This window comes from Mesocricetus auratus, unplaced genomic scaffold, assembly GCF_017639785.1.
Source record: "Mesocricetus auratus isolate SY011 unplaced genomic scaffold, BCM_Maur_2.0 Super-Scaffold_100008, whole genome shotgun sequence".
Taxonomy (NCBI): Eukaryota; Metazoa; Chordata; class Mammalia; order Rodentia; family Cricetidae; genus Mesocricetus; species Mesocricetus auratus.
In genome coordinates this window covers 31,359,639-31,431,727 of record NW_024429192.1, presented here as the reverse complement: position 1 = coordinate 31,431,727, position 72,089 = coordinate 31,359,639, and the positions used below count along the sequence as shown (strand labels likewise).

General features: G+C 38.2%; 1 long non-coding RNA gene across 1 annotated transcript; it reads left to right on the top strand.

Annotated features, from left to right (window-relative positions):
* The first annotated feature begins 24,521 nt into the window (after positions 1–24,521).
* Positions 24,522–35,286, top strand: LOC121142056. The gene is made up of 3 exons (XR_005879080.1): positions 24,522–24,582; positions 33,238–33,346; positions 35,221–35,286. It is a non-coding gene; the product is annotated as an uncharacterized LOC121142056 (long non-coding RNA).
* The last annotated feature ends 36,803 nt before the right edge of the window (positions 35,287–72,089 follow it).

Below are 72,089 nucleotides of genomic sequence, written 5' to 3'. Positions count from 1 at the left end.
CCTCCCTGTCCGTAAAAGGGATTACAGGAGGCCCAATTTTAACACACCACTTGGAGAGCAGAAAAGTTGCATTAAAAAAATTAACATCATTAAATAGTTTAAAGTTAAATTAATGAAATGCACAGCAAGGGCTAAAGGCATGTGAAAGAATGAGCAATTTTATTAACCAAGCTGGCAAAAGTCTTGCATAAGCTTGACAACTCTATATGAGGAACAATGCTCTGTGGTCCAGCACGGCCCCACCTCAGATTAAGAGAACTGAGTGAAATTGCTGTTTGGTTGTGAGACACATTCCAGAGTCATGTCAAGATTTGTGAATAGATAAAATAATGGAACAGGGGCAGTCTTACAGTTTCAATGCTAAATTTTCAAACTATACACTTAAACTTCATTTAGGATTTAAAATTAGATACCAGGGTTTTCTCTGATGAGCTGCAAAGGACCACATAATTAAATTTGAATTTTCAGAAAATATGCAGTAAGCCACTTATTAAAAGGACAGAATTTGAAATCTCCTTCCCTATTTATGTGCCAAAGGCACAAATCAATTGACCTTATCTAGAGACTGAGGACCATCTGTTCAAGCCAGCCAGTCCAAAGGGCACACTGCATACCAGAGCTCCTTGATGGCTATGTACTTTTCTATTGTCCCATTCTAAAATCATGTATTTGAAACCATAAAGCACTCTAAGGTGACATGAAATGCACTTCTTATAAGAAAAACAAATATGCATATCCACATGCATAATCCATTCAGCATTTTAATTACATAGCAGTGAACACATCAGCTGCCTTGTTTGTTATTGTACTTCTTAAACTCACTAAACAAGCCAAAATAGAAATTAAAAAAAGTATTGCATAGCCTGATTACTTAAGGAAGGGATGTGAAATCAAAAGTATGAAATGGAGATTAAATTTCAAGTACAAGAATTATTCCCCTTTTCTCCTTGTGAGAAAGTGTTCTTTAGTCTTTTGTACCTTCAAATGTATATGAAAATATATGTTGTTATAGATATATACTTTTATACACATATATACACACACACAAACACATCAAAATGAAAATGGGCAGATTTAAATTACATATAGTGTAAATAAAATAATTTATAACAACATACACTCAACAAAACATACAGAGCATTTAGGAAGCAGAGCTGATATATCATCTCACAATGTTGGGAAGAGAGAACAGCCGAATTTCTTCCTATTCTCCTCTCAGTCTCTCTCTCTCTCACTCTCTCTCTCTCTCTCTCTCTCTCTCTCTCATACACACACACACACACACACACACATGCACACACACACACACACACACATACACACATTTCCATTTTAGACAGCAGTTCTCAACCTATGGTTTGCAATCCCCTTTTGCAGGGGAAGGTAGAATGATGCTTTCACAGGGGTTGCCTAAGACCATCAGAAAACATTTGCATTGTGATTCATAACAGAGGCAAAATTATAGTTATGAAGTAGCAACAAGAATAATTTTATGATTGGGGAGGGTCACACAACACTAGAAGCCATAATAGGGGATCTCAGCTTTAGGAAGGTTGAGAACCACGGATGGAAGGAAAAATCTAGGTCATGATTTAGGTTTTAAATATTGTCTTCAAGGTATAAAAATTGTTCTTCTTGGCATACAAAAGAGTCTTTCAAATCTCTAATATATACCATATATATTATAATATATTTATCTTTGTATTTTTAGGTTATTTCACAAATGGTCTTGGGATACAGTTACCACTTATTTATTGATTCTTAATACATCAACCACAACTAGTAAGGACCATGCATCCTACTTTAGTTATCTTTGCCTTATGTTACTTGATATTCTTTCATTCTATCACATTATAGCACTAAATGACCATGACATCTGAATGCATCTTCTGTGACTGCTTCTGGAGGTACATGAACATTAATCTATTAACTCTAGATGGGATGCTACTACAAACCTAAGATTGTTTCTAGTCAAGTCTGGCTTTATAAACATAGGAGTTTGCTGAGGTTGTTTAGAGGATCATAGATGAGAGGCTAATTATAGGAATTTGATAATTTGTGGACAACAACATTACTTACTGAGAAGACCCATCCCAGTATTGATGAGTCATAAAAGCTCCATCCTTGGAGCTCTTTGTTCATCTTATAGGCAGGTTCACTGTTGTAGAATATTAGTAGAAGGTGTGTACCCTTGTTTATGCTGTGTAATGTAGTCAGAATAATAAAAATACTGAGGCAGAGGTAAGAGAAGCAAAGTAGCCAAGTCACTAGCTCTTACCTCTTCTTCAGGCTAAAAGGATTGTCCTTTCTTCAGCATGGCTGGAGAATAATTGCCTGAGACTCTTTGGTTCTTCCTTTTATACCTCTCACATCCAAGAAATAAAGGCATGAGAGCCCAAGTACTAAGATCCCCTTTGTGTGAGTTGTTTCTCGTTTAGACTGGATCAATTTTATGTAGCTCAGTGTGGCCTTGAACTTACAGAAATCCATCTGCCTTTGTCTCCTGAGTCCTGGGATTAAAAGTGTGTCTGTCTCTATGGCTTGCTAGCATGGCTGCTGGGATTAAAAGTATATATTACCACTGCCTGTGTTTGTGGCCTGTGGCTAGCTTTGTTTTTGTAGCCTCAGGCAAGCCTTAATAAATCATAAATAAGGTATCACCAAAGTAGACTATTTAATGATGCAAAGGTGTGCGGCACTCTTTTATGTCTATCCTTGTGAAGCTGTGTTATTTTTCCTGTTTAAAACACCTGATTGGTCTAATAAAGATCTGAACACTCATTAGCTAGGGAGGAGAGAGAAACAGGTGGGGATGGCAGGCAAAGAGAATAGATAGGAGGAGAACTCTAGGAAGGAGAGATTGAAAAGCAAGAGAAGAAGAAGGAGAACATTAGGGACCAGCCATCCAGCTACACAGCAAGACACAGAGTAAGAAGGAAAAAAAGGTATATGAATAGGAGAGGTAAAAGCCCAGAGGCAAAGGGTAGATGGGATAATTTAAGTTAAGAAAAGGTGGCTTGGGCTGGAGAGATGGCTCAGAGGTTAAGAGCACTGACTACTATTCCAGAGGTCCTGAGTTCAATTCCCAGCAACCACATGGTGGCTCGCAAACACCTATAAAAGGATCTGATGCCCTCTTCTGGCTTGCAGGTACATATACAGAGCATTCATATTCATAAAATAAAAACACAAAAAAAGCCTTTTGTTAAAAAAAGAAAAGCTGGCTTGCCGGCTAGAAGCAATCCAAGGTAAGGCTAACGATTTATAAGTAATATTAGGACTTAGTGTGATTCATTTGGGAGTTAGGTGGTTGTCCCCCAAAAGGAAAACAGAAAAAAACAAGTCCAAAAACAAGACTCTTCTCCTTGAACAAGTGTTTTATATGTCATTGACCAATGGGAATGGATTTCTGAGTCCCATAAGGGTTTGAGTTTCCTCAGACTCATAAGATTTGAGAGCTTTCTCTATATTATGAGCAGTCTTCCTATTTTCAGGAATTGTTTCCATTTGGAGGAAATAACTACACAATAGCTCCAAGTCTTGATTGGTTTCTGAATTTGACAATGTGAGTACACTTGCGAAGATAGTAAGACATGGAGCTGCAAACTTCCAGGACAGTTTCATAATTCCACATGAGGGCTACTTCTTAGCTCCATTTTCTTGTCAGCTCCTGGCAAATAATCCCAAAACTAATGTTACTGAAAGCCTAGTTGCTGTTTGTTTTTATCATATTGAAGCAATATTACTTGAGAGTGATAAATCCCACTTTACATATAGGTTAACTTTTTCGGAGGAGTAACCTTCTGGGCCTCAGTTTACAACATATAGCCTAATATTGAACTATCTTGTTTAAAGTGTTGCTGTGAGAACAAAGTGAGATATCACATATGAAATAATTACTGTGGTGCCTGGCATAGTATAGATGTCATTAGTCACTACAAAAATATATAAAGGTAATAAAATGAATGTAGAATAGAGTTACTTATTATAACTGGTTAGCAGTTTGAACAGTTCTGAAAAGTGCTAGTCTCAAACTAACTAATGTGGCATTCAAGAAAACATGAGCATTTTGGATAAGTTGCTGAATTAGAAGCTGCTTCTGAGTAACCTGGTGAATGAGAGAAGTCCAGATTAAAGACCATAGACTCTACTCCTACCAGAGAATGAGCTAAAGAATATTATGGTCACATACCAGGATTAGTAGGGCAGTAGGACAGTGTCAGAGAAGAAGGAATGATTCAGAGGAAAGAAGCTGAGGTGGGACCTGCAAGTCTTCTGTGGAGAAGCAGCCAGCAGCATCTGTCTGCCAGAGGTGTCTAACCACACGGAGAGGTTAATGCCTTCCTGAGCTCAGCCTAAGCTTCTGAAGAAGTGATACCCAACACAAAAACACAAGCCAAGAGAACAGCAAGCTGGAAAAAGACTGGGTGACCTGTAAAGTCATGACTCAGGGGTGAATACGCTGTGACAGATAGCCAGATTACAGTACCAGGCATGAATTCCACGCTGTGGAGAAGGCCCTAAAGCCAAGCAAGAGCAGCTGGCTAGCCCTGTATCATTCATGCCACTTTTACATCACTAGCTACAGCTTGACTGGCAGGTTGGTATTATAGCGTGAGGAATTAGTGAAGCATAATACCATTGATGGCTTTTCTCTGGCAGCACCCTGCATGGCACCCTTATGAAGTATGAGAGCTTTCCATAAGGGCAAGAATTTCCCAGAGAATTTCTTGCTTTCTTTCTCTAGGTCCCACTGTCAAAAAGTTCTATGTCTTCAGCAGTAGTGTCTCACAGTCTAGTTCTGCTTGGCAATCAGGAGCAATAAAAATAACTATCATGATCAAGTTGTTTTCATTCCAAGAATTCAAAGTTTTTAGTATACACCAATCATCAAATGTTACACAACATATAAACTCCCTTAATGACTGCATTCACATAACCACCTCGTTATATAAAGGAAAAGCTTTTCACAACTCTCAACTACCTTTTGTAAGAAAATCCTAAAGAAACAAGGATGAGAAGGAATAGTTCCAACTTTGTAATGGATTAATGAATAAAAAAATATGTAAAATGGGAGAAAACTGAAAATATTTTCACGAAAATAAGAAATGAGAACAAAGTAACAATAGCTCTTAGAATTAAGAAAGTAAAATGTTCAACAACCTAACTACCAGCTGTATATTTTTATAATGGTAGCACTGAGAAAACATTAGGAAAACAACTCCATTCACAACAGCATCAAGACATTCCTAGGTATAAACCTAACCATGAGGATTTAAAAACAGAGAGTAAGTTGAAGATACAACTTCCACCTCCACTTGCCACCATGCTCATGGATCAGCATGATTAATATTTGTAAAAGCTGTTATTGATGGTGATCTGCAGTGAAATTGTATCAAAATCACAACAACTTTCTTCACAGAATAAAACCAAAACTTAAATTCATCTGGAAACACAAACAACCTTGGATAACCAAGTAATTCTGATCAAAAGTAGTAGTCCTGGAAAGAGGCAATGACACTTGCTTTTAATTGCAGCACTTGGAAGACAGAAACAACTGGACAACTGTGAGTTTCTGGTCAACCTGGTTTATACAGTAGAGTTCCAGGGCTTCTTACTGAAAACCTATCTCAACAAACATGCTTAATAAACAAGCAGAAACAATGCTATGATACCTTTAGGTATCATAGTACCAAATTTCAAGTTCTATAACAGTACCCCCACAACAAATACATCAGCATGGCTGCTTTGATTTTGACAAAGATTCAAAAATGTACATTGAATGGTGTCTTCAACAAATTATGCAAGGGACATCTGACTACCCATTTGTAGAAGAGTGACATAAAATTGCTGTCTTTTACACTGTACAAAAACAATTCAAAATGGATTAAGAACCTAACACAAGAGCCAAAATTTAATTGTTAGAGGGAAGCATAGGGAAAATACAGCAAAACACAGGTAGAAACATGGACTATCTGAAAGGGACTCTAGTAGCTCAGGAAAATTTTGAAATGGTATCATAAAAATTAAGGATTCCTGTACAGTCGGGGAGGGTCTATCAGTAATATAAAAAGACTAGTTAAAAGTCTTTGGCAAATTATATAATATAGGATATCTATCATAAAGTGCTACAAAAATTAAAGACCAAAAACCAAATCCTCCAATGAAAAAAGATGGCCCAATAAAGGAACAGTTCTCAAAATAAGAAACACGGGTGTGCATAAAACATGAAAATGGTTCACTATCCCTAACCACAGGGGGAAATGCAAATTAAACCTGCTTTGAGGTTGTGTTTTTACCTCAGTCATAATGACTATCATCAGTAATCAAATGACAAGTGTTGATGAGGATGTGAGAAACTAGGAACTCTTACACTACTAATGGAAGGGCACAGTCACTATTAAATTAGAATAAAGCTTTCTCCAAAATCTAACAAGGGAAATACTGCAGGAGCAAGCTGTACCCAATCCTGGACATTTGTCAAAGTATTTATTATTCACAGATATACTTGGGCATTTGTGTTTATTGAAGTTCTGCTTGCAATAGCTAAGTAACAAAACCAGCCCAGATGTCTATTGAATGAACAGATAAAGAAAATGTGGTACATACCGTCAACCATAAATACAAACAAAATTATGACATTTGTAGGGAAATGTATGAAAGAGGAGATCATTATGTCAAGTGAAATAAGCCAGACTCGGGTGGGGGGGGTGATGAAACAGAGCAAAACAAACAAAAATCATAAGGAACCAAGATTTAATTGAGTTTGTGCAGACATGAAACTAGAAAGCAGACCATGAAGAAGGAAGAGGATATCTTAAGGGAGTGGGATAACAAAAAGAGAGTAGTATAGGATGTGTGACAAAAGCAGAGAGGAGACTATTGAGAGGGCAGTGAGAGAAGGAGTCAAAATAGAACAAATCAAGTATGTGATATCATATTGAAATGCATTACTTTGCCTACTAATTTTACAAATTTTTCCTTTAAAACAAGGAAGGGGAATGTAAATCAAGCCCTTCATAACTCCATGAAATGCAAAGAAAGAGGTACTTATGAAGGAATGGTTATTGAGTAATTATTTATTACATGGATAGGCTACTTTCTTTGTTTCTACTATTACAATAAAAGAGTAAAAATTTATAAGAAAAAAACAAAATTCTATTATTGCAATTACAGCGGCTTTGAAATCCCTATCAAAACAGGCACCTTTGGTGTCTTGATGGACTTAAATGTCACATAGTCTCATGGAAAAGTGTAGAAAATAAAAGCAAATCAACAATGTAGGAAGATAACTTTATGAAGATAACTTGCTCCTACTACTTACCCTTAAGTCTTCATCTCACATTGTCAACACCTGCATTGGGTGGAGATGCATTAAAATTGTAATGTTTGTGTGCTAAAATAATCAGCAATATACCCTTTCCTTCTAGATATACACAACGTATCCTGACATGTACATATCAAATTGTGTTTTAAATTTCAAAGAATGAAGAGAATATGCCATAAGAATGATAGGAGAAAGAAAATTTTTCAACAAAAATAGATATACTTCATGGAAATGACAAACACAGCAGAGCAGTTCAGGGTGTGTCAAGGCTGAACTAAATGTACCCACAGAGCTATAACAAGAACCAAGCTGAAGGGTGGTAGATTCCTCTTTTAGGAGATGGATGCAGCAGAGATGCTTAGGACAGAGTGAAGTAAAGGAAATGAAAGGAACAGTACCACATTAACCCAACCATGATATAAAGTGGGGCTAAAAGGGGAGATTCTTCAGACTGAAAATAAATGAGGCATTATCACATAAGATTTAGTTTTTTTGAAGCAATGAATATAATAACTTATTGGATATGAAGGCAAATAAATCAATGATTATCAGTGCCTTAAAATATTATCTTAATTTAGGCTGCTATAGACTAAGTGGCTAATCAGTCTATAGCAGTGGCTAATTGGACCTTAACCTTCTCTGTTCTGGGGATTGGAAGCATTTCAGATATCAGAGTCAAAGTATGGTCAGGTACTAGGAATAGACTTCAGCTCTAGAAGGTGAAAACCAATCCCCATATCATCCATGACTGAAAGCTTGTTTTGTATGTCTTAAAACACTCTTCTAAGGTTGCTAATTAAATCTGTGAAATCCCAACACTTATGCCTAATTATCTCTCATAGTTTCTGTATCCAAACACCTTCACATTGACCATGAAGGTCAAATAAGGGAAGAGGACATAAAATCTACTGCCTTCCATACCTGTCCTCCTCAAATTTGTCTTTTTCATATGGAAAATGCACTTGTCCCACCATTATAGGAGAGGAAGCTACCCCAGGCTGTTGGGAGAAGTCATTCTGTAAAAATGTGTCTGATTAGTTTGAATAAAACACTGTTGGACAATAGGGAAGCAAGATAGATGGCACTGGGAGTCGAGGAGGATTCTGGGAGAGACACAAAGAGACACCATGTAGCCACCAGAGGAGTAAGAGGTCCGGACCCTTTCTCTAGTAAGAGAAATACTTAGATTGACAATTAAATACTTAAGTCAGAGATAGCCAGTAAGAAACCAAGCAAACAGCCAACAGCTTTATAATTAATATAGTCTCCTGTGAGTTATTTGGGGGTTCAGAAAACTAAGCAAGGCCCAGGCGACTGGCAAGGAAGACTTTACTCTACACCAGGGCTATCCTTTACTGAAAGTTATTTTTGAGCTCTTATCCAGTATTTACTATGTGATGGGTACTCCAGACACACTAATTAATCTATTCTACACAATCATGCTATGAGTAAAGAATGTCACAATGGCATTTTAGAAGCTAGAAATGCTGTGCCAGAGAGAGGTTACCAGATGAGTAAAACACACAAGCAGTGGGATATGCCTTTAGCCTCTGTGCATTCTGCCGCTGTCATTTTCATAGGAAAGACAACTCGTCAACGTCAGCAGCTGTGATTCTTACAAAGACAGTTTGCTCCTGAGACTGTTGTAGCATTTCAATGGTGCTGCCTTCCACGATTCAGCTTCAAAACACTGCGCAAAAATCATAACCCATGAAATACGATCTGCCAGAAATTATATTTTATCCTTATCATTTTATTGTAATCTAGTCAATGTCAAAAAGATGAAAAGCTGCCAAATAATATAATTAGAAACAGCGATGTAGGACTGACAGCATAATTATAGGACGTTAGATATGTCAGATTTCATGAGTGGCCTCAAATAAAAGATTTCCATGCAATGCCTTTAATTTTTAGAAAATATCTTATGCCACAATGCTGAAGTGTTTGTATGTGTATATGAGAATCTGTGTGTGTGTGTGTGTGTGTTATTCTGTTTCCAAAAATAAAATTTCTAATTTTTTTAGTTGCCAGAACCTTCTTGTGAGTTGGCAATGTTTCTGGTGATAAGTGAAGGCATATACCAGTGTGTTCTATTGGATCTACAACCAAGAACCAGGCCAAGCACCAGGAATCCAATCAAAGAAAAGGAGGAGGAAACACAAGAACAACGGAGGTCAAGACCATGAAGGGGAAATCTACAGAGGCAGCTGAACCAAGCTCATGGAAACTCATGAACTCTAGACCTACAACTGTGGAGACTCCATGGGACTAAACTAGACCCTTTATATGTGGGACATAGTGATGAAGCTTGGTCTATCTGAGGTTCCCTGGCAGTAGGACCAGGATCTATCCCTTATACGTAAGTTAACTTGTTGGAGTCCATTCCCTATGGTGGGTTGCCATGCTTAACCTTAATGTAGGTGGGGGGGGGACTCGGTCCTGCCCCAACTTAATGTGCCAGACGTGGTTGACTCCCTATGAAAGCCATTCCCTGTTGGGAGGAGTCAGAGGGTGTGGGCTGGGGGAAAGGAGGCAGGGAGGTGAAAGGAGGTGGCAGGGAAAACTTTGGTTGGAGTGTAAAATTAAATTAAAAAGAAAAAAGAAAAAGATAGAAATGAATAAAGAATATCCTTGGTACACTACAGCCCTGGAGAGTGAGGATGTAACAGAGTTTGGTGATATTATGCTACTAGACACTGAGGCAAGGGGAATCTGAGCTGATCTTGGACTCTGAGTTGTAACTGGTATTTTCTAGTTTAGGATGGCTTACATCTTGCCTATGAATAAGAGAACACTTATTTCCTATGTTGCTAAACTGGAAATGAGAATATTCAATAATGAATATCCATAAATATAAAGAACTAAAGTAACATGTATACATAAAACCAAGACAAATATCTTTTCCTATATATTGGAAAGCCAGCATGCTTTCAGAACTACAAATGAAAACTTTTTCTTATTACCTGAAATGATATATGTGTATATTTCCACATATGTATTTCTGTGTATTTTCCTGTTTAAACCCTATTCTTTATATTGCAGATGTTATTATTGTAACTATTTCATAGATGAGGAAATTGAGATATAAAAGATATTAAATAATTCTTTTTAATGTTATGTAGTTTTTAAATGGAAAACTCAGCATACAAAGCCAGACAATTTATCTTCAAAGTTACATTTGTTACCTCTATGCATAAGAATTTATCAGGACAGATTGGAGCAGACTTTCCAAATACATTCATTGAGCTTTCATAAAGGGATCTTTGAATATCTGAGATTAAAAAGAGGGGATATGGGCAAGAAGCCCCATTCCTAGTTGAGGAACTCTTGACAATAGAAAACTTCTGAGAGTTTCACTGCCCTGGGGACCAGCCTCCAGCAGACTTTTTTATCTGAGGCTTTTTTTTAAATCTACAACTTTTTTATCTGAGGGGGTTAAAGGAAAAAACACTCACACTCTCTTGATGGTTTTCTTCAGACCTTTTCTTTATTTTTCTTTTGTATTCTCTATTCTTTATTTTCCTGGTGTTTTCCTTCTCTCATTCTTGATGTTTTCCTTCAAATTCTATCTTCATTCTTGCTTGATGTTTTCTTCATAATTCTTTCTAAGTCTCTCATTGATGTTTTCCTTCTAGCTCACTTTAGCTCTACCTTTATTCTCTTCCTTACAGCTTATTACCCGAGAAAATATTTCAGGCAGTATAAAAATTACAATGCGGTTACATTCTGTTTTTCAGGTGAATAGTTACAATGAATACAAGTAAAAACATCATGTTTTTCATATCTCTTACATGAAAAACAGTGAAAAACAACTTACCCCTAAAACATATATATATATATCCATACCCAAGGAACTTGTTACAGATTAACATTGTATAAACAAGCAAGATATTCTTTTACTGGCAGGCTGAATTTTGCAGTTACAAAGAAAGGACCAATCACTTTATTAATTACCGTGAAAGGTAATCTTATAAGGAATCTTAAAGGAATCACAAATCTAAACTATATATATGAATAAAAATCAGCAAGCTCGACTTCAAATCTTTAGGGTACATACCCCTCATCAGTAGTTTCTTATATCAGGAAACTGAGGGCAAAAACAAATGGGTACATGAATTAATCAACACTTTGGTCACCATCAAACCCTAGCAAGTAAGGTATATCGGATGGTAACAATTGTGCTTCTTTGTATTTGTTCCTTGGCCTTAATGAGTTCCTCATTCAACTATATGAATAAAACTTTAGATTGTCTTCTTGGGTTTTTCAGCTCAAAGCTATTTGACAAAAACATCTTAGTCTAACTTTAAGTTATTTTCAAAGCTTTTCTTCAGGTATTGTGCACTGTGAAACCTGTGAACACATCTCCCAACATTAAGATTAAAAGAATTTAATCTAGCTGGTCGACTGGAACTCACTTGTTTTTTTCATCATTAACCTATACACAGACTACATGGCTCCTCAATAGAAACCCACATGTTCGAGCTGTGCGACACTTCCTAGTTGAATTTTTAATCATTAAAACTCTATTTAAATAACATTATTATTATTATTAATTATTATTAACTATACAGTACAACTTAAGAAGAAATCACCTTCATAATAATCCACAGGTAAAAATGCCCAGTAGAACAGGATGCTTCCCTGAGATAAACATACTACATTACATGTAGTAGAGATCTCCCCACACTCATTCACAGGTATCAGAGAAAAATGACAGCAGCAAACATGTAAAGCCACAGCTTGAGTAAAAGGCATCTGGAATCTGTTGTCCTGGGGCCTTGTTTAGTTGAGATTCACCCATCAAGGAATATTCCTCCTGGTGGACTGACACCCTGAAGTCAACTGCCATCTGCTGCTCTTGTGACCTGGCCACCCCTCTGAATCAAGGATGAGCAAAGTATGCCACCATAGATAATGGGCTCCAAAAAGCCAGTTCATGCCCCTGGGTTAGGTCCTGGTGCCACTGCCAGGGGCCACACAAACAGATCAAGCCACAGAACTGTCACCCATATTCAGATGGCCTAGTTCAGTCCCATGCAGGTTCCCCAGCTGACAGTCCATAGTCCCTGAGCTTCTACTCGGGTCAGGTGTCTCTGTAATTTTCCCCGTCATGATCTTCTCACCTCCCCCTTTGATCATATGATGCCTTCTCTCTCTCTCTTTAACTGAACTCCAGGAGCTCATCTCACTGCTTAAGAAAATACATTCTTAAAAAACATGTCAGAATCCTTCAGCAACCCAAAGTAACTATAAGAATGTCCAGATGAACTATACATGTATACATATATCTGGCTTTCTGGCTGTTTCAAACAGCCTCAATATTATTTACCCATCACCTGCCCACTTAATCTCCTACCTTTATTTTTCCTTTTTCTTAAAAAATGGATTTGCAAAAGTAGTTTGATTGGGATTACCCTACATAAGGGACAATGCTTCTCCCAGAAACAAAAGTCTGCCAAACAAATAGAATGAGATGTGGCATACTTTCCTTCAAGACCAGGGAGTCTGGGAACCTTAAATAACACAGGGTATTGCCATTGCATTTGACTGCACAACAGAAGCAGAAGTATAGTGCTTTGCTGAAGACAATATATACTCCAGTCCCAGAACTTACAGAAATCAAGGGAATACTGAACTGGAAGCATCAACTCTTCGCTAGGCAGGATACCAGAAGGGAGCAGGTACCTAGTGTATTACCCATCTGTGAGCCCATTAAATTCCACTAATGATTGGTCTGACAAGATATGTCCTGTGATATGGTAAGATATAATGATATGATACCTGTGGTGCAAACATGATGCAGACAGGGCTAACCAACACGCATGAAACTGGGAGGGGTATTGGAGGAAATGAACTTAGGAAGAGTTAGAGTGGCAGAGTTATGGGCAGATTTGATCAAAATAAAATGTTTTAGTGTTTGAAGGAAAACTTTAAGGCTATTTCTTAAAATATAAAAGCAATATTTTCCCCAGTTCTTCTGAAATCAATCCCATCTGAATGTCCCTTTGTAAATATAATAACAATTTATGCTCTCCTCTTTTAAAAATATTTTAAATGAATCTCCAGTTGTGTCAATTATGCTAATTACATGATGTGGATATCATGTTTGTGATAATATGCTAAGAGTACATGAAAATCTTTGCTTGTCATGACAACTGGATGGAGATGCTGTAACAACTCCAGAGACATGAAGGGTACAAACTCACCCAGGTCACACAGTTTATACCTGAAGAACCTCTAAAGCTGTGCAAGGAGAACCTTCGCCTGCTTTTCTAACCACTATTTATGGTGACAAATTTTTATGATCTAATAAATGACTCTTCAGTATGCAAAGCTAGCCACAGCCATAGAAGCTGGGCAGTGGTGGCACACATCTTTAATCTCAGGACTCAGGAGACAGAGTATCCTGTATCTCTCTAAGTTCAAGGCCACCCAGACATACATGGGAGTGAATCTGTCTGAAAAATTAACATAGCTCATGCCTTCAATCCCAGAAGTAGAGATAATATAAGGAGCTCAGTGCAGTCTCAGAAACAGTCTAGGATTCTGAGGCCTGGTGGAGAGCAGTCCAGTCTGGATATGCAATCTGAGGTTCACATTGAACCCCTATATATCTTGCTGAGTTTTTTTTATTCATACTACAACTATTATAAATCTTTATGAGATGAAGCAATCTAAGTGCCTATTTTAAAGCTAGATAGTCTTCCTATTTAAAAAAGAAAAAGACAGGGGCTGGAGAGATGATTCAGTAGTTAAGAGCATTGACTGCTCTTCCAGAGGACACAACTTCAATTCCCAGCGCCCACCTGGCAGCTAACAATTGTCTGTAACTCAAGATCTGACACCATCACACAGACATGCATGTGCATAAAATAAAAATAAATATTTTAACAATTCCTAAGAGATTGAAATCTGACCATAAAGACAAGCCTTTACATTATCTATTGGAGAGTTGTGACCATCTTTTCAAGGATGGTCTTTGCTTTATTATTTACTACAAAGTAATTTTCCCAAATCAAAGGAATATATGCTCACAGTCCTACCCTATCTTCAAACACTAAAGAAATAAAAGAATGACTTTGTGCATTCAAAATGAAATTCCTGCTTATAATGGTGACATCTGCCATTTGTCAAGCAAAGAGGTATTTTTCTAGCAGTGTCTCTCACCTCTAAGTGTACCTTACCTCTTCATGATTGTGTTTGTGCATCAGTGCGGTGTGTGTGTATGTGTGTGTTTGTGTGTGTGTGTCTGTGTGTGTGTTTGTGTGTGTGAGAGAGAGAGAGACAGAGAGAGAATGCAACTATTTCAGGTATTTATGAATATTTCTATCATGTACATGAATCTCTTGGGACATAATCTTAAACTATCTGCCTTAAGGTTAGTAAAGACCCCAATTAATCCTAAAACCAATATTCTATTTATTAGTCCTCATCACTTCCGTCACATTCAATAGCAATTGAAGCACACAGACTAACTCTATTCTTTTGGTTCAATAGGTTGTTTAAATATAACTCAAGTAATTACAAGTACATTTGTAAGGTATACTGAGATGTGATTTTATTCTCAGTACACACTTAGCCGTTCAGCTGTGCATATATGAGTATATCTACATTTTTAAAATGTATATCTATATGTATAAAGTAATTATTATTCTTTAAAAATATTATAATAGATGATATTCATTTTTATTGCCCTCATCTTCTTTTGAGACAAGTGACAGCCATTAGCTTCTTTTAAGGGAGGCCCAACGTATCAGGAAAAATATAACAAGGATAAGAATACAGGACTTTTAGTTAGATTTCCATAGCACAAGCTACCAAGGTTTGATAAATAGCAGGTTCATATATCAGATAGTAGCAGTCGTGCCTCCTGCAAAATAAACTAAAGGGTTTAAGTAAGATAAAAGGCAAAAGCTCACTGAAAAATATACAATACTTTATAAACACAAATTTTTCTTTTGTGGTTATGCTAGTGTAAAATAAATAAAGCACAGCGAATGACATTATTAAGCATAATGTCTTGCCACATCACAATCTGAAAAATAAAATATACCTATCATTCTGCACAGCAACCTAAATGTTTCTGAGAACAAAAATGGTCTTAAAGCCAAAATTTAATATATGATATTATTCTACTCTGTAAGTTGAAAATTGTAGAAAAACATGTAGGCCTATGAATATAAAAAGTTACTTAAGATTTCATTTGACAATAAATATTAAAAAATAACTGGCATTGAGATAGCTCAACAAGCATATGTGATTGTAAAGGAAACCTGTGACCTGAGTTTGTTACTTGGATGGAAGAAGAAAAACAATGTTAGAAAACTGTCCTCCACCTCCGCATGCGTGCCTGCGTATCATGTGTGCACCCATCCACCCCATAAAATGATGAAGATAAAATTTAAGACAAATAAATAAATATGGCAATGTTAAAAGCAGTTACCTTAACCCACACCCAGAATTACAAATGTATATTCTTTCTCAAGAGGACATTAGCTGTTTTAGTTAATGATAAGGAAGCTACATTCTATAAAACCTCAGAGATTAGGCATAAAGTAAGGAACTCGGTGTACAAAAATAGATCTCTCTAGGAAAGTGAAATAGACTACGTAGTTATGGAAGGATGGGTGAGAGGGAGAATTGGAACAGAAGGATAAAGTGTGGGGGAAGGAGAGGATGAGGTAGGGAACATGAGCAGATAGTGAAAATTAAGGGCCATTTGAGGGGTAGTGTGGCAACCTAATAGAATAGAAGCTTCTTAAAATATATAAACATATGAAGGTGATTTAAATGAAGTTGCCAAATAATGGGGGAGACAGAACCCCAAATGAACATCTCTTATCATCAAATAAAGCTTCAAGTACCAAGACCGAGTTACATCTAGTGGAGTTTTGGACCAAAGGAGTCACATGGGAACCCCAAGCAACACAGCTGTTGCCAAGACTATATAAGGTATTCTCCACAAATTTACAGCAACAACCCATTGCTTAAGACACCTATACAATTCATTGAATATGAAGTCAAGCTGGTGCCTACCTAGAGCCTTCACCCCTAGTGACTACCACTCTTGCTACCATAAGCTACTCTGCAAAGGGGGAATGTAGAAACAACCCAGCTACAAGCTGTTCAATCTACAGTAGTGTTCTGCCTGCAAGATACGCTAGCACAGTGATGACAGAAAGGGCATGGGAGTAGCGAACCAATATCTGATTTGACTTAAAGCCCACTCCATGAGAAAAGCAACACAAAAAAATGGTACCAGACAATGCCTAGGAGACCAGAACCTGAGACTATATATCCTAGGGCAAACCAAATATTGCTGTTCTACTAAAGAACTATAGCAATAAAATGGCTCCAAATAACATTCTGTTGTACTCATAGATAGTACCTTATCCAGTTATCATTAGAGAAGCTTCCTTCTGCAGCAGATGGGAACAAATACAGAGACCCACAGTCAAACAATGTGCAGAATGAGAGACCTTGGAACACTCAGACCTAAATAGGACATCAAATCCCTCTCCACAAGGTTCAGGGAGCCCTACAGAGGAGACAGAGTATAAGACCCTCAGGGGATGAAAGACACCAATAACCAAGGCACTCTAAACTCAACAGGACTGGCCCACAGATGAACCCAGAGACAGGCAAGATACATAAGGCCTGTATGTGTTTGCACCAGATGGCATCCTGTAACTGACAGAAATGATCACAACCCCCATCCCTAACACAGAAGCTATCTCCAATTCATAACCATTGCAAATGAAAATTTGTTGTCTCTAAAGGAGTTTCATCAGGGAAACAAACTCCTCTTAAGGGCAGGGCCACATGCCCCACCAGTAGACAGGAAACAGAAAATAACTCAATGGTATGTATAGAGATTCCTTAACTCATAATATTGTGTCAGGACTGTTTTACTTTTATCTTTTATTTTTATTCTTTTAGTTGTTCTAGTTTATCTTTTTTATACCTTATGGGTTCTTTGTGTATATAATGTGGCTTCCAGTTCAGTGATTTTCTTGTGCCTTTTCTTGAGCTCTTTTCCTTCTTTTCATTTGTTTTGTTCTATCCTAATGTTTTGTTTCATTTCATTATATTGTATTTTCTTTTACCACTATCCATTCAATGTCTGTTTGTTTTCTAATGAGACAGAAAATGGATGAGAGGGAAGGTAAGGAGAAACTGGAAAGAGAGGAAGGGGAAACCACAATTAGGATATGTGATCCGAAAACTAATCTATTGAACCAAGTCAAAAATGGGGTACCTTCCTGTAAGAAAGCTTATAATTACGTTTCCCATGCAATAAGTGTTCTCTCTCTCTCTCTCTCTCCATATCTATATGTATGTATGTATATATATATGTATGTATGTATGTGTGTGTACATATATATATGTATGTATGTATGTATATCCCTCTCTCCCTTTCTGTCTCCTTTTCCCGTATGTATATATGCATGCAAGCATGCTCATTCAGCCACCCTAAACTCAACAGGACTGCATACAGAGGTCTCCTCCCCTACACTCTCAATCTTATTTTCTGTGATGGCACCTGGAACTTGTCCAGCACTGGAGTTACTGGCATGCACCACCATACAGGGTTTTAACCAGAGTTCTGTAGATCCTAATGCAAGCCTTCTTGCTTGCATTGCATGCAGCTAGTTTTCCACTGAGCTATCTCCCCAGTCGAAAATCCTTTAAACAGCATTACTCATTGACTTTGCGTGTCGTTGAGCAGATTTATTTTTGTGTTAAGCACCAGAGGATGTTGATGCCCCACAATTTGAGCTGTATAAGTCCAAACTATAACTACTCTATGTAAGATAATCATATAACTATGTGCAAAGTCTTAAAAGTAGACTTAAGGCTTATATAAAGCAACCCTAGAATAGCCAGATATCCCAGAAACAATCTTGCGCTTATATTTAATATTAAATGTGTAATTAATATTTAGCATCAAATTGTCTTAATGAAATGGTTTTGCTATAAAAAGGAGACCCCATTAAAAGACCACCACAAGAAATGTTTCTCATGAAATCAGTGGCAGTTTTCATCATCTAAAGGTCTGTGTGCTATGTATTTGTTGTTTCATTATTTTTTCTTTTTCTTTATTCCTCTCTCACACAATACATCCTGATCACAGCCTCCCTCCCTGCAATCTGCCCATTCTCCTACACCTCCTCTCCTCTATATCCACTACTCCTCCATTTCCCTTCAGAAAAGAACAGGCTTCCCAATGATATCAACTGGACAAGGCATAGCAAGCTAAAATAAGATTAGACAGGAATCTTTGTGGGGCAGTGTGGAAACTTAGTGCAGTGGAAACTTCCTGGGAACTATGAGAGTAACTCAAGTAGGGGCTGTAACGGAGGATGTGGAGCCTGAACTGGACATCTTCTGTAACCAAACAAGTCTCCCTGTGGTGGGACTGGAACACCAACAGAGTCACAAAACTTTCCACCACACCTGTCCTGCCTGAAAGATGTGCTGGGGTAATGGAGCCTCAGAGCTTGTGGGAGTGGCCAACCAGTGGCTGGTCTAACTGGAGGCCCAATCCAATTAGTGTTTAAAATTAAAGTGAACTTACTAGTGAACATTAAAAATGATGGAAAAGTTAGAAAAAAAGGTAATGTTTTTCCTCTTTGTTAGTCAATATTCTTCATGACATTCCCAGTTCTGTCAGATGAAATATAATTGAATTTTTTTCTCCATGGCACCAAGGCAACACTATTATTTTTAGCACATCTGTTTTAATTAAAAGTGGTATTACCTGATTCAGAAGTCACACCCAGACTTTTGCTACAATTGGTTTTCCCTTTTCATTTTTTTCTTCTTGAATAAACTAACTTCTGGTAAAGATAGCAATGTAGCAGGCCTGGTAGACAAAATTAGATATCCTTAACATGGAAATTCAATTGTCAGACAATATAATCAAATTTCCTGAATTGAGGTGTTAATAACTATGAAATATAACAGTGAGATCATCAAATGGGATATCAGTAATGATGAACGAAGAGCATGTTTCTGGGGAGAGTTTGCCTTCTCTCTGCTATGTCTGTGAGATGAGTCCCAGAGTTCATACAATGCCCTATTCAAAGAAGATCATGTTGGTATTCAGTACAGTCTCCTTTGGCACCTTCTCTTCAGTGGCCATAGCTTATGTCCCAGGCAATTTTCCAATTTCCCAGGACTCTATTTTATGGGACAGGTCAAAAGTACTGAAATAAAATATTAAATTTACCTTCATGTTGTTTTATAAAATGGGTCCTAATTACTTGTCTTTTTGTTTGGGCTTCATGGTATGTTACCTATGTATATTAATATTGGAAAAACTATTTTGGAATTCTTCACAGCTAAAAACTCTTAAGCATTTACCATAAAAGCACAAGTACATTTAGAAAGAGGTTATTCCTGTCTCTACATCTGAATTAGTGTCACATATCTCTAGACAGCAAAGTGCAGGATTATTTTACTAGTGATAATAAAGTTATAATAGTCACCATTTAATGCACACTTTAACATAAATTAGTCTCCTGCCTAGTACTTGGCATGCATCACCTCATTTAATGTGCATGATAGCTAAATAGAACATCATGGCTCCCATAACTATTTTAGGAGAAGAATTTTTACTAGTGAAGTACATACATGCTGTAAAACTTAAAACATTTTAAGTATATGTTCACAAATACATACATACAGGTACATGCTTAGGAAATTATTATCACAGTAAAGATAATGAACATAGTCATAATACACAAAATTTTTCTTAGTGAACACCTGAATCCATTTATCCATTACTATTGGTCATTCTACCCTGTTCGCTGTTATCAAGTATCCACTGATTTTCTTTTTTGTCTTTATAGCTACGATGTAGAGGAACTTGGCTTTTTGCAAACTAGTACTGCAAATAAAAATAGTGGTTAGCCTTTGGGAAAACAATGTTCCTTAAACAATTAAGCCTATACCTATCATGTAATCCAGCTATGACACTACAGAGATTTGCACATTAATATTTACAGATTCCTTACAGTGTTATGTAACTTATATTTTAAGGGATCCTGTTGAATATGTGACTTGAACCAGACAGACTCTATGTATAAGTAAAAGAAAAATAGACCAATTAGAAACACATAGCAGTAATTCACATTTGGGATAATGATAGATTAACCTGTTTAGCCAATGGGTAGTCAATGGTGATAGTCAAGTGGAAAGAAATGAACGGATTCAGAGTAAAATTTAAGTTTTCTGGTATATTATATGGCTGTTATAAAAAAAGAACTAAGTCCCTCTGACAGGCATTAGTAAAATGAGTTGTTAAATGAAATGAGAGCTTTTGGGAAAGACTAAAGGAAAGGGAAGCTGGGAATTGGTTGGAATACATCAGATTGGGAAGCAAGAGAGGCAGAAGGAATCAAACAAACATTCATCAGAGAGGCAGCAGCTTTTTGAGCACCCCTTTGACGGCTACTAGTAGCTTTGCCAACAGGAGAGAAGACTGGACACTGTATTAAACACAGGGAAACATGGTTTAGATCAGATCCCTAGCATTGCGAGGTGGGCATGAAATATGCTGGAGAACGAGAATAGGCTAGGTAACAAGTAGTACTCAAGGGCAACCCTCAGATCTCCCAGGGATGGGGAAATGAAGTTTAAGTTGGGAGGATGGGGAGAGAGTACTGAAAGAACCTAATAGAAAGGGGGTCTGGTGGAAAAGTAGAGCATGAGAAACATCCAGGAATCTACAGGGATAACTCCAGCTAGCAATCTTAGCAAAAGGGGATATGCAGTCCGAACTGGTCACCTCCTGTGACCAGACAGGGCTACCAGTGGAGGGATTGTGACACCAACCCAGCCACATAGCTTTTGATCTCTCTCTCTCTCTCTCTCTCTCTCTCTCTCTCTCTCTCTCTCTCTCTCTCTCTCTCTGTCTCTGTCTGTCTGTCTGTCTGTCTCTCTCTCTCTCTCTCTTTCCTCTCTCCTGCTGCTGCTGTCCCTGGAGGCCAGTCTTCCCACTCCCTTTTCCCTTTTTATGATCCCTTTCCCTGACAAAATACCCCACCCCTTGAACTCTGTCATTTGGCATCTTTCTCTCTCATGTCACCTTTTAAAAATGACAACAATGATGTCTAGCTATACTCTGCTATAGTGCCTAGCCCAATATTCATTAGAGAGGCTTTACCCAGCAATTGTGGGAAAGAGCTACAGAGACCCACAGTCAAATACTAGGCCAAGCTCATGGAATTCTGCTGAAGAAAGGGGGGAAAGAACCATAGGAGCCAAGAGGGGTCAAGGACATCACATAAAAAAGGAATAATAAATAATAAATAAATACATACATAAATGCCAGAAGAGCCATTACAAATGTCTTGCACACTCTAAGAGACCATGGGTGCCAGCCCAGACTAATATGCTCAGCAAAATGTTCAGTCACTATAGATGGAGAAAAGATACTTAATGACAAAGTCAAATTTAAACAATATCTATCCACAAATCCAGCCCCACAGGAGGTACTAAAAGGAAAACTTTACTCCACAGAAGTTATCTACACCCACATAAGTACAGGCAATAAACAGATTGGTACATAGCCAAATAGTCATCAGCGGCCTCATCCAGAAACTGGTGGAAACAGATGCAGAGGCCCCACAGTCAAACATTAGGTTGAGCTCAGGTAATGCTGCTGAAGACAGGGAGGAGCCAAGCAGGTCAAAGGCATCACAAGAAAATCCATAAAAACAAGCGATGTGGGTTCATAGGCACTCACAGAGACTGAACTGACAACCAGGGATACTGCATGGGACTGACCTAGGACTTCTGTATATAGATAACAGTTGTGTGGCTTGATTTTCTTGTGGGAATCCTAACAGGGGAACAGGGCTACCTCTGACTGTTTTGCTGGGCTTTGGCCCTTTCAGGACATGTGTGTGTAAAGGAAATAATCCAGCCCAGGAGGGAAATCTAAAGAAGAGTTGGATTCTGGTAATGCAATGTGCTATATAGAGCATGATCAAGATAAAGTACCATCATGCTACAAGAGTAAAACAGTGGCAGAGTCAGTGTGAAAAGACACAAGCCAAGAGATGCAATGATGAGAGATTTCTGGAGCTTTTATCTGACTGTGTCTACTTCCTAAATAAATAAGCAAATGTGACTCCAGCGAAAGAATAAATGGTGAAAAGGCATCCCCAGGTTAATGTATCAAACAAAAGGAAAGAAAATGTGTTCCACGGCTACTGAGAAGGATACGGATTGAGCAAGCCAGAGCTGTGTACGAGATATACTGTAGCACAAAGTCCATGGCAATGAGAGTCATGAAAGAATGTGAAGCTAAGCCCAAGCTGTTTCTGCCAGCCTTGTTCAGCTGCAGGGATGAAGGTGCTGGGGAGGCAGTCAGAATGGTGATTTGAAGCAGGGAAAGGAAAAATCAGAAAATTAAGGGGAAAATTTTAAAAACTTGGGAAAGCTGTGTTTCTATTTTCAGCAATGTGAGACCTAAGGCGGCTAGTAGATATTTTACCAGTGAAAGCAATTTAGAAAACAGACATAGGAAAGCATGAAGTGTAGAGTATAAACACGGAACGAAACTGGTAAGTTTTGCTATCATCAAAGACTGCAAATCCCACTGAAGTGCCGAGGGGTGTGCACACTGGTGTTTCTGTTGTCTGTTAGGAACACTGACAGTTAACTGACACTTAGCTCTTAAGGCTGCCCTCTCCATGAGAAGGTTTGGATTTTGCTCAGTCAGGGATCCTCTCATGTTTATTGGTGCTTTAAACTCTTCAGTCATTTGAATTTCTACGGCTTTGAGGGTCTTCCATAATATAGCCATTTCTTACTCTACTCAGTCTCCTAGCCCATTGTTCTTTTCCCATATGTCTGAACTGAATATTGCACCAGGAAAGGACAAGTATGTTTAAGGGCATCTGTGGGAATTTTCATTTTTCTGACTGACTGTCTTGACTGGGCTATTAAGGCAAAGGAGCCATATCTCTCCCTCTATGCAGCGATTTGCTCCGGAAATGCAGAATTGCATTCCTGAATGGATCGTGCTTCCATGGCCAGAGACACGAGCACATGAAAAAAATCAGTGTTGTGTGGTGTGTCATATGTCATTTGAAAAACCAAGCTGCCTAGGTGAATACAAATAGTGCAATTCTCAGATCTCTGCAGAAAGAACAGTACCTCTGCTCAGACATAGGTTTTTCTGATTCTCTGTCTCTCTGTCTCTCTCTGTTTCTCTCTCTCCATCTCTCTGTCTCTGTCTGTGTGTGTGTGTGTGTGTCTGTGTGCGTGTGCTCACACACGCATAGATCACCAACCCCAGTGCTTTGACAAGGGCAGCTAGTAGCATTCCATCTCAGCCCCTGCTATGAACAGACTGGCAGCTAGTTGGCTATCTAAATAATGGCATTTGTTTAAAATAATTCTGTGGCATTAGTTTGGTTCCACTGAAGAAGAACCAGTCTTTTGGAAAATGGGAAACCATATCCACTGAACCAGTGTGGCCTGTTTTAATATAGTCATGTCTCCAGAGTAGTCATGGGTTTCTCCCCCTCCATGTCCTCCCTCTCCCTTCCCCTTCCTCTTCCCCTCTTGCTCTCTACCTCCTTTCCTCCTTCCTCCCCTCCCTTCCTTCTTCCACTTACCTCTGGCACTTCTGTTGAAAAATGCACATGTAGGCACCGAACATATTGGGGTCACAGCACTTCATTACCAACTGAAAATGAAAAAAAATACTTTAAATTATCTCTCTATTAGAAGCCAGAAGGATAGCAGAGTCAAATCTGTGGGTTTTACATTAGGGGCTCTCACTCTCTCTGTCTAATTGCCTTAATTTTCTAAGTTCCATCAAGTCACTGCACAGTTCAAAATATAATTTAAAATGCTCTTTGCTAGCATGTTTACTTTCACCTTTAAACAACAATGACTACAGACACGACCTGGCATTGACCCAGATGATCCACTTTAAAAGACTGAAAGCAAAAGTGACTGAGCAGAGCAGCCTTGCAGGACTACAATGCCCCAAACAGATAAACCAGACACAGCAGTGGCCTTTCAAGGAAACAGGTTCTGATAGCGGATGCTTCACAATGCTGCCGCCTTCTGTTTTCCTGCTTTGGTGACATGTAAGCAGAATGTTTGTCCAGGGCTCACTGGGAATAAGTGTGACTGGCTGCTGCAAAGTGCAGACATCAGCTCTTTGTATAACAGGTAGAAAAACTCCTCCAGTTCCAGATAGACCCTTGACATCACACAGGAGTGAAATGGTGAGTGACAGCTCATGCATAGAACCTAAGCATGTTAGCTTGTGGAAGTAGAAAGTTCTGTTATCAGTGATGACCGGGAGGATTGAAGCGAGAGGGTAGGGGTCGAGATCAGGGTGAGCAGTTCCATTAAGAAGAACAAAGTCTAGCATTTAATACTGTAGCAGAGTGACAAGAGTCAACAGTGGATATTTCAAAGTCTCTAAGATAGGTTTCACTGCTCTCACCGAAAAGTAAATTATAAATGCTTGAGATGACAGATGCACTAATTATTCCAATGTGTTAAGTATACCATATATGATGGCTAGATTAATTATCAACTGGACATAGTCTACAATCATCTTGGAAGAAAGTGAGTTATCAAGTTTAGGTTAGGTTGAACTAAGGGCATATCTGTGGAGATTGGGATTTTGTTTAGTTTATTTTTATGATTTTTAGTTATTTCTTTCAATTTTTGAGATTATAAATACAAAACTACATGCTGCCTTCCCTCCCTCCAAACCCTCTTGTATGTCCCTCCTAGAAGGGTTTTAAATTCATGGCATCTCTTTCATTAATGTATATATTCATAAATACACAAGGACACATGCTCACTCTGTATACTGTTACTTGTGTGAAAGTCAGTGTTGATTACCTTAATCCATGTGGGAACACCCAGTCTTACAGCAGATGCCACCATTCCCTACTTCTAGGCCCTGGACTATGAAAGAGTAGAGAAAGCTAAGGATGAAAATGCATGCACTTGTTTTCCTCAGCTTTTTTCTGTGAATGTGATGTGACATACTTCCTGAAGTTCCCCTATTGATTTCCCTGAACTAATGGAGAAGAAACTTAAATTTGTATGTTAACAGAAACCTTATTCTCCTCATCTTTTAAATTCTTCTCTCATATATTACTTCCTGACTACAATTTCCCCTCTCCACACCTCTCAGTCGCTCGCTCCACGCCCCCCCTGTTGTTTTTTGTCATGACATTTTACCACAGCAATAGAATTGAGGTGTAGAAAACCACATACACACACCAGCCCAGTTGGTCTTTCATAGCACTCTATTGCTCTCTGACACCACGCTATTCCCATTCATGTGTCCCCTCCAAACTACTGGGAGCCATATAATCTCCACACATATTTTCACGTGTGTATTCAATAAGCATCAAAGCACTGGAAAACATCCAAGTATATCCATTTTTTTCTTTTTTTTTTAAATTTTATTTTCCAGTTTAAATTTAGATAAGAATCAAGGTTGCTTCACAAGTCAGTTCCAGGTCCCTCTCCCATTCCCTCCCTTCCTCCCGTGCCCTCCCCCCCCCCCATTATCCCCTCATTTCTCCAGGGAGGGTGAGGCCCTCCATGGGGGTGTCCATAGTGTGTCATTTCATATAGGGCAGGGCCTAGACCCTTTCTGGGCAGCAGATCAGTACCCATCCCAAGTATACACACGGACTTTTGACTCCAATAGAACAATGTGAGGTGCACTCTCACCCTGAACTCTTGGGAAAGTATATCCATTTTTACACAGAAGAAAACAGCAGTACAGGGTCACACAATTTTCTCCAAGTGTTTTAAAATGTCAGTGTCCAGATCAAGGAGTATATAAGCATTCCAAGCATTACAGAAGGCCAACAGGGTTTCATCTGAGGTTAGGGCGTATATCTATGTAAGGAATGCTTTAAGGGGCATTCTACATGAATTCCTTTTCACTTTTTGTCCAGTACTTGCATGAAACCCAAGGTCCCATACATGCTGGATAAATGCTCTGGTGCTAGAGTTAACTTCAACTAATAAACAGAGCATTATTGCATCATCCCTGAACTAACAAATAGAGAAGGATGATAAAAGAGGAATAGGAGTCTTTATATACATAAAACCCAGTAGGTTTTTCATGATTTGTAAAGAAAGTAACAATGACTTAATCATTACACTCAGTTCTTTGAGCAAGTATGGACCACATAAGATCCAAGTAAAATCTTTGTAAGTGGGAGCTGTGCAATCAAGAGAGCACTAATGCTGAGGAAAAATTGCCAGTTCTCCTTTAACTGCACCAGTGTGAGTCTATTATGAAGATTCAGAATTCTAAATAGAACAGTTTAGCTTAACAACACACTCTGACTAATATGGCATTTTTTTTCATTTTTCACATAAATATGGTAACATATCCAAGTACTGGTGTGAAAACTAAATCATATATTTAAATCAGTAAGTAAGCACAGATATGACACACAAATGCTCACAAAAAGATAATTGTTATTATAGATACAGTCATTGTTGTCATTATTTTTAGATGCTACTGAAATACCACAAATGTTAGCTCTTGTCACTGAGGTGTAAATGATTGATTCTGTTTGATGAGAGAATGAGAGGCAAGACTCATTGTAATGGTACACATTACCATATTTCCCCTGTGGGAGAAAAGTTTTAGACAACAAATTTTCTTCATTAATTTATTGAAATAAGAAAAACAATACAAAATGTTAGGTGATGTTATACAATGGATTTTATTTCTCATCTACACAAATTTTGTGGAGTTTACCGAGATACAGTCTTCAAAAAAAATCTTAAAAACTCTGCATTCTGTGAGGTCATTTTAAAAAGATGATATCGTCGGGCGTTGGTGGCACACGCCTTTAATCCCAACACTTGGGAGGCAGAGGCAGGCGGATCTCTGTGATTTCGAGGCCAGCATGGTCTACAAAGTGAGTTCCGGGACAGCCTCCAAAGCCACAGAGAAACCCTGTCTCGAAAAACCAAAAAATAAAAAATAAAAAGAAGATATCATTATCAGGGTGTTCAATTTTATTCCATTGGTCTACCTGTCAATTTTTGTGCCAATAGCAAGCTGTTTTCAGTACTACAGCTCTATAATAGAGCTTGAAGTCAGGGATGGTGATGCTTCCAGATGTTGCTTTGTTGAGTAAGGTTGTTTTAGCTATACTGTGTCTTTTGTTTCTCTACACAAAATTGATTATTGTTCTTTCAAGGTCTGTAAAGAATTTTGCTGGTATTTTAGTGAGAATTGCATTGAATCTATAGATTGTTTTTTGGCAGGATTGCCATTTTACTACATTGATCATACCTATCCAAGAGCATAGGAGATCTTTCCATTTTCTGAGGGCTTCTTTAATTTCTTTCTTTAAAGACTCAAGGTTCTTGTGATCAAAGAAGCTAAAAATATACAATGGAAAAAAGAAAGCATCTAAAACAAATGGTGCTGGCATAACTGAATGCTAGCATGTAGAAGAATGCAGATAGATCCATGTTTATCACCATGTACAAAACTTAAATCCAAACAGATCAAAGACCTCAACATAAATCCAGCCACAATGAACCTCTTAGAAGAGAAAGTGGGTGGTACCCTTGAATGAATTGATACAGGAGACAGCTACCTGAACATAACACCAGTAGCACAGACAGTGAGGTCAACAATTAATAAATGGGACCTCCTGAAACTGAGAAGCTTTTGTAATACAAAGGACACAGTCAGCAAGACAAAAAGGCAGCCCACAGAATGGGAAAAGATATTCACTAACCCAACATCTGACAGAGGGCTAATCTCCAAAATTTACAAAGAACTCAAGAAGCAAGTCTCCAAAACACCAAAGGATCCAATTAAAAAGTGGGTTACAGAACTACACAGAGAATTCTCAATAGAGGAGTCTAAAATGGCTGAGAGGCCCTTGAGAAACTGCTCAACATCCCTAGCCATCAGGGAAATGCAAATCAAAACAACTCTGAGATAGCATCTTACTCCTGTCAGAATGGCTAAAATCAAAAACACCAATGACAGAGGTTGTGGAGAAAGGGGAACACTCCTCCACTACTGGTGGGAGTGCCAACTCATACAGCCCCTTTGGAAATCAGTATGGAGTTTCAGGAAATCAGGAAAATGGGAATCAATCTACCACAAGCCCCAGAAATTCCACTCTTAGGCATATATCAAAAGATGCAAATTCATACAACAAGGACATCTGTACCACTATGTTCATAGCAGCATTAATTGTAATAGCCAGAACTTGGAAGCAACCTAGATGCCCCTCAACTGAAGAGTGGATAGAGAAAATGGGGCACAATTACACAATGGAGTACTATTCAGCAGAAAAAAATAATGGAATCCTGAAATTTGCAGGCAAATGAATGGCCCTAGAAGAAACCATCCTGAGTGAGGTAACACAGTCACAAAAAGAGAAACATGGCATGTACTCTCTCATATATGGATTTTAGACATAGATCTGGGGAGTGCCAGCCTACAATCCCACTGCCAGAAAGTCTGGGAAACAAAATCTTCATTCAATGGCTGATGAAAGCAGAGGCACACTCCCACAGCTAAACACTGAGCTGAACTCAAGGAATCCAGTGACAGAAAGGGAGGACTGATGAGCAAAGGGGTTATGACTGGGCTGGTTTAATCACCAGAAACAGCTGATCTGACAAGGGTTAGCTCTCGAATCCCAGACTGATGGCTGGGAATCCAGCATGGGACTGATCAAGAACCCCTGAATGTGGGTGTCAGTGAGGAGGCCAAGGCAATCTACTGGGCCTTGGGTAGTAGATAAGTATTTATCACTCACATACAAATGGAGTTTGGGTGCCTGTCACATAATTAGAGATGCACTCTTACCCTGTACTCTTGGGGGAGGGTCTAGCCCCTGCCCTGAATGAAATGACAGACTATGAACACCCCATGGAGGGCCTCACCCTCCCTGGGAAATGAGGGAGTACTAGGGGGGTTGGAGGGAGGGTGTGGGAGGAGGGGAGAGAAAGGGAGAGTGACCTGGGATTGATATGTGAACCATCTTGTTTCTAATTTAAATTTAAAAATTAAAAATTAAAAAAGATGATATTACTAAGTACTTAAGTTGTATAATAAAGTTGAAGCTAAGATTTTACTACCTGATGATTGACTCCCATGAGGATATCATTTGTTATCCCCTAATTATCAATTTGAAGTCTTCTTGACAATCACACCAAGAACAAAAATTTTCAAGCACATCTTGTTTAGACAACTTTCAGAACTCTGTTGACTGTATAACTAAATCAATGTTTTTACACCTAAGACTAGTTCTCAGTTCTCTCCATGGGGATTTTCAAAATCACTTCATGTGGTAGTAGAAACTAGTAAAACTGCACGACCTCTTGCTGGGCGTTGATTGGTATTCACATAGCACATCAGCATAATATTGCATGGGATGATTTAAGACAAAGGCAATACCTACACAGTAATTAGCTCCTATAAGCCAAGTCTAAAAAGAGACTGGTATCCATGATTGAAACTATCATTTGTAATACTTTGTTTAGCATGTTGAAAATAAGCCTAAATGGCATCATGAAACTTTGAGCTTTTCTATTACCCCTAAGAACACCTAAGAAAACTGTAAATAACTGGTGTACTATCAGAATTGACAAAAATTCATACATACTAGCAAAAAATGTCTGGCACATGGAAAGTAGTTCAGTTGGTAAAGACTTTGCCTAGTATACAAAAGACCAAGATCACATAAAACTGAATGCTGGACATCTTGTCTTTCTTTTCCTGATACTTTGGACTTGCTTGTGGCATGGGCACCGCACTCCCATTCTCCCCAACATCCACCATCTCAACCCCATTCCATTCCTCAGAGAGGGCAAGGCCACCTATGGAGGATCATCACAGTCTGCCACATCATTTGGGTCAGAACCTAGGCCCTCCTCAGTGTATCTAAGCTGAAAGAGCTATAAGGAATGAGCTCCCAAGCCCATTCGTGCACTAGGGATAAATACTGGTTCCACTGCCAGAGGCTCCATAGACTGTAGACTGTTCAAGCCCCCAACTGACACCAACAGTGTGGGGGATATGGTTTGGTCCTATACTGTTTTCCCAGTTATCAGTCTGGGGTCCATGAGCGCCCACTTGCTCAAGTCAGCTGTTCTGCTGGTTTCCCCAGCATGGTCTTCACCCCTTTGTTCATCACTCCTCCCTCTCCGTAACTGGATTCCAGGAGTTCAGGTCACTGCTTAGCTGTGAATCTCTGCTTCTGCTTCCATCAGCTACTGTGTGAAGGCTCTATGATGGCATTCAAGTCAGTCAAGAGTCTAAAAAGAAAAATGTTCTAGAAGAAGAACCATTGATAATAAAGGCACGTAGGAGAAAGGGAGTCTGGTGCGTATCAAGAAAACTCAATGTACAATGGAGCTGTCATGTCAATATTTAATACAGCCCTGGAAGTCATTGTCATATTTTTCATAAATGTGGACAGAAATAAAGCAAACTAGAGTCTTTTTTCTACATCCAGAGACATATGAAAATCAAGTGCTACCTACATACTCCATAAAATATCTATTTGATAAAACACTGAAACCATTTTATTATCCTTGAATGTCACTAGTTAACCTATAATGCAGTTGAAATAAGTCACAGTTACAACTATATGCAGTTCGAGTGTGAAAAATAATTTAAAATTTGTCTTCAATGAAAAATTTTGGACTAAAATAAGAACTCCCATTTTCCCTTGGTTTAGCAAAGCTACTTCATGCTTGATGACAAAGTTTGGGAAAGTGAAGGCCAATGAGGAACTGCAAAAGAGGAACCAGCTCTAGGACTTATAAAGAATCTGCATTCTTACTTCAGCCCATCCATCTTATGGATGGGTAGATGAGAGTGGGTAGAATCCAGATGGAAGCAACATTTTAAAGCATGCACACTCATCATCCATTTCTAACTGTTGTTCGCTATAGTTGTTGATATGAGCAGATTGTTTGTTTGTTTGTTTTTGATATGCTATCCACATTTGGGATTTGTTTGTACCAGCTTAGCTAGCCTCTGCTTTACTAAATATATTAAGACAGGAAATTGAATTGAACCGAATTCTAAAAACTATTCACTGTAATCTTTAACACTCTGGTACCAATATTTTACTTATTAACTGCATTCCATGGAGAAATACAACTGCATCTCACTGTGCACTTTGGATATAAGATAGAAATAAAGGGTCCATTCGCTATTTAGCTTTTATTTTTAGTTCACACAATGGAAGAAAAAAGAGAAGAATCTTTTAAAAAGAAGAACTTCCACCTAAGAAACTGGATTTATAACACAAAACCTTCTCTTTCTACTATTGTTAATTACAGTGGCAGTTAGGCAGATTTTTACATGAATATGTGAGCAACAAAATTTAGACAGTGCAGAAAGAAAATTAACTGAGCTATATTTTATTATAGCGTGCTACAATAAGAAGGAAAGAGAAATATGAAAAGAAAAAAGCAGGCCGATAGAGAAATATAGATAAAACATTTATCTGTATTTATTTATATAAAAATATTTGCAGATTATTGGGGAGAGAAAAATTAAAATAGATAAGGAAACTTATCTTTGCAATAGACAGAGACCATTACAGTAAACCACAACCCATCCAAACACAGAGTTATAGATGTCAGTTCCAGCTGCTACATCTACAAAACAAGTCCTGTACCAAAAGCTCAAAGGACACTGTGGAAGAGAGAAACAAAGACTCTAAGAACCAGAGCATCATTGCTGAGAGATTGTGTCTCCCAGTAATGCCAGGAGCTACACCTATAAAGTGTCAAAATGAGCTGGACAAGGACAGCAACATTAGACATGCCAAAATGGACAGTGCAAGGCTCAGGAGGGCTCAAGCCAGCACAAGTAACTACAGGTAACTAAGAAAGGCTTAGAGCAGGAGACAGTCTTCTCCGGGAAAGAGCATGTCAACTGATTACCTGATACCAAATTGTCATCGCTGAAAAGATACATACAAGCAACATTACACAAACTGAGTAGGGTGTGTTTATGTGTATAAGAATATATATGTATATATGTAACATAATTAATGTAACAATAATTAATGAAAAAAGAGGCCATGAATTTGAGAGAGAGAGCAGGAAAGAGTATATTTGAGAGTTTAGAGTTAGGAAAGGGAATGGGAAATGGTACAATTATATTTTGTTCTCAAAATATAAATGAAAGGATTTTTTAAAATAGGGCAGAAAAATATTAAAAAAATTAAGACACCAAGAAAACCGGAGATAAATGTTCAGAAGACTGCTTGGAACCCCACATGAGTATCTCTTTACTCGTTGTTTTGATTTGCTTTTAGTCAATGTCCTGAAATTTTCTAAAGTCAGAAAACAATTTAGAATACGTGAACCTTGGTTTCAGTAGTTGACGAGCAAATTGCTGATAAGATGGGAACACCGGTTCCCAATTTCTTTTCTTTTTTTCAGTCATTGAATAATCTCAATGATTATCCTAGGGACATCTTGTAAAATTAAATTCTACCTTTGATTTTATTAAAGGTAAAATAGTCACATAAGTATGTTCCACTTCACTGAAATTACAATTGTTATTTTCTGAGCTTTCCTGAATAATTTTTTGAGCTAGACCAGTCTAGCTCTCATTTCTTAGTGGAATTAGAAATTCAGTGGATTAAAAAGGAACAAAGAAAAACACAGTGAATTCTACTGTGGGCTACTTAATTATTATTTACGCAAGCTTGAAGTCAGACTGAGAGAGAAATTTAAGGTATAATTGTCTACAGATACAGAAAATGATTTTTTAATAATTTTGTTATAACTTTGAAAAAATAAATCATCTGTCGAAAGATTATCTTGAAATACTTGACTGTGAAGGTTCCGCTATCATCAGGTAGATGTTATTTTTGTATTTGCAGGAGATAATTTCCCTTTGTGCGTGCTTCAGCAAGATACAAGTTAATATTAGGAAACTGAGCTTATAGAGACAAGATGTTGGCGAACATAACATGAAAGCACATTTTTAAGGTAAGTAAAAAAAAATCTACTGCTTTGTTTTTAGTTCAAAGCACAATATGAGCCAATAAATTTACCAAAAAGTCCCTCAAGTAGGAGGTACAATCTGCTTATTAGATTTCTCACACTTTTCTCTTTTTCTAAAGAATAAAGGAGAGAAAGTCAGGGTAACACTTAGCTCTGGTACAGAACAATGGTAAGAAACATTAAAATGAACAGCTCAGCAACTGCCTTTTTGTTTGATTTGGATGTCAAGAGAATCAAATGAATTAATGGTTCCCATATGCCAGAGTTGAACTCCCACAAGTTCAGTGCTTTCTACCTCACTAACAGACAACCAGGTATGATGAGGACTGTTTGACTTGACAGTTCATCCAGAGAAATTAAATGTTAACAGGCAATCATCCCAAATATCTTGTCATCTGAATAATTGATTTTCTTTCGTTTAATCTGAAAATATGAATTTACTCTATAATTTCACTCTAGAGCCACAAAATCTAAGAAATGATCAATAAGGTGTTTTCTCATAAGAAGTGCCAAGAAAAAAAAGCAAAAGCAGATCATGATTCTGAGTTCATTTCTTGTGCTACTATTTTTACTGTTTTCTGAGTACCAACAATGTTACTTTTATCCATTTCTTTTTATAGAATATAACCTCCTAAAAGTACAAACTCATGTTCAGTGCCTTTTGCTAAACTCTCTAATAGACTGAAACAAATGTATTTTGTTTCTGTTGTTTCATTTTATTTTTTTGTTTTTGTTTTTGTTGTTTGTTTGCTTGTTTGTTTGTTTTGAGACAGGTTCCCCTGTATAGCTTTGGAACCTCTCCTGGAACTCACTCTGTAGACCAGGCTGGCCTTGAAATCATGCCTCTGCATCCTGAGTGCTGGGAATAAAGGTGTGCACCACCAATGCCTGGCCCAACAAATTATTTTTTATGAAATTAACTCTATAGTCTCTTAATAAATTCTAGCAGAACCACAATTATTCTTAATGAAGTATGAGTAATGAAAATGGAAACTGAGACTGAATGTATCAAATTCATCCATGGAATTTCAGAAAACTCTCTAATGTTAAAGACAAATTTTGAACTTCCAAACTTACAGTATACCAAGTTAAATAGCACATTTTATGATAATCTCATGGTTTACATGTTTACTTCAGTTTTATTTGCTTTGGAAAACAAACCCTTGATTTCTGAGAGAAGTAAATAATGTGGCTGATTTTAACCATACTATTCACTCATTCAAGCTTCCCCCAAATAGAGAAAAGGTGTGCCAACTCAGAAGGGTTCCACATGTATCAATCACTTAGGAACACGAATTCATGAATTCATTTTGAAAATCCAGTTAGTACACTTAGATCAAAATCATGTTCTTGTACTTGCTGTGCATGTGAAACTGTTGTGAATTAAATTTATGCTGCTGTGAGACAGAACCAATGTCCTTGAGACTGCCTACACTTATACATTTTCCTTCCAACGCTTTGTTTCCTTGAATGAAAAGTTAGAGATTTTTTTTATTTTATTTTATCAAACAAGTTACATAACCCTACCATGTATTCCTCTTACTTATTTTAGGTTCCCGTTATATATTAAATTACCTGCTGAACAAATGGCACTCATAAAGCATGAGTCCCCATACAAAGGATTTTACCTGCACTGTTTTATGCAATCATCAGAACTACACTCTTAACATAAACTGACATTTGATTCTTTTAATAAATAGAGGAGTATTTCATTATCATATGACTAATATCTGTAGAAGGGATTTCAGACAAGTTTTAATTCTTTTCCAAAGCTTATACCATGAACAGAATATACTTCTTGAGATAGGAAAGAAACTGCAAATTCTTACAAGTCTTTTTCTTTGTCTGTTTGTTTTTAGATTCAGTGATAAACATGTTCCATAATGACCTTGACAGTCACTAAAGATTTCGATGATCAACTCAGGTAAGAAGCATGTACGATGGCAGGGGTCAAACCCATTGTCTGCCAAATAAAAGTTACTCAGTTCTCTGCTTACCTCATCTTCCTGTACCCAGTTTCCAAATTAAGTCCACAGAATGACAAATAGCTTAATGATCCTGTACAATCCAAGCAGACAGGAATGTAATCACGCAGTCAGCATTTTTCATCATCTAAACCATATGTTTATCTTTAGAGAATAGAATTTGTTTAGACTAGTCATATTTTGTAATGTGTTGTATATCATTAGGAGATAAGACTACCAGCTGTTGGAAGGAAATGGGAGCTTTACTAAAAGAATCCAATGGAAGGAAGTGAATGAGACAGACTGATGATAGGAAAGGACTCTAGTCTAACCATTCCATGTCTCATCCTATCTCTAATTTTTATTACTGTGTTATATACCTTTAAAGAAGATTTTAATATCTTTGTTCGCATCTCTATGAAGTGCTATAGTGTGAAGCATTGTAGCTGTATAAAATTAATTCTTGAAATGTTCTGCAAAATACTTGGCACTGAAAACAAGTGTCCACATCAAAATGTCACCAACCCTACACAAGACACAGTAATTCTAATCTTGAAGAAACCTTAGTCAACAGGTCATATCCAAGACAAAGTATAAAGATCACATTTAGCCAGGCAATAGTGGCGCATGCCTTTAATCCCAGCACTCTGGAGGAAGAGGCAGGCGAATCTCTGTGAGTTTGAGGCCGGGCTGGACTGACAGCCTCCAAAACAATATAGAGAAACCCTGTCTCGTAAAACCAGAAAAAAATCACATCTATTCACACAGAGCAGATGTATTAATGTAGGGTAGTTCTTTTACTATAGCCATAAGCAAATACCTGCATTATATTTATAGCATGAAATTAAATTCCCACAAAACCCTATAATTTGAGAAAAACCCAACATGGCTAACAGGGTTTTCACTTAGCATCTAAATGACCTGGCTAACCAAATGTATACTGTTCCTGTGTATGGTCTTCAAGAACATTTTTGGAAAATGTAAATGACGTGGATGCTTACACTTTATTGGCCAAAAATCTATGATAGTCACAAACCACAGTGGGAAGTCATTGTGATATACAAACAAAAATCCAGGGAATAGACTAAAGGAAAACATGCACCATCTACCACAATAATATTATTCAAATTGCAGCATCTTAGTAAACAGGAAGTTCATCCAGACTATGGATTTCAATATCTATACTTCAGAATGTGATTATGAGTGTCCTGTTCAAAAGTGCCTGTCACACACATAAAACATTCAGTTTATGTTCGTGTTTCTTATAGACTTAGGCTATTATTTATCCAAAGAATGCATGAACGGAAAATCTTCACCTAGGATATTTTGTTAATGAAAGAGGGTGCTTTAAGCAATGTTTTATGTTTGTCATGCCATCATAATTGTGAGCACTGGATATACAAGCTTCCATCATCACACTGTTGCCTGGAAGATTGGAGAAATTGCTTCTCCACTTGGTTTTAGACAAACATTCTGGTGACAACATATCAAGTGTAAATTACTAGATTTAATATGTCATTTGTGTCATTACTGGGTACCTTCATAGAGTTCCAATCCTTGTCATTCTTTTTAACAAGCAGAGAACTGGCTTTTTTTTTTACTTGCTGTTGTTAATTTTCTTCTTTCTAATTCAAGAGGATGTGAAGTTATTCATCAGTGAGAACAGGCTGGAGTTAAGGCTTGACATTAAATAACTAAAGCCAATCTTCTCAACTTGCTCAACTGCTGGTTCAAAGCCACGCGTATGAAATTCTCAGGACAGATTCCTGAACTTCACTTGATATTCATACACCCCTCCTGACTTCTTTGGGAGTCTCTAAGGAAAGCAAGTTCTTATCTGCAAGTGAAAGACCCCTACCTAGGGCCCCCTAGGAAAAGAAAAACAAGGCCAAGCCATTGCCTAATGAAAAAACCCAGACCAGGTGCCTCGCCCTCAAACAGGATGTCTGTGATCACCAGAGCAGTCATGGGACCCGGATAATGATTGCTGAAGCATGCTAGGGTCATACCAGAATACCTAGTCCTTGCCAACTACCCCTGCTCCCAGTTGTGTCTATGATCACCATAGTAGTCATGGGACCTGGATAATAATTGCTGAAGAGTGTGGGGGTCTTTCCTGAGGTAACACCAGGAAACCTAGTCCGTGGGAACTACCCCTGCCCCCAAGATGACCTCATCCCACGCTTAAGTAGCCAATGAAATGCCTGTTACTATGCTGATACTTTTGTAACCATTAAGACTCTATAAATATTGTACTCCCTGCAAGCCCGGTATGCTCTGCACCGGAGTTGCAGTAGCATCCACTGGTGCCTGTGTACTCAATAAACCACCTCTTGCTTTTGTATCCAGTGGTCTGGCCCCGTTCTTGGGCAGAGGGTTCGGTTTGGTGCCCGGCGCTACGGTGTCAAGGTTTTCCACAAGTAGATAACCTTTGGGAAGATACGTATATATTGTCTTTTATTATTAAGTGAGGTACCAGCAAGCAAACAAACAAAAAGTGGTATTTCAAAACTGCAGGTCTCTCTCTCACTTGTGCTGATGGAGAAAGTGGAAAGTAATCACAGAGACAACACAGAGAATCACGGGATGCAGAACAAAGCTTTGAGTTCTTTTAAAGCAAACATTGAAGAAAAATTTTGGAACATTTTTGTTTCTCAGAGAAACTACCATGAAGGTTCCTCATTTGATCCAAAGGAAGTTGGATGCAAACAACTGGCAAAGAAAGATACAATGAACCAGTGATCGGACATGCCTACTGATGGCCATTTTGTAAAATAAAACCCTTTGAACAACCAAAGGCTATTTTAAAAGAATTGCTGATTCTAAATGAATAGCTTCACTTTGCTGTGTTTTCTACTCTTGTATAGATCATCATCACTATTTTTACTTTCTATTTTCGGCAGAAATTGGAGTTAACCTTTTGTTCCATCTGCAGCCCGCCTTCTGAAGCGGCACCACCTCCTTTTCATTATTCCTTTCAAAAGCACTGAAATTTGCAAAATGTGCCATTTCCCTCCCTCACTCTGTGGAGGAGTAGCAGAGCTGGCTTTTCAAGCATGATGACGCCTAATAATTGAAGGAACTTGAGGACAAAAATAAGTACCCAGAGCAAGCAAGGAATATGCAAAGCTGGAGCAGGTGTGATCACAGAGGCAGCCCCCACCCCACCCCACACACATGCATTCATGGGTGTTCTCCAGGAGCCTGGGGTGGCACCTGGAACTCGCCAGCCACAGGACTCACTACAGACTTTAATCCTCAAATAAAAACAAAGTGTTTTTATGGAGATGTTATTCACTAAATCCCTACCAATTAGCCATGCATCATTTCATGCTGGCTTATATGATGTTTCTCAAAACCACGGCCTGCTCTCCTGGTTTCTTAGTATAAGTTACTGTTAATGAGGCAAAGTTCAGTCACTAAGCATTTTTTGGACAGGTATGAGGAGTCCTGTAAATATAAAAGGAGGAGTGAAGTCCCCATATGACTGATATCAGATTATGTATGTTACATAATTTCCCCGAATATGCTATGACCTTTAAATACACACATGCCTCATTTAGTTGGCATTTCTACACATTAAAATATAACTGTAAACATAGATATCTATGTTTATAGAATATATGTTTATTCATCCTTAAAAAATGTTCAAAGCAATTAAATAGTCACAATCACTCCACAGTAATTCTGATACACCAGCATCACAACAAGCTACACATGCCTGGCTATGGCATGCGGGACAGTGTCATAAAGGTCTTGGTCAGGAACTGACAAAAAGTAGCTTGTAGGCAGCAAGCACTGATGGGTGATTCTGATTCTATTGTTAAAAAAAAAGATAAGGGTCAGAACTGTTCATCAAGCATTATGTCCTGTCAATTGATTGACAATAGAAACTATCTACAGAGATGTGGAAAGTCACACTATAAGGTATAAATTTGTATTGTAGATTAAGAGTTCAGGGCATGAGAAGAGCCTAAGCAGTCATGTAATCTCAAAGACAAAACAGAAATCTGTACCTAGAGTTATTTCCTACCCTGTGTCATATAACCAGCAACAAAAAGCAATACCCAACCTCAGAGGTCCCTGCACAGGAACCTGGATGCTTATGATACACTGAGTCAGTTTGAACAATCAAAAGACAATAGCATATGCTGAGGAATGTAAGTAATAAATTACTCTTACAGCTGTGAAGGCTAAGAAAGTTCAAACTGAGGTACCAGCATATCTAGTGATTAATGATGGCCTACTACCCTGTTCATAGGGTCCATCAGCTTAACAGAATTGATCATTATCTAGAATAGGAACCCCGGGGTATGACTGTGAGGGAGATTCTAGGTTGGGTTACAGGAGGTTGGGATGCCCACTGTAAATATGTGTGGGAGCAGAGTCATTGACTGTCAGGATCCATCGTTATATAAACTTTAAAGGCTGACAAGAGCCCAGGCAAACAGCCCATTCAGCCTTTCCCTACAGGAAGATAGCTTAGAGAAGGAATATCCTGTGGTAGCTGAGTGACCTCCTGATAGAAGATCCTGGGTTCACAGGAATAATAGCAATCTGCAGTTAGGTTACTTAATAACCCTCCTTCCTGCAATTAGGTTATTCAGGGACTCACCTGGTGACCTCTACCCTATTAACACCTTGATTCCTGCTGCTCAGCTTCAGTGATGGTCTGCAACTATCAACACCCCTTAGTACATGACCAAAAACACTCCTTGGTACGTGACCAAGAACACTCCTGGGCCCGATTACTAGGCAACAACCCCTCCCTTATTGTCCTGCATTTCTCTGCCCCATCCTCCTACCTCATTTCACCTATTTAAGCCTGTACAAAACTCTCATCAAATACAGCTTGATCAGTCATGTTGTCTTGCTGTCAACTTCTCTTATCTCTTGTCCCGGCATCCCAGATTCCCGTGGGCTCGACCCCCATTATGGCCTGCTGGCCAGGGCAATTGACTAACTAAAATGGAAAAACTGAGATGAGAACCTACTCATAGCTCTCTGCTTTCTGACTGCGATACAGTGACCAGATGCTTCATGCTCATAGTATCATGCGTTCTTTACAGTGACAGAGTATATCTTCAAAATGAGTCAAAGAAAGCCATTCCATTACTATGTTGCTTTTGTCAGAACAGTGAGAAAAGTGATGAACATATTGTTTCTCCTAAGGAGACTAACACCAACACAAGTAGCTAGCTCTCATGACTTATTTTACTCTCAGAAGCAATGCACAGTTTGGGGATTCTGGTTTCAACATATGCATTTGGGGGAGTCTCAAACACTATGACAATGAATTATAGAACATTAGTAAATGTAATGTGTGTATTTTAGTCACTGTTCTATTGCTGTGAAAAGATACCTCAACCAAGGCAAGCCTTACAAAAGAAAGTATTTAATCAGGTACTTAGGTACTTACTTATAATTTCGGAGGGTTAGCCCATGATCACCAATGCAGGAAGATTTACATCTGATCTGCATGCTGCAGGCAGGGGGGTAGGGAGAGACAGAGAGACAGACACAAAGAGAGAGAGACTAGGCATGGTATAGGCTTTAGAAACTTCAAAGCTCAGCGCCAATCACACAGCCCCTATAACAAGACTACAGCTCCTTGTCAAAGCATTCCACTAACTGAGAATTGAATCAGACACTCAAACATGAGAGCCTGTGGAAGCCAATCTTACTCAAACCACCACAGTGTGCCAATATATGGATACTGATGTACAATAAACTGCTCATCTAAAAAGATTCTGTTGTGTGTCCCTATGAAGTCACAAAACTCAAAGAAGTATTAGACATCTTACACACTAATATCACTTCTGCTACAAAGTCTGTGACACATAGAATCACATGCTGTCATCACTATATTAAGATATTGAAAAAGATTCCGGTTATTATTTAATCTCTAAGATCCTCTCATTTCCATTACTCTAGAAACCATGAATATATCTTTAAGATAAATAATATAGCCCTATAATTTATCTGTGTTATGGTCAGATTTTTATCTAAAATGTCAATGAAGGGGATTTACTTACTTATATATTCAGTCTGTAGATAATCAGTTCCTATTACCTAAACGTTTCACATGTATAATCATGGACACATACTTAAATGGTACCATTAAAAATGTAAAACCTTAACACTCATTTGCAAGACATTATAAAGATATTTTATTTTAACATGCTTTCACTAACAATGACATACTTACACAGGTGTCAGACAAACACTATATAATGTCAAGTTTTCTTCTTCATCAAGCAGATGGTAACACTGATGACTGTTTTCTGAGCATTAAGGCCACATGACAAGTAACACTTTGCTCCTGATGAGCAACTAGGGTGTGGTCTTTGAGAGGGTACTAGAGCTAAGGATGGAATATATTTGGCCTCGGAGTAACAGACTGTCATATGTTTACTTTCCAGATTATGTATTTATTTCCTTTTTATCATTAATATGACTCACTTAAGCAGAGAAATAAAGGGCTTAGAAAGTTATAATTAACTCCCTCTGATTTCTGTTTGACACAAAAGAGAAGTAAACTAGCACCTGTCCCTAAGTTATTTTGATATAAAACCATAACCAACCAATGCAAAGTATTTCATTAATCAATCAGTTAGTTATTGTTACCAATTACCTATTATTTGCACTGATTTTCTCCTAGATTATATGCTATTTCTACTTTGTGGTGACTCATTTCAAGGATCAAGTTTAGGTTGACTAATGAATACCTTAAGAACTGCTAATGTATTATTGTCAATACAATGTGAGGGAATTTGCATGAGAGTCCAAGTAGACTTAGACAGAGATGATCCACTCTCAGTGTGGCAATGTGCTATGGTAATGGGCAGGACAGTATAGAAAAGGTGAAAATCTAGCCGGGCGGTGGTGGCGCACGCCTTTAATCCCAGCACTCGGGAGGCAGAGACAGGCAGATCGCTGTGAGTTCGAGGCTGGGCTGGACCGACAGCCTCCAAAACAATACAGAGAAACCCTGTCTTGTAAAAACCAAAAAAAAAAAAGAAAAAGAAAAAAGAAAAGGTGAAAATCTCTCTCTTTTTCCCTTAAAAATCTTAGCTATATCCTTTTCTTTGGTTATCATAGCTACAACCTCATCACCCTTTACAATCAGAACTTACATTAACATCAGAGACCTCCAAAGTTTTCATACCATTTAACTTGGTGTGATGAGAGCCATTCTAAAACATCATGGTCTCTAGCTTTCAGACAGCATATCAAGAGCTTTCTTAGAATATGCAAAAAACAAATTCCCTTAATAAAATTATTTATCTGTCTGTCTGTACATGTGTGCATGCACGTGCACACACATACACATGGAGGGGATTTGGCTCTGTTTCTCTAGAGAAACCTTATTGATACATGTAGTATTATGGAGACATAGCTCAAGAAAAGCTAAGCACTAAGCTGAAAATCAAGTATGAGTTTGTTTGGATTATAGCAATGCAAATGTCCATCCTATTTATTTAGTCTTCAAACATTTCTAAAATGTAAAAAAAAATTGAAAAATATCCTGTGTAAATCTAAAACTTTTTTCAATTAATTACTGTAAAGTTCACTGTTTCCCTAAGGCATATTGAACTTCAATACACACATTTAGCTACAAAAGAACATGAAAGAAAAATTGTGCTATTTGAGAATGAGAACTAGACCCTTTTTTAATTTGCCAATGCCCAATACAGGCATAATCTTTTGGGTACTGAGAGACACAGACCAAAGAGTAAGACAAATGCTGGAGTAGAAAAGAATATTAGGATTAAATGTGATTTCCAGGCTCATTTGACATTTGAACTCAAAGCACTACTCCAATGAGAAATCTGGTGTTGATTTTGCTTATTAGAAAGTGAGGGGTTATATTATTGTAGCAATTTCAGAAGTTTGTCTGTTAGATTTTTACTTGGTAGAAAAGTAAGAGAAAAAAGTACCTGGGCATTGTTAACTCTAAAGCATTTAGTATGCTTAGCTATTACTCAAAAGAAGAAAATAGAAATTTGGTAAAACATTTCTATATTTAAAATTGCAAAACATTAAAATATTGACTAAAATAATTAAAGAAGACATAAAATGTGTCACAAATATGTGGAATTCTAGAGAGATGGGTTTGGGAAATAACCAAAAAAAGAAGATATACAGGTTCAAAGCTTGTCTAGTAAAGCAACACAGCTAGGATTTGTGCATAAGAAGCCAAGTCTCTGCAAGACACATCTTCACCATGCATAGAGAAGCCATGTCAAGTACCTACTAGTTTACCTTCATGAATTGATTATACTTCATCTTTGTATAACACTTAAAGCATCAAAGACAATGGTCCAAGTACTAGATTAATCAAACCTGTGCTGCTTTTCTGAATACAAGAAAGCAATTGCATAAGTTCTGTGAGGCTGTTTGTTATAATCAGTTAACACAAACTTGATAAATCAGTTAACACAAACTTGATAGATTAATGTAACAAATATATTTTCCAATACTTCTGGAAATAAGGCATCTAAAATTGAGTTACAAGTTTTGTGGCAATTATTCCCAAAAACCCTAGGAGAGATTCTGCCCCTTGCTTCTTCTAGGACCTGGTGGATGTTAGAATTTCTTGGCTTAAAGCAGAATCACCTGTATCATCAAGTTGTTTCCTATTATGTGCATTTCACAAACTTAATCTCAAATCAAGATTTTTAGCTTAATTCACATTTTTATGAGTAAGTTAACACTTTTTAAAGTCTTATAAAACTAAGACATAATATTTTGGTTGACTTTACTTAATATTGATAAGGAAGACAAAGGATCCAATCTTGTTTCTGCAGTGAATGTCACAGCATACACAGTGTGAGATGAACTATGAATAATAAGTTGGAGAGATCAATACATGGCTCATAGCATGCCAAATATTTATTGACATCTACTACTTTCCCTAAAATAATGTACACACAGTTTTCTTCTCATGAACACACTTCCACTAAAAGTTTAACACATTTATGCAAATTATAGTTTTTGATTATTCATCCTTTAGTTGTAATAACAGATAGGTGACTTAAGAAGTTCAAATAATACACACTACAGGAACTAGTCATATGCTGAAAATCCTGAAGAATAAAATCCTTCAGTCAGTTTGATCCCACATTCAATTGTATTTTGCTAAAATCTTCCATCCACCCCATTCTCTTTATGCTAGATTCATTGTCAGGCTAACTTTCATCATATAGTAAAGATGTAAGACATTTCTAACTACATGCCAAAACATGCTAGTCCTAAAATGAATAGGGTATATAATTAAACATAATCCTGAAAGGGAAAATATCTTTTCCTTTCAAATTCCACAAATAATTTGAGTTTTAACATAAATGGATCATGCTTAAGCAACAGTCTTATCATGGATAAGAAAGAATACTAATTGACTTAATTTAGGTCATACACTTCACATACAGAGATGGCTTAAAAACCACAACTGTGGCAACTCTTATAAAGGGAAGCATTTATTGGGTGACTTACAGTTCGGAAGTTCAGACCATTACCATCATGGTGGGACATGGCAACATGCAGGCAGTCATGATACTGGAGAAGGAGCTGAGGGTCCTACATATTGACCATCCTATCTTCACCAACAGACAACAGGAAGTTGTCTGAACACTAATTACCATATGACAGAGTCTATACTAGGCTGTTTTAAGATTTCCTCTACCAATAGAATTAATCTAAAACTTCATTTTAGCCTCAGACTTTTCATATATGGGCAGAAAGCAGCCACATTCTTCAACCAAAATATCACAAGAGCATTATGTAGGCTACCTACTAACATTTTTCTACTCTGAAACCTCTTGAACCAGGCAAACTCAGTTCAAATCACACTCAGCACCACTATCTTCCATGTTCCCGCTAGGGTTGGTACATTAAGCAGCAAGTAAATAATTCAACTGTTTTTCTATTTCACAGTCCCAATGCCAATATTTCTTTTTTTAAAAAAAGCATTGTCATGCCTGTAAAGAGAAGCTTTTTCTTTGAGAGAAGCCTTCCCGCCAGCCTGGTTCCAGAGCCGCATCAGTCCCAAATAAACACACAGGAGGCTATATTAATTATGAAGCTGTTGGCCTTTGCTTGTTTCTTACTGGCTAGCTCTGACTTAAGTAATTACCCCATAATTGTTAATCTAAGTATGTTTCTTACCGGAGAATAGTTCTGGGCTTCCTACCCCATGGCGTTACATGCTGACTCTCCGTGTTCCTCCTTCCCAGAGTTCTCCTGGACTCTTTGTCCCAACTATCTAGATTCCCTATTGGCCAGACAGTGCTTTATTGACAAATGCACAGGACTTCCCCAACACATGCCTATTACAGAAATCCCCCAGTCACTGACTTAATGTGGGAAGTCCACTTTGTGGGACTTCAGTAAGATCCAGCCGACTTGCCTGGTTTGTACCTGAAACACGGAGTGTGCTTAAGGAAAAGACAGAGACCCAGGATAAAGTCAGTAGGGCAATTCAGTGAATATTTGGCAACATTCGTAAGTATGCCAAGCAAACAGGGGACATGGCAGAAGACTTCTATTATCATGTATTAGGAGCAAACAGACTTTCTTCCCTTAATCCTCCAAGCCCTTGTTAACAACACCTGCTATCTGGTCTTGAGGGTTAAGAGTAAATACACCTGAGCCCAAGTCTGTTGTTATTTATAGCAACCAGTTTGAGGTTACTGTTCAAGGCTACAACACTTCTCAATGATCCCAGCAAAGGGCTAAGGATGTAAATGAAGACAAAGACAGTGGCTCATTCTTGCAAGGAGAATGGCACTTGTTTTAACAAGAGCAAAGCATTAAATATCAATAGCAGGCTTGGTGGAAAACTACCAAGGTCCACAAGGTCAGGAGCTCATGTTCCCAGGGCTGTCCAGCAAAGGAGGGGTGGACAACAGGAACTTGAATTTAGACAATAAGGATAGTTGGAAAACAGGAATTTACGATCAGGCTATATTGGCAGGAGGGGACAAGAGGTATTTTGCTATAAGCTCCTAGTCACAAGCTGGTCAGCAGACCCCTATGGGGGAAGGGTACAACAAATCTCTCTTCTTTATATAATTAAAAAAAGAGGGGCTGGAGAGATGGCTCAGAGTTTAAGAGCACTGCTTATTCTTCTAGAGGTCCTGAGTTCAATTCCCTGCAACCACATGGTGGCTTACAAGCATTTATGATGAGATCTGGTGCCCTCTTCTGGTAAGCTGACACTGTGTACATAATAAATCAATCTTAAAAAAAAAAAAGAACATCTAGCTTACGTTGCCCGGGACGTTAATATCTATCTTACCCATCATCAAGAAGCTTATCCAGGCCTCACAGGCCCTCTGTCTTAGGTTAACAGATGTCCCCGGAGTCTTATGTGTCATTGACTGTTCATTTATCTAGCTGGCTCGACCAGGCCTGTACTGAGAGGTTATCTGCTGCCAAGGAATGTATGATCTATTTTGTATAAAAATGGCTCTGGGCTTGTGGCCTTTCCATGTGGCAAAGGCAAACTAGGGCCAAAGACTGTGTTGCGCAGAGCCATAATGCCAAGGGCTATCGACCCACCCTGTTTCTTAAGTAATAGACCTGTCTGCTATAGTCCCATTAAGAGGGGGGTCTCCCAAAAGGGGAGGCACCCTGGTCTCAGTTAGAAAGCCAATTAAGTCATGTAATTTATGAAATTGACAGAAGTTAATTTATAGATAAAGTGTCCAATTGTACTAGAGAAATAAGATTATTTTGGGACTTAAGGTAGAGGCATCTTCCCCTGGTGGTTTATACAGCATGCCTGCTGTAGCAACGGGCTGAGAGATAGGGAAGCCAGAAACTGTACCTACCATGATGTCAAAGTTTCTCCTGTGTCGTGTGAGGACAAGTAGGTTCTCTCCTGATTGTTCCACTGGAATAGGCATGGCACCGGGAACATGGACCACCAAGGCTGATATTTCACCATCCCAACAGCTTTTTGAGCAGTATTTCTAGAGGAAATAATCAAACCTTGCTCCAGAGGGAGTGTTATTGAATATAGCAAATGTCTAAGCAGGCACAAGGCCTGGAAAGGGACACATCTAAGAAGGTTGATGTGACCGAGCTCAAAAGAGGATTAATTAAGTGGGTCCTGCCAACCCCTAGGGTCAGGCAAAAAAAGGGGAATGATCTTGAGGCCAGTAACAGAGGCATTAGGAAAAACTCGCAAAGGATGAATTGCTTAAAACTGTGTGGTCAAGTAGCTAGGTATACCTGCCTCCTGAGACCCGCCGGCATCTGGACAGGCAGATTCCTCATTAAAGCCTAATGGGTATATTGGCAGCTGATGTGTATCAGCAGGAATAGAGCACAGCAATGCTCCGGAACCCAAATTGGGGACTCACCATCCTGTGGGAAGACACAAACAGACACCTGGGCCCATACCAAAACTGGATCTGATCCTTTTCAAAGACCAATCTTAGGTCTTTCCATTTAATTAGAGGTTTTTGCTGTACAGCAGACTGCCAACGATGCTTTGCTGAGGAGTAGCCAAAAGCATCCACAATTAAAAAAATTAAGATACGGAGGATATGTAGTATAGTAGAGTGAGGGGAGCCAAGGTGACCCCCAAGCTCCCCCTTCTTAATTTTAGTTAAATAGGCCTTCAGAGTGCGACGAGCACGTTCCACAATAGCCTTTCCAAACTGTAAGGAATTTCAGTTTGGGGGAAATATCAAAATCTATACAAAAGTAATTGAAACCTCTGCTGACATAGGTGGGGCCATTATCGGTTTTAATTGGTTTTGGGATCCCCATGTAGGCAAAAGCCTGTAAACAGTGGCTCTTAACATCTTTTACTTTCTCACCAGAGTGGGCAGAGGTGAATATCAGGTGGAGAAAAGTATCTACAGAAACATGGACAAATTGTAATTTACCAGAGGATGGCACATATGTTACATTCATTTGCCAAACGTGGTAGGGCAAAAGTCCTCGAGGATTGACCCCCAAGTGAGGCACAGGAAAAAATTCTGCACAAAGAGGGCAATCCTTAACTGTTTGAACAGCCTGTTCTTTGGTAATCCCAGTATGAAAGCACAAAGACCCTGCACTAAGATGAAAGTGCTTATGCAGGGATTGTGCTTTAATGAGCCTTTGTATAACCACACTGATTTGAGCATACCTGTCAGCCATGCTATTTCCTTTGCTGAGGGGCCCTGGCTAAGGGGTGAGGGCCCTAAGTTGTCCCACAAATATAGCTTTGCTCCATTGCCAAAGCAGATCTTGTACCTGTAATAAGCTCTCTTGTATCCTAGACATGGGAGCAATATAGGCAGCAGTCTTCAAGGGTTGGATAATTTGAGCAACATATTGACTATTGGTATAAATGTTTAATGCTTTCATGGGGAAGAGTTGTAGAGCCAAGGACAGGGCTAAAAGTTCAGCCATTTAGACAGTTGTAGGAATTTTGGCTGTCTTAATGATGGGATAAAACACGACTACAGCTGTACCTTTAGAGGAACCATCTGTGAAAACCATTTGCCCCTTAGCAATAGGCTGTGAGACTACAATTTTTGGGAAAATCATAGGATGTATATTGAAAAAGGAAACCAAATTATTGGATGGGTAATGATTATCAAAATAACTTTGGGTAGCAGAGAGAAAAATGGCATAATTACAATTATTATTTTGTAACCACTTTCTTTGTTGACAGGACAAAGGTGTAATAACCTGATCTGGCCAATTGTCAAAGGTTTGTGAGGTAATCTTTTGCCCTTTAAATAGGAGCACAACTATATCTTGGGGGTAGGACAACACAGATTTAGAACACGGAGGCTCGAGAATGAATCCAAATAATGGAACTCGCTTGCCAAAAAATTCCTGTAGGATCATGAGCAGAACAAAACACTAACAATTTGGGCATAGTATATATAATCCAAATGAGCCCCTTCTAAGGCTTTTTTAATCAAATGAGTACACTCCTGTCCTGCTGTAGTGAGGACTCTGGGACAGTTGGGATCCGAATAATGATATGGAGACTCCTTTTGTACCTTCTCAGGTGTCACCCGCAGGCCAGCCAATCCTAAGGGGGTCTGAAGATCCCCCAAATGTGCGGCCAGCAGCCATTGAGGTCTATGCACAAACAGCCAGGTCATAAAGAACCTGCTGGCCCAGAGCTGCATAGGCTCCCATGCCAGCAAGCACCTCCAAATTCCCACATGGAAAATTGGCAGCCATGCCATGTTGTCTGGCCACACAGTTCCTGGCACTCACCTCTCCAGGCCAAACAATCTCCCCTCTCCCTCTCCCCCGATGTGCAGCAAGACATAATCGCTGCCAATCATCAGAGGCACAAATTAAGGCTGCAAAGGATCCAAAAATTGCCAGATAGAAAAGGTCAAGAGGTCCACATGCCACAACCACCTTAGGATTACAGGCAGGGTGACACGACTTAAGGGAGCATTTTTTAAGCTTATGTTTTAATGTATGGATGTCTTTTTCAAGTTGAGGTTTTTTTTTTACATTCCTCAGTCTCATCCCCCAAAGATGAGGGAGAGTACTCAGAAGAGGAAGCGCTGGAAGCTTAAGTTGATCTAACAGACTCTTGGTATTTAGCCTCTGTGAACACATCTTTTGACCTGATCTTTAACTACGCTATTATTACTAATAAGCACATCCTTAACTAGACACCACAGAGAAAAAGTAACAATTGGTATGGTATTTGACCTGCAGGTTCTTTGCAGGTCCACTCTAACCTGGTTCCAATCGAGGAGATTAAGATCACCAGAGACCAAAACCAAGAGCTGACTTTATGTATAGTTTTTAAGAAATCTTTAGCTGTTTTATGTCTGATATTGGTGCCCTGACTTCTTTACAGTTGGATCAAATGGTTCTCCAAAAGAGGGTAGAAACTAGTAGAACCCACATTTAATACACTCACGCCTAACCTTAATGAGAATGCTAGCTAGATTTCTGTAGGGGCTGACTCAAAACCTCCCCTCTGCGGGGGGCTGACCCTCCAATTAGGGCCCTGACTCAAAATCACCCCTCTGAGCGAGCATACCCTCCATTGGGGCCTGAATCGGTACCCCTAACTTGGTACCCTTTCCAAATACACCCTCCTACCTTACTTGCTGGACAGCATTTGAGGGTAATTCTTCAGCAGTTTCCATTCTTTCCAGATCTTGGTGGGACTTCTATCTGTAGCGAGCAGTAGGCGGTTATGGTGTGGGGCTACAACACTTCTCAGTGATCTGGGTGAAGGGCTAAGGATGTAATTGAAGAAAAAGACAGTGGCTCATTCTTGCAAGGAGAATGGCATTTATTTTAACAAGAGCAGAGCATTAAATACCAACACTAGTCATGGTGAAAAAGTACCAAGGTCTACCAAGGTCAGGAGCTAATGTTCCCAGGGCCCTCTGGCAAAGCAGGGGTGGACAACAGGAACTTGAATTTAGACAATAAGGATGGGTGGAAAACTGAAATTTGCATTCAGACTATACTGAAAAGAGGGGACAAGAGGTATTTTACGCCGGGCAGTGGTGGTGCACGCCTTTAATCCCAGCACTCGGGAGACAGAGGCAGGCGGATCTCTGTGAGTTCGAGGCCAGGCTGGACCGACAGCCTCCAAAACAACACAGAGAAACCCTGTCTCGCAAATACCAAAAAAAAAAAAAAAAAAAAAAAAAAAAAGAGGTATTTTGCTATAAGCTCCTAGTCACAAGCTGGTCAGCAGCCCCCCATGGGGGAAGGTGAAACAGTTATTTAGATAAGACATCTGCTACCAAGACCAAAACATCCTACAGTAGCTAAGTCTTAGATCTTTAGGTTTTTTGACTTACTAAGGACAATTTTGAACTCTCTGACCATGAGGCAAGATGAAGCACAGCCATCTTTATTGGCCCTGACATCTTACAGTTTCTATTGCTTTAAAGATACACCATGACCAGAGCAACTCTTATAAAGGAAGACAACTAATTAGGTGACTTACAGTTCAGATTTTCATAGTGGGACATGGAGACATGCAGAAAGACATAGTGCTGGAGAAAGGAGCTTAGAGTCTTAGCCCTCTTGACCCACAGACAAAAGGAAGTGGTCTGAACAATGGACATGGCTTGAGCATGCATGAGACCTCAAAGCCCACTACTACAGTGACACACTTCCTCCAAAAGGCCATACCTATTGCAACAAGACACACCTCCTAATAGTGTCACTCCCTGTGAGATTGTGGGGACAGTTATATACAAACTACCACACATCTTTTCTAAATTATTTGGACTCTGAAACATAAATTAAGTTATATTTCTTGGGGACAGGGGGAAGAATACAGAGACAAACAAAAATCAAATGAGAGAGTTAAATAACCACTATAACTTATGAAGTCCAACTTTCTAACTAACTCAGTTATCTTAGGTTACATAAGAAGAATATAAAGGGAATATCATTTTGTTTAAATATTAGTTTTAATTTACAATATATACATGTAATAGGCTGAGTATAAAATCAAAATTCTCATATATTAAGGATAAATACTCACTAATAAATTGGTTTCATATGATTATACTTTAATGACTTGAAGTCAGAATTATTTGTATCAGGGTAACTGCAATTTTACATTGCCCTGTTTAGTTGGATACAACTGAAGAATTTATGGGGAAATTCATGGAATCATATATCTAAATTATGAAGGATAAATTTGGCAAATGATGAGATTCATTTGACAACTGAAGAAAATTTATAATGAAGAGGCAAATTAAACCCAAAGTAAGTAGAATGCAGAAAATAAATGATACCAAAGTATAAGCTAGTTCAGTTTTTAAAATTCGCTACTCATAATCAACAATAATATTCTATGGGCCATCCCAATTTCTGTAAATTCATAGCTACCTAATCATCATAAGACTGATCATTGTTCCTTCACAACAGTGTATTCAAGGAACCTTTATTTTCCTCAAATTGTATGTGCAGAACTGTGTGACCAGTGATGTTGGCAATTCAAATATATGAGAGAAAACTAATCAAGTGTTTCATTCAAATGAAAGGAGAAGTGTTCTTGACCTATAGAAATAAAAAAGCCTCTATGCTAATGTTACTAATGTCTATGACCAGAACAAATAGAAAAGCGCAATATATACAAAAGATTCGATACTATGATGTGAAGCATTCACTGGAGATATTGGAACATGAAATACATCTGCAATAAATGGGAAGAAATAATTGCAATTAAGAATATTGTTAAAAATTAATTTCACTTTTATACTCTAAAACAGATCATAAAAAGAACAACATCAAAAAATGGTAGAAGTTGGGCTCTCTTCGAGAGAAGGTTCCATTGTTAAGACTACTGGCTGCCCTCTCAAAAACAAAGGTTCATTTCCCAGTATACACATGGTGGTTTACAGCCATCCATAACTCCTTATCCAGGGAATCTGATTTCCTCTTATGACTTCTGCAGGCAGGAGGCACGCATTTTCTATGTGTATATACATGCAGGCAAAACACCTATATGTCTGAAAGAAATAAATCTAAAATAAAATGGCAGAGTGACATCATAATAAACTGCAGCATAAAGCTAAAAATAACACTACAACAATTATTCACCAAGTTTTATGAAATGAACTAACTTTTCATGTGCAACAAACTAGCAAAGCCCACTTTAATATAAGATTAATAGTTACACTTATAGTAATCATTTGGATCAGAAATGTTCCCCAAGCATACCTGTATAGAAGGACTTGTTCTCCTGTGCAAAAATGTTGAGGTAAGACTGATAGGAAGAGAGCAGAACTGGAGGACTCCAATGATGTCATCAGTGGATTAGTAAATTGATGGGCTCATAATGGTATGTACTAATGAAAGGTTTAGAACACAAATCCTAATGAAAAGAAGAAGCTCATTGAATGTGAAGGGTGTGTCCGATATCTGAAACCTCTCCCCTTGGCCTTTTGCCCTCTTCTTTTTTATCTCCCCATCCTCCCATCTCCTCCTCCCTCCTCCCCTCTTCACTTCATTTCTCCTGCTTCTCTCACTACTCATATCTTCTATGCCCTGCTCCTCTCCTCTGCTCTCCTCTTCCTGCTTACACAAGATGAACAGTTTTACTTCAGCATGCACACTGCTCCATAGTCTTCTGCCTCAATACAAGTCCATGAGGCTAAGTTATAATTAACTGAAATCTGTGAAACCTTGAGCCAAGATAAATCTTTATTTAGAAAAAAATATTGTCAAAGTGATAGAAAGCTACAAACAGGGAAAACTGATAACAAAAGTGGGTCATTGCTAGGATCATACCTGTTCGTGTGTCTCAGAAGGCTTTAAAATTGACTTGTTCAAATACTGTAAAAAATTTGAGTAACTGGGACAGAAATAGCTTGGGATGCTTTAAACAGAGCATAATAGTTCTTGGTGAGAATTTTGAAGACTAGAATTCTGATAGGGGTGTAGTTGGTAAAAATTGTGTTCATAAGGTTCCAGGCAGAAAGGAAGAGTGTATTAGTAATTGTACAAAATGGAACACATTTTATTTCTGTCTTTTGTCTGTTCCAAAGGCCTTAAGAAAGCCTAAAATTTAAAAAGATAAACTAAATCGAGGAAATTTACAGCAGTACAGATGCCACACCAAATCTTTTTACTAAGAAAAGGGATTAAGAAGAAGAGCAGAAAGATTAAAAACAAGCAAACTGCAGTTTTTCCAGAGATGTGTTTGTAAAGTTCCAAGCCAAGAACAATTGCTGAATATATTAGCTCCCTGAAAAATAAGCCAAGGATTTTGAACCAGGATAATAGAAAGATGTCATGAGGAAATCTCAGAATGTGGCCAATAATCATCTATGACACACTCAAGGGCATATAGGTTTAAACTCACTTGCTACAATTTGCTTTGAGAAGAGAGCAGAATGACACCCTATTTATACAGGGCCACACAGCAAAGTATTTCATTGCTTCAGCTACCCTGGTACCCATAGGCTATTAGAGTAACAAAGCGTGGAGTGGTAGGTTCTGTTTCCAGTTGTAGAAGACCTTGGAATTATTTGAATGATTCTGGTTTTATAGATATATATAACATCAAGGTTATTGATCATAAAGGCTTCCTCTAAGACTTAGAAAGAAAGTTTAGTAGCCTAAGCAGTGGGTGAAGGTAATAGGTTTCCTAAGAAATGTAATGCATTAAGCAATGTGAATGAAATTGGATTCTCAAAGGCAACTTATGGGAGTTAGAGATGCCAGGAAAGTGGAATGTCTGCCAAGTAAAGCTTTAGAAAACAAGTTGAGCCAAAATGAGAGAGCAACCATATGTGTGCTTCAACCAACAAGTCTATGATGAGGAGTCACTTTGAGAGTCATAGTGCTTACAGAAAGATACCACGTGCCCAGATGGTGGATATAGAGCTGCAGAATTTAATGATTGCCCTTCTGGATGTTGAGTTATTCCTCATTTTTGTCATGGGAATGTTTCGATTTCTGCATTAGGAGTGTATAACAAATTTTAATTTTCTTTCAAGAGGCACTCACAGCCAAGAGTTTATCTTTCTTTATAAGAGGAAACTTTGAACATAAAATTGTGAGAAACACTAGAATTATTGAGATTTTGAGAATTCCTGGAAATGCAATAAATGCATATTTAAAGTTTTTAGCTTTTTGACTAACACACAAGTTACAGATATCATTAAGATGTTTTGCATTATGAGAAGGATATGTCTTTGGGGAAGGAGTGGTAGAGTATCGTGATTAGGATGTTAAACGTCACTGAATTAAGGGTTATATTGTGAAGAGACACCATAACCACAACAACTCTTATAAAGGAAAACATTTGATTAGGTGACTTACATGTTCAGAGATTTAGTCCATTATCATCATGGTTCAACATGGTGGTATGCAGGCAGACATGGTGCTGGAGAAGGAGCTGAGAGATAAAACATCTTGCACAGACAGCAGGAAGTGAACTGAGATAGTAGGCATCACTTAAGCACATGTGAAAACTCAGAGCCTGCCTCTACAGTGACACACATCCTCCAACAATGCCATTCCTACTCCAACAAAGTCAAACTTCCTAATTGTGCCAAACCCTATGAGTGTATGGAGTCCAATTGCACTCAACCTACCACCTCATGTAGAACCAGTGACAATCTATATAGTCATACCTTATAGGAATTGCTAAATGAGTCTTTTAACTTCATAAAATACAATATTGTTAACAAATAAGTTTCCTCTAAATTGATCCTATAGACCAAAATAATCATAATAAAAACCTCAAAAGCACTTTTTATGAAATTAAGAAGATAACAATAAAATAAATATGAAATTGAAAGTTTATTGACAACATTTCTCCAAACAACATGTGGAAGATACCATTTTCCATCTTTCCTAATAATCACAATGCTGTTCATCGCTATTTGCTATTTCATAGTTTCACAGTAATTTGTGAAATCTCATTTTATCCTATACAATGTTGAAATGTAATCCAGACATACAAATAAATACACAAACAAAAATCGATAATATTTAAACCTTATGATATAAGGAAAAGACTGTGGCATAGATTAATCTAACAACTCAAAAGCAAAGTCAAAATCATGATCCACCATAAATCATATTGATAAATTGGACTTCATTAAACTTAAATGTATCTGATCTTTTGAAAAGTGCTTTAGGAGTGTACAGTGTCCTGACTTTCTCTCAGACTGAAAGTAAATGTTTGAAACCTATATAAATGACCAATAATTTGTACCACAAATATCAAAAGAATGTTTAAAAGTCAATAATAGAACAGGGTAAATGCAGTGGGAAGCTGGCCTGGAGAGGGGAGAGGTTAGTACTCAGCAGGTAAGAGAGCTGCTTGCTCTTCTTGAGGAACTGAATTGAACACCCAACACCCACAAGGGAGTTCACAACCTTTGCTATTCCATCTCCAGGGAATCCACTACCACTGCTGGCCTCCAAGGGCACCACACATACATGGTGCACAAACATACACATAAAAATAAAAAATTCATACACATAAAGGAGATAAAAAGAAAGAATTTAAAACAAGCTATAAAATAACACTAACTATGAAATAGCATGGCAGTCGAGGCTAACATCCTTAATAATTACTTGTAGAGTAATTTGGATGCTTTTGTTAAGAAATACATTTCATAAGATCTAGCCAACCCTTGCTAAATTCTACCCAAGAGAAATTAAGAACAGATGCTTAGGAAGAATTCTAGGAATATTCTATTTCCAGTAATGTCATCTGTTTTTGTAATTACATTTATTTATTTATCTACATATTCTGTATGAGTATATTGAGATCAAAGGACAACTTTTAGGAATCAGTTCTTTCTCTCAAGGATATAGGTCCACAGATCAAACTCAGGGAACCAGGTGTGGCAGCAAACACCTTTACCTTCTAAGCTGTCTTACTGGCCCTAGCAACTTGACTTGTAATAGCTCAAAATTGGAAGCAGCTTAAATGCTGTCCAAAAGTTGAATGGCTAAAATTATTACGGTATATCCACAGAAGTAAAATTTTCTCAGTTGTAAAAGGAATAATCAGTCATTCAATAAAACAAAGTGGCTGTTCTGAAAGTAATTCTGGTAGCTTATAGTAGCCAAACAAAACCCAATTCAGAAGACGCACTTCCAGTTTGCATGTAATTCTTTTTTTTTCCAGACAGGGTTTCTCTGTATCGCTTTGGAGCCTGTCCTAGAACTCACTCTGTATACCAAGCTGGCTTCAAACTCACAGAGATCTGCCTGCCTCTACCTCCCTAGTGCTGGGATTAAAGGCTTGCGCCACTACTGCCCAGCTCCAGTTTGCATGTAATTCTAAAAAAAAATTGGATCAACATGTATGATAGAAAGCAGATAACTGGTTGCTTGGTAATTAGAGAAAGAGAGAGAGCAAAAAAGAACTATTCAAAAGAGCTCAAGAGAACTTTTGGAAGTGATGAGTGTGTTGATTATCTGGACTATAATGATGTCTTCATGGTATGCATAGGGACAAACTTAAGTTGTATAGTTTAAACATATGCAATTCGTTACCTGCACATTTAGAGACTTAGAGTTATTTAGAATTATATCATATTAAGCCCCAGAAATAAATTAGAAAAATGGATCTGTCAGAAACAATGCCTTCATCTGTAAGAAGGACAAAGGAAAGGTGTTGTCAGATGACTCTAAGAAGAAAACTCATTTGGCTTCTAATTATGATCTAGTCGGAGAAACCTTTCACCATAGGAAAAAGGAAAATTAAGCAAAGGTAAGTGGGCAATGAGACATCCCTGAGGAAAAAGATAATAATAGGGTTGAAGGAGGAGGACTTGCTCAATGTGTATAGAATGAGATATATTTGAATCCCTGAAATCTCAGATTCAATTTTCATACTGTATTCTATAAAAACTTCTCTGGTGAGAAGCCATAAAATCTCATAAAATTGAAAAGTAAACCCATGGAAATGAAAACAGCCAACTTATTTATTTGTTTATTGAACACTGACTATGTTCCAGAGAGATTGCCAATAATGATAAATGAGACATGAGCTATCATGACTGACTTTGATCAGGTAGCATTTCCTATTTCATACCTGATCACTTGGAAATGCAGTTCTCTAAACTACGAATGGAAAATAATCTCAAACCAAATCCAGTATTATTGTTCTAGTAATGTTTCTATTATTATTGTATAGCATGATTATGTGCGAAGAAGGCACATGTACTGTGGCATATCTATCATGATTAGGGGTAAACTTTTGGACTTTATTCTTTCCCTCAACATTTTTTTTCTTTGTATAACATCTTTTTATTTTATTATTTTATTTTTAAATTTAAATGAGAAACAAGGTTGCTTCACATGTCAATTCCAAGTCCCTCTCCCTTTCCCTCCCTTCCTCCCACGCACTCCCACCAACGCTCCAATATCCCCTCATTTCCCCAGGGAGGGTGATGCCCTCCATGGGGATGTCCATAGTCTGTCATTTCATCCAGGGCAGAACCTAGACCCTCCCCCAAGAGTCCAGGGTGAGAGTGCATTTCTCATTGTTCCATGGGTGCCCAAAGTCCATTTGTATATCCAGGATAAATACTGATCTACTACTCAAGGCTCAATAGATTACCTAGGCCTCCTCACTGACACCCACATTCAGGGGTTCTTGATCAGTCCCATGCTGGATTCCCAGGCATCAGCCTGGGATTCAAGAGTTAACCCTTGTCAGGTCAGCTGTTTCTGGGGGTTAAACCAGCCCAGTCTTAACCCCTTTGCTCATCAGTCCTCCATCTCTGTCACTGGATTTCTTGAGTTCAGTTCAATGTTTAGCTGTGGGAGACTGCCTCTGCTTCCATCAGCCATTGAATGAAGGTTCCGTTTCCCAGACTCTCTGGCCATGGGATTGTAGGCTGGCACTCCCCAGATCTATGTCTAAAATCCATATATGAAAGAGTACATGCCATGTTTCTCTTTTTGTGACTGTGTTACCTCACTCAGTATGGTTTCTTCTAGTGTCATCCATTTGCCTGCAAATCTCAGGATTCCATTGTTTTTTTTTTCTGCTGAATAGTACTCCATTGTGTAAATGTACCACATTTTCTCTATCCACTCTTCGGTTGAGGAACATCTAGGTTGCTTCCAAGTTCTGGCTATTACAAATAATGCTGCTATGAACATAGTGGAACAGACATTCTTGTTGTATGAATGGGCATATGACTAAGAGTGGAGTTGCTGGGTCTTGTGGTAGGTTTATTCCCATTTTTCTGAGGAATCTCCATACTGATTTCCAAAGTGGCTTTATGTGGGTTCCAGGTGAGGCAGGTGTTAGTTAAAAGACGGTAGCAAGGGAAAAGTTCCCATGGTGAAAACTACAAGCTACCCACACATGCTCCTGTGATAATGCATATTAAGTTTAAACAGAATACAAGGGGTAAACAGTGAAACAAGGACTCTAAGAATGAGTATCAACCACCTTTGCAATGGGCACATTATGAACAATAGACACATTAAGAGAAAAATGGAATTTAAGAAGCAAGGCCTGTGATGGTGGGCCAGCTAGCTAACTCCCATGAGATTTTTTCCCCTTTGAAACCACTTCCTAAGCAGTATTATTATATATTCTCGCTTGTAATACATTTCTTCTACTATAACTGATTAAAGTAAGGTTAGTTGTAAGAAAGGATAGCTTCTAATAATCCTGTCCAATTTCTAGACAGAGAAGTCAGATAATCTGGCTAGCAAAGAGTTAGCCAATGATAAGCAGCTACTATAAGAACAAAGAGAGCTTATCATTCACAGCACATGGAAAGTCAGAGGTAGCCATCAGTCGGTAACTATGGGCCAGCTGTTAGTCAAAGTAAAACACTACCAAAGTTAGAAAGCTTCATATGATTGACAGTTATCAAGATGCCTGTACGGTTAGAAGGTAGCTATACTGGTCAATTGACTAAAAGTTTTCAGATAACCAAGGCCAATAATTTGCCAGAGTCAATGATGAAAAGACAGATCTTAAACCACCCCTAACTGAGTGGAAAACACATGAATAATACATGAATATATTCCTGGTTGGGCAAGAGTTCATGCACAGGGTATGTGGGCCCTCCACTGACTCAACCTATGTAGCCCAGAGAACTTACCTACCTTGACAGAGATCACACACTCTTTGTCCAGTTTCTTATATTGTACTATTAAACTGTTCCCTTTAAGGGGATTCTTGTCCAACTCTTCATTAAGTTCTCACTCCTCCTAAATTTCTCACCTTTTTGAAATAATTCTTAATGAATCTTGCTTACCTTTCCATACATCCACATCAGTCCATGTCATTAATTGTATCTGGCATGAGATGGCAAACTTGGAGCCACTGTCCCAAGTTGATCTCTATCCAGTTTTAAGTACTCAGCACATGGACAGCTCAGTGGTGAAGATTCCTATTACTTTCAGCAAGTCAACAATTCAGGTCCCTGTTTGTGTGTAATAACTGTTGAGCCATCTTGCCAGTCCCTCAAGTAGTATCTTCACTCCAAATATATTTCAAATGAAAGTTAACAAAATTCAGAAAAGTAGCTAAACATTTGCAAATTGTGGCAGCTTGGAACTGTGGCTGCAAAGAAATTCATACAAGTCAGATTAGGCTTTAAAAACATAAAAACATGAACAGGTTTACTGAATGTAATGCAAAAAAAGCAGCAGACAAGACAGTGAGAACTGCCAGATATGGTAGTCAACTGTGGGTGATTTATGTGACAGCTGTCCTCCTTTCCATTTTCTGTTCTAACAATACAAGTACAGGAGGTTCTGGCTGAACAGGTTGACTATATGTAAGGGTAGGATATACAGGATAGCAGTCCCGTAGCATTAGGTTATAACTTTTTAATTGGCCATAGTGAGTCATATTATTTATAGGGTGATCCTCGGAGTTGTTCCTCCTAGGCCCCCACCACCACCTCCACCACCACCCCCAAAAGAATAACAAAGACTATCTTGGGTGTTTAGTCAGATTTTTTTCTGGAATTTCTTCAGACTGAATATTATCAAAAAAATGATGTCACCTAGTGTTACTGGTCTTTTAAGGAACCACAAGGAGCATTCATGAAGGGGCAGCTGATATTGATATATGTTTATATGATATATGAGATATATAAACATAGGATATAGGATATATATACATATAACACATACACACGTATGTGTTATGAGCTGTGGACAGTAGTGATATGGAAAGGAAGTATCATATACCTTGAGGCGAATTTGTTTAGGAAATCAAGAGTCTGCATGATTGGGTACCTAGGCCTGGGTCTCAGGGAATACAATAGAAGTGCGGAGACTTTGGTGTTCATAGAACTTGTAGGATTTGACAAGATCTGTCTTCCAAGAACTAACACATCTTAATTAGGCCACATTAGGAGTGTGGCTTTCTTAAGTATATTGGAATGAGTAAGAGAAGTCCCTGCTGTGGTCAACCATCAGTTCTAGAAAGTTTGATAGTGGACAGAAAGGTGGACTAATGTCTGACTCTGGGTAATAGCCATGCTGATCGGTTGGGTGCTCTATATTACAAGCATATGGTTTAAGTTCATCAGCTGTGTTGTCACATCGTTCCTACAGTGCCACCTCAGAAATTGCTTGTTCCCCACACTTACGACCTTTGGTTAAAAAGAAATCTTATGAAGTATTTTCTTAGCAGAAATTCCTTACTCTTGTGCAGTTTACATTAGGTACAAATCACTGACAAATATAGTCATAGACAAAAGTAACTGTAAAGACTAGAAGGAACAAAGAATTATGAGGAGATACTCAATGTACTTGAAAACCATTGACATTGTTTGCACACTGGAATCTGAGAATCTACAAAATTGCATAATTTTTAAATAAATTCTTTGCGGCATTTGTAATCAAGGTCTAAGAATAAATGTACATCATGGCAAAATTCTATGAGTGTTTCATAAGCAAAATAATTTTCAAAATAAATACTTGAATGTGCAATATGTTGAAATCTAGCCATTGTGCTTTAAATAAAAACAACCCGTGCTGCCACAATCAATAGTTCCTTGCCTTCTTACTGCCACTACAGCTCCACTTATGCATGTTGTCACCAGCCCTGATGTGCTTCACCCAGGGGCAAGTTTAGGTCATTGTTTCAATTCTCTTGACGTCAAGATTTTTTAATGCCACATTGTGGGATGGTTGCAGATAGCTTCTCGGCACTTAAACGGTACCACAACTGGAGGTGTGGGAGAGTTAATGCCCAGGAGCCATCCCTCACCAAAGCAAGATAAGAGGCAAAGGATAAACGCCTTCTTTAATTCCCCAGGCAGATCATTCTAAAGTACCTTTCATAAAACACTTCATAAAGTTCAACGGAATCGAGAAGCGGTGCCTCATTACTGATTGCCCGCTTCATAGCGCATCCTTGGCTTTGTGTTTCTCCCTCCCCTGCTTTACTGTCCTCACTCCTATTCTCTGTGTGACTCTTTGTATCAGCCTCTGCTTTCTCGACATCACAGCAAAAATAATCATTGCCTCAGTTGGATTGCTGCAACAGATCTTTAGAATGAGATTGGAGCTACAGTGAGCTCTAGATTGCTAAGGGCAAATGCGGCGGGACCCTGAAGAACATCACAATAGGTCAGAATCTCACCTTTGGCAGATGCGAAGTGGAAACCGGCAGAAAATCAGATCCAGGGGATTGTGTCATTTTACAGGATGAGATGTTACAGAATGGGTTTAGCTGCTTTTAACAGATTGCTTTAGAAACGTTCCGGGGTGGGGGGAAGAAGACAAGTTCAGGTTGGCCTATCTACTCAAGGAATGTTTGGAATAGAGACCAGAATATCCTAAACTTAACGATATTCTCTGGTGAAAATTGGGTCCTAGATTTCAGTGACAGTGGTAAAGCTTCAAATGGACTGATACATGACCTTTACAGGGAGGGCTTTGAGGCAAAACCAGAGCCCTAATAAGGAAGTGCATCTCTCTCAGATAATGAAGCCAAGTTTTTTGCTGGAAAATACTAATAAGCTTGGAAGCAGGTATCTCTGAACCTTATCAAGCAGCAAAGGCATCCCAGTCTCTTTGATGCCATCCTATCATCCTGGGAAGGTTAACACAACTGCCAGGTAGCACCATTTCTTCTCAAGGCTGTATCTATCTTGTGTCTTCCCAGTCTTCTCTGTGGATCAAATTAGGTTCAAATTTCCTCATCTTATGATCACAGAGCTTGCATTGAGTTGGAGTTCACCTTAGTCACTGATGCTGAAGAACCTAAAATTGTAGCTCCTCTGCTTTATGAGGGGAAATTTATGGAGACCATAAAAACAAATACAAATTCCACACTACAATGCTCAAAAACTCCCACCAAATGATTGGATAGAAAAGTCTCCTCTCCAAGTAAGGTAACTGAATTGATGTAGTTGGCTTGTCCTCTTATTAAGTCTCTAACTCATGAGCATATAGTAGTAAATAGAAGAACTTGTTATGAACTGAAGTTGTTAGTATATTAAGAATAAAAATATTGTAATACAGAAACCATTTTAGTGACTATCCATATCCTCTGAAAATTAAAATATGGCTGATAGGTGGTTCCTGTCATATCCCAATTTTAACCTATCTACTTTGTGTATCAGTAAAGAATATAGAGGGGTATTCTCTTTTACATTAGAAGGGTAACAATGCACATTTACTTATCTACACTGTATTGACCATTTCATCATTTGTTGTCATGGAATGGTACTATTCACAGGAAATTTGACCATCTAGACATTTCAAAACAATTATTCATTTTTATGAGGCAGGGAGCTTAGTAATCAAGAAGACAGAAATGTCAGGATACAAAAATAAATAAATATGAAGATTTAGAGGCACTTGAAAGCATGTCTGATTATGAAGTGCATAAGTGCTTAAGAGTTAAGAGAAAAAGTGGGATACTATTTAAGATACAGAAAAATTATTGCATTTTGTATCACCTATGATAAAGAAAACTATCACATTGTGGCTGTTTTTAATATCTGACAAAAACAACCTATTTATCAAATAATTCATAAACCTAACAGTTTTTAACAGAATGCAGAACATGAGACCTTACCATAAAAAGTCAGAGCAAGCTTCCCTGACCCTCACGTCATATTATCTAGCAAATCTGATGGATATAAGGGCTTGGTGTCCTCTCTGGAAACCCATAATAGAAGTTACTGCACAGATTAGGATCTGTGAACAAGGCTATGCTTTTTTTGCCATATAAAAACTAGTAATACACTGGGCATTGGTGGAACATGCCTTTAATCCAAGCATTCCGGAAGCAGACACAGGAGGATCTCTGTGAGTTCAAGGTCACCCTGTTCCCCAGAGTGAGTTCCAGGATAGGCTCCAAAGCAATATAGAGAAACTCTGTCTTGAAAAACAAACAAACAAAAAACTGATAATGCACAAAATAGCCATCATAATGCTACTGGATCTTAATAGAAATTGAAGACTTGATCATGGAAAGCACAGAGGCTACATACTGTAGCTACATACCATACCTCAGAGCAGACATGAATCAGGTGAATCAGAAACAAACCACTAGGGCCCCTGCCTTAGTAAACCCAAAAGTTACACATTTGACAGAACCCAAATCCACTCCAGCTAACTCAGACACTCTCTTGACCTGCGAGAAGACTGTTCTAGAACCCACTGACTAAGAAGTGAAATACATACACTCAAGTTACAGAGATGCTGGTGTTCGTACTGACCACAAATCGAATGTCACTGTACCACACTGCCTTCAGGGATGTCTCTAAATGACAATGCTGAATGGAAAGCCTCCTACTTTCAGGGTTTTAAGCAGTTTATCTGATAACTCTGCTTTCAAATTTTCATTTATCTCAATAAGACACACAATAAAATATGTAATTCAGAGGAATCTTAACCCATGAGTAGCCATCTTTGTTAACAACGCTTTCTTACCAACCACCCAATGCTATAGAAATGAGCCAGGGATGTAGACCTGGGGCTCTTCAAGGACCAAGAATATTAGCCTCTCCAAAGCTGATTGGACTTGCTGATGTTGAATAACAAGCACTTAATGTATTGAACTATAACCAAAACTAGCACCGTGTCCCAGTAACTAGTATGCACAAGTCCAAAAAATAAACCAGTATTATATGATTGTATAGTGCATCCAATATTCTCATTTACATGTACACAGGATCTGCATCACCTAGTCCTATACCATATGTTCTCTCACTTTACCAGTCCTGGTTTTGAAAGAACAAAAGGGAGTCCATCTACTAGGAAACACAACAGGGTCTCCACTGAACTGAAGCTATTTGTATCAATGTGGGATCCTCACTCCATAGGACTAAGAGGCCAAACAGCAAAGAAGCTACTACACTAATGTAGAACTCACCCTGGCAGTTTGGCAAGGTGAACACACTCCATAAGAGCATCTCTCAGTGCTTCTGTGTTCAACAATGAAGGTGAGCAAACAATTACAAACATGATGTGGTAAAATCTTTCATAAAAATTTTGAAGTTTTTTGACCAAAGATATGAGTTATTTCACCAAATAAAAAACTTAGATGAGTTGAAATTCTGGAATGAGGGTGTTGTAAACCTAGAATGAGATGTTTGAGTAGGTAAAATGGGAAATATCAGTTACGGCCTCAGAATAAGTCATATTGTAGAAAATAGGACATTACAGAGTATGAGTAGAACTGACTTTGAGTTGAACTGCATGTATTTCCTTTGTGAAAATTTAAAATTCCACTAGTCCTATGTTTATTCCAACTGAGAGAGAGAGAATCGGTTCTGTGAAAGCTACAATCAGCTTCATACAGATGCAATCTATAAGAGCCTGAAGACATTGACTGGAATTGGAAGGACCTCTTATGTCCTGCAGATAGGACTTTTGTGATGTTAAAATACAAGCTATGAGTACTCATGTTTGTGTAACCTAGTAATAAGAATGTGATTTTGTCCATGGTTCCATCCCTGACCAATAGATGACATGGGTTGATAGAGACCCTCTTCATAGACTTTTGAAACATAGTGTCTACCTACCCCAGATCACAATTTTCTCTTCTGTGTATAATGCAAACTCTAGGAGAGCCTATGCCCCCAGAAGAGCTATCCATTTGACCAACTTTCTCAGAACTGTTTGTGAAGAATTCAAGCTAAAATGCTGATGACTCATTTACTATCTAGCACTAATATTCTACCAGCACAACTTAACTTAATATAAAGCAAACATTTTCTCTTAAATAAAAATGCATTATTTTCATGCATTCCTCACTCCCAAAAGCATTCCTTTTAACAAAAATAGATGTGCTTCCCAAACTTACATTAGATTAATGATTTTCACCTTTTAATGAAATTCAACCATCCCATCAAATGTAGTTGACCTTCCTTAAGATCTAAAGACATCAGTCATTATTAATGAAGTGCTTTTAGGCACATTTTGGAACAGGATCATAGAATATGTTTGAGGTTCCATTTGATAAGGAATTAACTTATTAACATTAGGGCATTTTCTCTCAATCAGCGAAGTTTAGTATTAGTAAAAGAGAGTGATGCTTTCCAGTAAACTCTGCGAGTCTTTTTAAGCAACACAGCAAAAGGTAAAAACAGACAGGTTTTGGTTAATGTCATACTCTCAAGAGAGCAGTTGTATGTGGAACAAGATCTTCTGTTTACTCTGTGTCTGCCCATTATTTTACACAGCCATCCATCACATCTCTGATTTTCAAGAAGTAATTCTCTCCAGGCAGTCACTGCTATGCTTAATATAGACACTCAATTCAGATTTTGTGTATGCTGAATGGTTTTGGGGCCTCTGTTCTGCAACACTTTGAATTCATGCCTTTCTTACTCAGTTTCTAAGTAGGTCCTTGTAGCACTACATTGACTTTCTCATGGTATCACCTGCCCTTTGCCCACCCATGTTACAGGAGAATCTTTCCTCCATTTATACATTGTTCCCCTCACACTCCTCTAGTATTTACAGCATGTCTGCACTTTACTCTATCTCTAGAGCTGTCTAGCTGAATTGCAGAAGCTCCTCCCGTACACACTGCACACGTACACACTGGCACACTTGGATCCATTCTTTCTGAATTACATTTTGTCTCTTTATGATGCTCTTATGCATTCTGAGGATTACAGGCTTTCTTTTATATTTCTGTATGGATTTTCGCCTGCCATGGAAGCAAGGCAGCATCTTTTAGTCCATTTGCTGTGAAAGGCATATGACTACCTGTCTCCTCTCATGCAACCCCCTCTGCACTTTTCCTTAAATCTCCCTTACCTAGCCTCTCAGGTCATTAATTTCTCAGAAAACATTTTTCTCACTCTCCTTTTCACATAATGAAAGTAGCTACTTACTTTCAAATGAGGCAGAATCATTTCATTGCTACAGAATGGCTTTGCGTGCACTATCACCACAAGGACCATTGCTCAAGGAGGATATCCTGCTGAAATTTCTTCTACAAACCACGTGACAAAGGTGAGATAACTTTTCTTCACTCTTCTGAGTCAGCAAAGCTGAGAGTTTTTTTTTCTTACAAATGCTTGCAACTCAGGACAAGTAAGTTACGCCAGCAAAATACACCCTGCCCCCTGAGACAGACACACAGCACTCACATTACTAGGATGCAGATTTTAATCCTGGAGTGAAGCTTTTCTTCCATAAGAAAAAAAACTGGAAAATCCATAAAATTATGAACAAGAATCAAAACAATACAAGGTTTTTTGTCCCTTGAATTTAACCTTGCCAGTAACTCAAAATGACAACCTTGCCTGCTGAGGCATATGACATGGAAAGAAATATACATATGCTCTCTCTCTCTATATATATATATATGTTCTATATATAGCATTTTTATGTAGTTGCTTTTTTGCGAAATGTTCATTCACACCCTCATGTGACTTATAACACAGACACAGGTATATATTTTAACAGATACAGAAATAGGATAAGGGAAGCAACTCTGGGGACTGGCTCAAATGATACAAATCACAGGTTACATAGACTTAAGTCTCCTAGAGATTCAACTTCTCAATAATTTGCTCTCTAATTTTACAAAATTGATTTAACAAATAACAGCTATATCCATACTCTGTGTTAAACATTCCACTGTCGATAACCAAGAAACAATGTGTTAAAGATAATATTTTAGTGAACACGGGAAAATGCCTTAATTCTAGTTACTTGCTAAAGGTAGCTAGGACAGACATCAAATATGATATTATTCTTGTAGATAACAAAGAAAAATATGATTTACCAAATGGCTTAGATTCTGACAGTTCAGGAAAAGAAGACAAAAATAACACAGTTGGGATCCTGGCATGAGAAATAACAAAGGGCTGAGAGATAAGTAGTTGAGATGGTAAAAGATAGTAGCAACAGATAAAATTTTAAAAGTAGGCTTGTTTAGAGACATCACCTTTCCTGGGGAAATGAGGGAATGTTGGGGGGGCTGGGGGGAGGGCACGGGAGGAGGGGAGGGAAACGGAGAGGGACCTGGAACTGACTTGTGATGCAACCTTGTTTCTAATTTAAATTTAAATTTAAAAATAAATAATAAAAATGATAACTAAAAGAATACAATATACCACAGCATATGTGTGATATATAGTATATATATCACACTTCTGGGATCTATGACTTGAATCTGTAGAGACTCTATGAACATGTGACCAACAGAAATCGTGAAGCTTTATCTTCATCTAGTTTGCTCTTAGGAGTTGTGGTGGGGAGGCTTGCTTTTAGAACATAGCCATCAGGATGGGAGGAAATATAACATCCTCAGAGAAAGAATCCAATTTTCTCTGCTTCTTAGCTTGGCAAAGCTCACTACTACCTGGCAGCCTCAAAAGAAGCCACTTTAATGTGAATCCTTAGCTCCCACTGAGACCCAATAGTGGAGTCCAATAGCAGAGATGAGACACCTCTTCAAGCCACAAATGATTGCAGATTCAATTTACAAATGGGTTATTGTTCTTGTGTTAAACCAATAGATTTGGGTGGTTTGTGTATAGCCATACATAACTGGAATGTAGGAGATTCAAAAATCAGATTTATAAGAAACACCACAAATGTGATGGATGATAGCAGGGCTTCTTCATTTGATTATAGGGACAGATGATAAGGGAAGACAAATTATTAAATATCTCACAAATCACACACCAGTTGCAATGCTTTTGCCTAGAAGATGAAGATGGAAGTAAATGACATCTGAAATCATGAGCACTCAGTAACCTATGCTCACAAGGTGCCATTAAGACACTTAAACTCTAAAAGTGTTTAGCCATCATTGAATTTTTCTTATAATAACCTACAAAGAGACACTTGAAACTTGAGCAGGTTTTTAGATACATGAACAGATGTTGAAGATGTGTAAGAGCTTTCTGATACATCCATTATATGTGATTATTTTGAATTATTTTATAACGACGTATATCCATTTGTAGATATACCTGAAAGACATTTAGAAACAGCCTAGGATTACCATTCTATCTCTAACATTTTCTGAGAGCGTCGTGTGACCTGTTGGGCATTTTGTTTGCTTTGTATTTTGTTCTTTGTTGGTTGTCTATCCTTTCATTTCCAAAAATGAAGAACTGGTAAATATTCTGGTCTTTCTAATGTTTGGTGTCCTTCATAGTTATAGTATTGGAAGTATTCTAGTATTTCTGAAATACCTATTACCAAACAGGAGCTCTTTTCCAGATTATATTGTTGGGCCTGTCTACTGGTTATTTGCCATTGCGTAAGTGTTGTGTTTGGGAGACAGCAATTTGATGTGTGTATATTAAAATGTTCTTCATACTATAAATACTTCCCACCTTCCTCTGATGAGGCACTGAGAAAATTTTTTGGAGGCCATGGGCAAAGAATAAATAATCAGTTAAGCTCCAGGTTGAAGATAAAAGGAATTGCTTATCACCTCACTAGGAAGTTATCTTCCAAGGTTGAGGGCAAATAAATCACTCATCACTCTCTGCCTCTCAGAAACTTGCTATGGACTGGGAACAGAGGATGCTGAGATAATTACCTCACTCTTGGATTGAGGAATATCTATACGGGCAAAAATAAGTCATAAAAGCTGAATTAGACACTGTACCTTAAAAACCATGAGCTTCTGTGTGAATATTAAAGAATATAGTTTCTCTTGAAAATAACGAGAAGAAGAGGACTCAGATCCTTGCATGGCAGCCTTTGGCCAGCCAGTATGAGGACTGCCTGGAACACACAGGGCCCTGGAGCTGCAGTAGCTCTGTTGTCCTCAAGAGTTCCCTGGCTTAAGGCAGTGCTTTCACTTCATAGCCTCACAGACATTTCTCCAATCATAAAGTTATAAGAAAGTGGAATTTCTTGTATCCAATATCTACAGAAGTAATAAAATACAATTTAGTGACAAAGAACAATGCTTCCAATATTTTACCATTCAGGCTACTAGACTCATTCACCTTATTTCCTTAGGCCCAGAAGAAATTAGTATTTGCTTCATCTTACTTCAGGCAGAAGTAAAGTGTTGACACTGCTTCTCTAGTCCTGAAGGGACTTGACAATATATCAGTTTCCACTTTTCTGTTTCAAAGAATTGGAGCACTGCCTAAGTCCCTCCAACTGTCTTTCACTACCTTTGAGCTATCTCACAGAATGACCATTTACGGTTTTATTGTATTGCCCTTCCAATAAATATGTCAGCTGTGGATTGAACCCAATTCCTTCTGCTTGGGCTGAGATCACAGCCAGCAAACAACTTCGAATTTCTGCCACTCAAAATGTATTTTCAATAGTCCTCTGCTTTAGGATTCTGTTACTCTTTGAAATTTCCTGATTTGGGCCACTGAGAGACTCAGTGAATAAAGACACTTGCTGCCTGTTAACCATGGTCAAGTCATTTTATAAAGCACCTCCAATATGGTTATATAATAATTCCTGAAACTAAAGTAGCCAGACCAATCCTTGCCCACCCTACCAATTGACACTTAGCCCCTAGTAACTGCTGACCAGGAAAAATACTTATTGGTTACACAACATTCTTTAATCTTCTATACACCATATTTAGCTAGTTATGGCTAGCAACACTAGAACTTGGGCCCAAAAGGTAAATATTTCATTGTTCTTTTTCTTCCCTATGGTTGTGACCCTTGAGATTCCCTGTAAAGGTTTCTTTCCAGGATAAAGTCTGTGTTGCCACTGAGTCTTTCACCAACCCCTCTTCTTTTTTCTTTTCCATGACCTTATGCCACCAAGCATAACAACCTGACTTTTAGTTCCTGGAACAAATGGGTAGGAGAAGAAAACAAACTCCTGAAAATCTGTGTGTCCACACATATGTCATGGAATGCCCATGCCCCCTCATAACACAAACTAAATTAAGAAAAATGTAATGTTTTGTTACTGAGATGTAAGATGCCTTAAGCCTAATCAATGCATTAGGTCCTTCACAAATCCCATAATCAAAACAACCTATTACAGTAGTCTTTAGTCCCACAAAATAAATTTAGTTTTCTCTCATGGTCTTTAGGTCTCAAGACTAAAACATGACATAAAAAACAAAAAAGCCTCCTTTTGTTTAATAAAATGAGTTTTCAATTGAATTTTTCAAGTAAATGTCTGAAATGCTTATTTTCTTTTGTCTTGTTTGCTAGGAATTATCTTATAACTTTTCGGTAGAGGGGAAAATGAATGAATGGCCTTGCATCAGAAAAGAATCCTATCACACAAATGCAATGTGAATGGTACCAAGGAACTCTGCTGCTGACAATGACCTTGGTAAAGGTGAACATCTGAATTCTGCTGTCTATACAGGGAGGAGAAGTTAAGAATGCTGGTGGCTTCCAAAGTTTCAAGAGCTCATATTCAACAATATCGTAATTTTGGAGGTGGAGTCTTTGAAAAGCTATTAGATTAATAAAATGAACCCTTGATAAGTAGTGTAAGAGCCCTTATTAAAGAAATCCCTTCCCATGTGTCCTCAGCTACAAAGTGACACATGGGAACCAGAAAGCAGAATTTCTACAAATATCCTAATCAAGTTTGATCTTGGATTTTCATAAATGGTGTGTGTTTGTGTGTGTGTGTGTGTGTGTGTGTGTGTGTGTGTGTGTGTGTGTGTGTGTGTGTTCCATTTTGTAAGCCACCCAGTTTACAATATTTATGTTATGGGCACTCAAGCAGACTAAGAAAAGAAGATATCAGAAATGTCAGGAATTTTTAAAAGCAAACAGACTGCGATATTAAAATAGATATGGAGAAATGAGAGATAAGAGCATAAAGGGGAGAGGGTGGGTATTTCTGGGTACTAAGGGAAGCATTAATGGAAATCAACAAAAGCCCAGGCATTGATTAAGCTGTTT